The sequence below is a fragment of the Neopelma chrysocephalum genome, unplaced genomic scaffold (assembly GCF_003984885.1).
Source record: "Neopelma chrysocephalum unplaced genomic scaffold, ASM398488v2 Primary Assembly neopelma1_22, whole genome shotgun sequence".
NCBI classification, from domain to species: domain Eukaryota; kingdom Metazoa; phylum Chordata; class Aves; order Passeriformes; family Pipridae; genus Neopelma; species Neopelma chrysocephalum.
In genome coordinates, this window is record NW_020897689.1 from 8,323,417 (window position 1) to 8,380,725 (window position 57,309).

The 57,309-nt window shown below is 39.7% G+C and overlaps 3 protein-coding genes across 6 annotated transcripts; 1 reads left to right on the top strand and 2 right to left on the bottom strand.

Moving 5' to 3' along the window:
- Window positions 1–17,311: 17,311 nt before the first annotated feature.
- Window positions 17,312–28,659, bottom strand: LY96 (lymphocyte antigen 96). Of its 2 annotated transcripts, XM_027692973.1 has the most exons (6): window positions 26,537–28,659; window positions 22,291–22,375; window positions 20,789–20,835; window positions 19,714–19,842; window positions 18,868–18,920; window positions 17,312–17,876 (listed from the first exon to the last, which is right to left on the bottom strand). In XM_027692973.1, exons 1-6 carry the CDS (start codon window positions 26,607–26,609, stop codon window positions 17,775–17,777), a joined length of 489 nt encoding a protein of 162 aa, XP_027548774.1. In that variant the 5' UTR covers window positions 26,610–28,659; the 3' UTR covers window positions 17,312–17,774. The 2 variants fall into 2 exon arrangements, with proteins under 2 accessions (XP_027548774.1, XP_027548857.1); XM_027693056.1 differs by lacking the exon at window positions 26,537–28,659 and having other exon boundaries at window positions 20,789–20,878; window positions 21,909–25,098.
- A 430-nt stretch (window positions 28,660–29,089) lies between these two features.
- On the bottom strand, window positions 29,090–32,667 carry TMEM70 (transmembrane protein 70). The gene is made up of 4 exons (XM_027674536.1): window positions 32,568–32,667; window positions 32,367–32,485; window positions 31,246–31,357; window positions 29,090–30,858 (listed from the first exon to the last, which is right to left on the bottom strand). Exons 1-4 carry the CDS (start codon window positions 32,665–32,667, stop codon window positions 30,410–30,412), a joined length of 780 nt encoding a protein of 259 aa, XP_027530337.1. The 3' UTR covers window positions 29,090–30,409.
- A 738-nt stretch (window positions 32,668–33,405) lies between these two features.
- Window positions 33,406–46,618, top strand: ELOC (elongin C). Of its 3 annotated transcripts, none has more exons than XM_027693872.1 (5): window positions 33,406–33,499; window positions 33,819–33,886; window positions 40,897–40,958; window positions 42,528–42,671; window positions 46,380–46,618. In XM_027693872.1, exons 3-5 carry the CDS (start codon window positions 40,955–40,957, stop codon window positions 46,568–46,570), a joined length of 339 nt encoding a protein of 112 aa, XP_027549673.1. In that variant the 5' UTR covers window positions 33,406–33,499; window positions 33,819–33,886; window positions 40,897–40,954; the 3' UTR covers window positions 46,571–46,618. The 3 variants fall into 3 exon arrangements, with proteins under 3 accessions (XP_027549673.1, XP_027549749.1, XP_027549590.1); XM_027693789.1 differs by having other exon boundaries at window positions 33,477–33,499; window positions 33,702–33,886; XM_027693948.1 differs by lacking the exon at window positions 33,819–33,886 and having other exon boundaries at window positions 33,476–33,499.
- Window positions 46,619–57,309: the final 10,691 nt, after the last annotated feature.

The following is a 57,309-nucleotide window of genomic DNA, read 5'->3' on the forward strand; positions in this document are numbered from 1 at the left end:
CAGCCCACAGGGAAGGTTGTGCAGGGATGGCTTGCAGCAACACAAATCAGATGTCAGAACAGATCTTCCCCACACCTCGTTGGGACCACAAGGAGTACTTCCCTATTTCTTTTTTGCCAGCAGCTAAGAACTGTTGTATCCATGGATCATTTTTCCCTGTTCAGGCTGCTAATTGAAACTTAAAGACCTTCATTAGCCACTTCCCATGGACTTGCATGGTGGATTCGTGCAATAAGAAAGCAAGGACATTGACTAATGAAACCTGACAAGTCTCCCTGAGCCATTCCAGGATTTCTGACCTCAGTGGCTTGCTCTGTCAGAGCTAACCATCCCATCGCAGAGTCAGCAAAAGAGATGTGCTTCAGCTTCTGCAGGGCTGTCAGGCCTCAAATAGACAGACCTTTAAGACTACTCCCCAGCAAGTTTTGTTTCTATACCTTTGTCACCCCCCTGCAGAATTGCTTTTCCTTCATTATCTACTTGTTTGCTATTAAAATTGTCATTTTCTCACTGGACTATATATTGCTGTTTGGTTTATATGCTGTTTACTCATGTGAAAAAAACCCCATATATAGTGGCCAGCCTTTCACTATATAGTCTGGTTTTGCCACCAGGCTCTCTGCCAAATAATTACTGAATTTCTAAAGGAACACACAATAAAATGTAAGAGGGAAATGCAGATGAATTCCACATTCACATGCCCTCACCAGTGATGCTATTAAGATCAAGATAAGGGTGTCAGGCATGAAAGAAGTGTGGGCTCAACATGCCTTTGAATTAAACCTCCAGTCTTGAGTAACAAGGCTATTAATCCCTTTTGCAATTTTGGCTCCCTGAATTCTACTTCACGTCACACTTAACCCGTTGCTGCGGCAGTCCTGACGGAAACACAGTTGCAACAGTGGAACACAAATGCCAGTACATCCCGACATACCAAAGTGAACTGCTCTTTTTCTCCGAGAGTGTCACTTGGCCTCACACACAGAAGACAAGAGACTTACACAGCAAGATGTAATGTTTCGGTAATTGCTGGTTTTATCAACCACATCAGGTGAAGGGAAACATTTGTCACTTCTTTGAGAAATCCCCAGCAATCAAAGCCGCTGACTGACAGTGTTTGATGGACTGCAGTGGAGTCATTGCTAGTCAGTGACTCCTGCTAATGAGCAAACACTGGCTGCAAGATTGCTGGGAAGCAGCTTTTGCAGAACACTTTCGGACAGTCTGCTTTCTTACCAAACACCGCATTAATGTAGAATTTTCTTTTAAGAAAGGAAAGGAAGTTTTCCACTGAAACTCACTGAATGGCTTTAGAATTAACATATTTGGCTCAGTAATTAGCTAGTGATGTAGCCTTTTTCTTTGAAAACCCAACCCCTTCCATCTTCCCTCTTGCTCATATAAAGCAAGAAAATTCTGGCAAGGCAGCCAGGACTCGTGTTGTGACTCGTAATTGTAGGACTGAGAATCTATTTTCATTGACTAGACAACAGACAGAAATGGTGACTCTGCAGCTGACTCCTGGGACAGCATGTAAGATATGTGTGGCATGCTGTAAGCTTTGTAGTCTCCTTTGCAGAGGAAAATTCCCTAGATAAGGACAACAGAAGGGAAGGAGGAATGGACTGAAAAATCTTATAGCAGCAGAAGTCCTCATAAAAAGCTAAAAGCTTTGAATTAAAGTCTTTTATGGATAGGAATAATTTTCATAAGCTAAAACAAGAGAAAGAGCAAACATTTAAACATCTGAACTCGAATAATTGTGCCTAAAGTAAACCCTCTTAAGCACAAATGCAAACAACCTTACTTCACCCCCGGTCTTTCTGGATCAAGGCATGTCTCAAGGCAGATCTCCTAACACCTACAGAAATAGTGACAGACAAAGAAAAAGGAGAAACGTTAATACTTGTCTGGCTTAGGTGATGGCAAAGATTTTTCTCATTCTCAAAGGCCAGAACTGAGCTCTCTTGCTATAAAAACAAATAGAACTGTTCACTAAGAAATGTCTAAATCCCCAGTGATTTACAGGTATCTAATACTATGCATGGTGTATTGATCTCACATCTAAACTGAATAGTCTTTAGTAATCAGAGACAGTCATCAGTTGAAGGAAAGAAAAGGTTAATTTTTGCTTCCTCTGACAGTTTTTTACCTGCACCCCACACCAAAATGTCATGGACTGTTTAGATATCTCATTTTACAGGATGATATACTCAACAATTAAGCTTTATATAAGGACTTCATTAAGTTTTAAAAAAAAATCAAATGGGGCTCAATGCTCTTTGTTTGGACTAGTGTAACACATGAATTCTCTAATTCATCACTTCATTAATTCACAAATTCTCCAGCTCACAAACTCTCTAGCTCGTACACCTACGGACAAAGCAGCTGCTGGTCAGTGATGAGTGTGCTCGCCCTTCTGCCTCCCTTGCATTGCAGGCATCCCTGTGCTACACCCGCTGCTGACAGAGCCACCCTGGAGGCTTTTTGAGTAAGCCAGAGTATTTTTACCTTCCACCTTGGAAGGTTAGTCTATACATTTTCATGGGTTAGCAGATTCTGAAGAAAACAAGACAGTTCCTCTGCTGGAGATGGGAGCTGCAGGGGGACAGCAGGCTGCAGAGTCACCTTTATCTCTTCCTCCCTCTGTCCCCTGCCTGCACATTGCTCTCCCTGTGCCCCCATGGCTGCTCCAGCACGTCAGGATGTGGCATCAGCTGTGTGCTGGGCAAAACCAGAGCTGAGTGAACAGTCACTCTTGCCCCTTGCCATAGACCAAACTCTGAGCAAAGCAAGGCGTGGTACTGTTAGTCCTCTTGCCTTACCAGGTGTGAGGGCAGCAGGAAGATTCGGGCACTCACTTAAGCCCAAATCAGATAACAACTGGTGATGAATGCTTTATCACAGCATAAAACATAGGCATAAAAAAATATTATTATGTTAATAATAAAATAATAAAAAAATAAAAAAATAATAAAATAAAAACAAAATAGTACAGCAATCTTAGAATGTAACAATATGCAATACGGCATTTGCAGATGGCGCATATCTTGTAAAAACCCCATACCAATGATGTTCAGCAGTTTGTTCTATTTCTATTGCAATTCTGACAATCTAGCCAGTATCATGTTTGATAGCAGTGGTCACCTGTTTTTGACAAATAATAGCCATTTCATATTTGGTGATTTAAGGTTACAGTTCCTCAATTTGAGAGTACACTGTGTCCCATGTTGGCCCTAAGGGACCCATTCAGTCCAAGTTGTAGGCCAGTATCCCACCAGCACTGGTATGAAGTTCACTCTGTGGTCTCTGTTAAGCTGTCCATGGGTCTTTAGTGACATTAGGCGTTTTAAGAGGCATTTTTAGTTTTTACTTCTTATTACCTTAGTCCAATTTGATTGGCAGTAAATTAAATTAATTTACCCCAAATTATCTGTTTTGCCCTTGACTGTAATTGCTGAGTGATCTCTTCCTGTGCTTATCTCAATGCATAAGCCTTACATTATAATTTTCATCTCCTGTCCAGCTGAGGAGGGGATTGATAGAGCAGCTTTAGTGGGCACCTGGTGTCCAGCCAGGGTCAACCCAGCATAGCTGCGTAGCAAGGAATTTGTTTCATTCTGCCACAGGATTAAAGCAACTCCTGATGCTGTATGTGTAGGGTAAGCATTACCCAAATTGCTCACTATTTCAACCCCAATCACGAGGAATTTCCACCCTTAAGAGGCATGTACCATGGATTTGATATAGTATAGTTGCTGAGAACTTTTCCTTCCCTAAGATCTTCTTGCTGTTTAACATGGACAATATAGTCCTTTATTTTACTACAAAATCTACAAGTCACCACTCTCTCTACTACTCCAGGACAAATAAAGTCCTTAGAGTACTAATGATCCTTCCTGCAGAAGAAGCTTAGTGTCTCCTGAGTGAGCTGCAAAGCTACTCTAGCGGGTAATAGCTAGGCAGGAAAATCTGGATTTGAGTTCACCCTAAGGCTGTACATTTCACTACATTCTCCTTATTTCCTTAAGCTTTTATCAGTCATCAAATAGTCTATTCAAGTGAAAACCCTTCTCTCATCTGTGTATAAAGCTAAACAAGTCTTTTTATCCATAAGTCATGACAGAATATTATTGTGTGGAACCTCATTCTTCAGGGCAGGGTTAAATTCACATTTCATGGAGTAGCTAGAAAAAAGCAGAACATTTCAGTAAGATATAAAATCAGGAGTCTCATCACTGCCTGCTATTAAATACATAGGGCAATGTTCTGTAAATGAAGCGCTAACCTGGTAAGTCAAATAAGCCACTGTCTCTCTTCGTTATATTTTGCTAACATCAACACCTTCATCATTAAACACTTAAATTTTTGTCACTAACACTGCTGTACAGTATTTCCAGTGAAAGGCTGCTTTACGTTTTGCAGGCTACAGGTTTCCTATTTGCTGAACTGTCTCCAAATTTGAAACCACATGCAACCCACAAGCCTAGAATTCTTCATTTCTTGGCACACGGGTTAGAATAAATATTGCGTTCAGTTTTAACACTGGCCAAGAAGTAAAACTTGTTAAAAGAAAGCTTTATGAAGATTACTTTAGAGAAGACACACGTACGAAAGTTGGGAAGGACTACAGGTTACTGAAGCCTTTTAAATAAACATCCAGTCCAGCTGAGTTATGTGTTCGTCTGTTGTTATGAGGAGGCTCAATCACACATGCTTTTATCTAACTAGTCAGGGTCAGAGCTGTGCCCGGTGTAGTGTGGTCAGGATAGTCTCCCAGCTTTCTGGTCTGCCAAATGTGCTTCAAATTGGTGTCTCCCCAGTTCAGCCACCCAGGAAATGAAATTGGGATCTCCAGACGCTGTGGCTCTCTCTACAGCGTATCCCAGTTTCCAGTGAAACCCCTCTCAGAACAACATTATTCAAGACTCAGTAGGAGCATTAATGGACAATTCAGCTCTAGCAAGAGCATCACCTTTCAGTTCTCCTGCCATGTCCTAAAGCAGGCTCACATTTGGCAGCCCAGTTCCCCCAGTTGTGCAGGTTGCCTTCACCAGCGGATCTGAAGGACCACTCACAGTCGCAACTGACAGCAGTGACAGCAGAAAGTTATCATCCCAAGACTAAAGTTATCACCGTTAGAAAATTGCTGGTTTGAGTTTTATGGATATTCTTTTTTCAGATTCTTTGAATAAACATTTAGCTATTCTTGGAACTTCAGTGAAAAATAGAGGAATGTTTTCTTCTCATCGTGTGGGGCATACAGACACTCTACAGCTCTAACAGGAATGTCCTTGCGGTCCCATACTGGCTTATTAGCAACTACATAGCCTGTTAGCAAGCGGGGGAGTGTCACATTTCAAGGCTAGGAATTGAAAAGTCCTAATGCTGTGGAACGGCTATTGGAATAATTGCTGCAGAAACGTAAGTTTAGATTAATTTTCAACACTTGAAAAACCCTGTCCAAACTGCAACATGTCACATGGCCTCACTGTAACTGTTGCAAAGACTTCTTGGCTCTGAATAAAGTCAATGTGTTTGTATCAACTTTCACTATGTGGAATTTGTCCAATAGTTGTAAAACAATAGAAAAAGGTGTGCTTTCTTCAGTTTCAAACAGGCCATATAAAAACCAATAAAACCAGAGACAGGAGCCAGTTCTGAGAACCTCTATCATGCATGTTCAAATAAACTGTCTCATATTATCGCTGGATTTTTCAGCACTCTGAATGTTGTAATACTCTAAGCTGTGGCTGCTTAACACCTCTTAGCACAAGGTACAGCTTGCAAGGAGAAATAACTTGTGTATATTTTTTCCCAGGTCAGCAGTGTTTTGGTGTTTTTTTGGTTTTCTGTTAGTTTGGTTGGTTGTTTGGGGTTTCTGATTTTTTGTTAGTTTGTGGGGTTTTTTTGTTTCTGCTTTTCATGAAGTTCAGAAAATATTCAAGTGGCCTTTTATCTTTATGGATGAGATGCATATCTGTACAGAAAGTAAATGGCAAGACCTCAAGAGGGTCTTTAGCACAAAAATGGTTTCCATACCAATAAACTCAATGTATTCATGTAAAGGAAGGTGCAGCCCTGTCCCAAATGAGGAGATTGAAGGGAAAACCTGCATCAAGGTGACTGCATCAGACTGAGTAGGAGATTGATCTGCATCAGCTAGTGCTAAAAAAAAGCTCCAGCCCCTTTGCTATGTCTGCTACTAAAGCTTTTATGTACACATGTATATACTTTACACTCACATATATTATTTCTTTAATCAGCTAATATCTTTATTTCTATTTTTCATTATGAATGAACATTTTTAGCATCTGCAATGAAAAGAACTATCATTTTGTGGCCATAAGTATTATATACAAAAGTTGTATGCAGAATAAATTTTGCCTAGTAGTCAAATAAAATTCAAAAAAGATATTTATATGGAATAGCTGGAACTTGTCTTGAAAAGAAAAATTGAAATAATGCATAAGGGCATGTGGTTGATATGGACGTGGTAACTGGGGATAGCAGTAGAAGCAAGAAAAAATGTTTTAAGTTAATATAAGCCTGTAAAAATAATGGCAAAACTGCATCTAAAAATAGTATTCATGGACATGTCATTGCAGTGTATATTTACAGTAGTATTCTCGGTATTAACCACAGCAACAACAAAAAAACCCCACAACACACACACACACACACACACACACACACAAAAGTGCTTCCTGTTAAATTAAATTGGACATATTTCCTGATTTCACCAGAACAATAGCTTTCATCTGAATACCAACAGAGAAGTCACTTTGTTCTATAAAATACCTTTATTGCAGCAGCCACTATACAACTTAATGAACTTGTTCACTTTTGGAGACGGGCTTTGGATCATTTTCTGTTCTCTTGCTTTCTTGCAGCATAAGCACACTAGGCTGGTACATAACTGTTGGACACAGTTTTTAATTTGGATCGTTATTAGTTTCTTTAGTATTCAAAGCAGCCCTGCTGGAGATAAAAACAATAGCTCCAAGGCAAAAAATTCTGTTCACTTTGCTTTCTCTGGATAATAATATTTCCCAGCCTTACTTTCAGACTGATGATGAATTACAGGCAGAGGTGCTTGCAGTTGTTGTTAGATCCTGATGACTCTCCGTTTCCATACCTACAGAAGACATAGCCTCTTCTTCCTCCTTCAGTGGGAACAGGGACTAGGGGAGAAGGAGGGAGGTGTTATCAAGCCCAAACCCAAGCTGGTAACTGCAGGAGCAGCCCAGGGGCACCTCCAGTGTGCCAGTGGGACATGCAGCATAGGAGGTCTCTGACCTTGGTGACAGGACAAATCACTGCAGCCAAGTCAGTCCTCTCCCAGAAGGCTTGGCACCAAGCTGAGGGGGTGCTCAAGCAATAAGGGGCAGGTTTTGTCACAATTAGCATACAAACTAAGTACCCTCTTGTGGACAAGGGATCCTTGACCACACTCTGCTATGTGCTTCCTCCGTGGCTCAGCATCAATGCTACTGATTTTTCTTACAACTGATCTTGAGTGATGTCAATCACTCTCCAAGTTAATTAGCCCGGTTTCAATTAGTAGGATAATTAGCACATCATTTAAAGCAGAAAATAGTTCTCTTAGTTTCAGTACTGTATGACTAAATTTGAGTTTGCCTCCAGCCCAAGAGCTCCCAAAAACCTTAACCTGACCAGGTTAAGTGCTGACCAGGAATCAGTAATACAAACAAATTACAATGTTCTAAAGACTTTCTGCTCTGGCTGTTCCAAGGTTTGAAGGATTTTTCAGGCCTCTCAACACATTTATTCCTCAGAGAATGTCCATGGCATGGTGTCTCATTTTAAGGAGACTGAGGTGTTTTGCTAAGGAGGATAAATTATGAGGTAGACCAAACTCTTCTCTCTCAGCAATTGTAAATCCAAAATTAAGAGGCTCCAATCAAGGAAGTGTGGAAAAAAAAAGAAATAACAACCCTTTATTAAAGAATATATGTATATTGGCAAAAACAGCATCAGGAACAGTGTGGCCAGCAGGAGCAGGGAAGTGATCCTTCCCCTGTACTCTGCATTGGTGAGGCCACACCTTGAGTATTGTGTTCAGCTCTGGGCCCCTCAGTTCAGGAAGGACATTGAGGTGCTGGAGCAGGTCCAGAAAAGAGCAACGAGGCTGGTGAAGGGACTTGAGCACAAGTCCTATGAGGAGAGGCTGAGGGAGCTGGGGTTGTTTAGTCTGGAGAAGAGAAGGCTTAGAGGCGACCTCATCACTCTCTTCAACTACCTGAAGGGAGGTTATAGCCAGGCGGGGGTTGGTCTCTTCTCCCGGGCAACCAACAATAGGACAAGGGGACATGGGCTCAAGCTCTGCCAGGGGAGGTTTAGGTTAGATGTTAGGAAAAAATTCTTTACAGAGAGGGTTATCAGGCATTGGAATGGCCTACCCAGAGAGGTGGTGGATTCACCATCCCTGGAGGTTTTTAAAAAGAGATTGGACGTGGCCCTTAGTGCCATGATATAGTAATTGGAGTTGGATCAGGGGTTGGACTTGATGATCTTGGAGGTCTCTTCCAACCCTACCTATTCTATGATTCTATGATTCTATGAACACAAAAACAACTAAACAATAATCCTGTATCCAAAAGTCCCCTTCAAAAAGGAAACAGTTTGATACTTCTCTGTCCTCTAGAGCAATTCTAATCACGGTTGGCAGGAGCGCTGTTGGATCACTAGAGGTGCAGAGCCTACAGTGCTCTGTGTTGGTCAGCAGGGGATGCTGTTGGGCTCTGGCGGTCACTGCATGAGGCCCCGTTGCATGGGAGAAGGCGACAATGGAGATTCCCCCCCCCGCCACCAAGGAGGGGAAGGGGAAACAGGGGAAAGGAGAGCGGTTTCTTTTCCACAAAACTCACGATGTCTGCGGCTACCTGTGGTCGGGACTCCCCCCTTTCCTTGCCAAGCACAAACTCTCCAACGAAATCTGAGCAGGTTCGGCTGGCAACAGAGCAGACCATGGGCAAGCTGAGGCCAGAGAACAGCCAGATGACCAGGTCGAGAGCAAAACGGCCTCAGAGTTTTTCCGGCACGCACCTTGCCCCTGTTAAGGCAAAAAGTGAAGTGCCGCTTTCCAAGGAGAGGTGGGGACAAAAACTTCTCACCCCCCTACTCCCCAGCCTTAGAGAGGGCTATTAGCCTGGAACTTAGTTCTGCCAGCCAGCTCCTTTGTGTAGGTCAATCACCCAATGCAGAAAACTGTCCTCCCCATTCAACATCCCTCCCCCACATTGCAGCAGGGGAAAGAAAATTCCCATTTGTTTTTTTTGAATAAGTAAACCCATGACACATGACAAACAGATTCCCTTTACAACCATAAAGAGAAAAACTCTACCAGCTGCAACAGAAGAAACACAACTGACTACTACACGAGATACCATCTTCATTTAGTTTTTGGGGTTGTCCCGTAGGGAGGGTAGAAAGGTGCCAGTAGTCAATCCTTCAACAAAACCATCTTCAAAAGAGTCACACCATGTGCCTGAGAGTATCATCTAAATGCTTCTTGAACTCTAGAAGGGTTGGTGCTGTGACCACTTCCCTGGGAGCCTATTCCAGTGCCCAACCACCCTCTGGGTGAAGAACATTTTTCTAATATCCAACCTAAACCTCCCCTGACACAACTTCAGGCCATTCCATTGGGTTCTGTACTGGTCACCACAGAGAAGAGATCAGTACCTACCCCTCCTCTTCCCCTCACAAGGAAGTTGTAGACTGCAATGAGGTCTTCCCTCAGTCTCATCCAGGCTGAACAGACCAAGTGACCTCAGCTGCTCCTCATACGGCTTCCCCTCAAGGCCCTTCACCATCTTCGTTGGACTCCCTTGGATGCGCTCTAACAGCTTAATATCTTTCTTATATCGTGGTGCCCAAAACTGCACACAGTATTCAAGGTGAGGCTGCTTCAGAGCAGAATAGGGCAATCCCTCCCTTGACCATCTGGAGATGCTTTGCCTGATGCCCCTGAGGACATGATTGGCCCTCCTGGCTGCCAGGGCACTGCTGACTCATATTCAACTCACCTCTTGCGGATGATCCCATGTAGATTTGAGAGCTGGACTCAATGATCCTTGTGGGTCTGTTCCAACTCAGCATATTCTGTGATTCTGTGATTCTGTGAAAGCTTAACCTGTACATGGAGAGGGGTAAACCTGAGTCACCAACTAACCAAAACCCCTCTGTTTTGTAGGAGATTTTTGTGCAACAGATGTTGTAGTAAAGGGAAGTTGGGGAAATCTGCTAATAAGTGTATTGATCTGCAGGAAACATGAGACCCTCAAAGGAGAAGTTTCCTGATGAAATCGAGGTAACAGAACTTGCCTTAGGAGAGATTCTTGTTCAGTTATAAAGCTGAAAGTAGTCAGATTTTCCTGCAGAAAGGCTAAACAAGCATTTTTATCTCTTGCATTTCATTTGATGAAAACAAATGCCTTAGAAGGCAAAAGCTATTTAACCTGTAACTAGCCATCACTAATAAAGGATCCATTTTCACACAGTTTAAACAAGTGTCCTTCCTTTCAGCTTTGGTGTTTTAACTGAATCAATTTTCAGGTAAGACATTTTCAGTACAACTAAACTTCCATCATGACAGTGACTGCGATGTGCAGTGCCACTCAAATGTGTGCTTCTTTTTGCGTTCCTTCACTTAGACTGGGATAAGCTTATGGGGTGCTCAGAAACTGAATACTATTTCTGTTCATCAAAGCAAAGATTTCTGCAGATTTGGGGAAAATGGCTGTACCACACTGCTTGAAAAGTGATATGTGATTGAGTTAATAAAGACCAAGTCAGGGTGAAGCCAAAAGGGGCACATAAAGAATGAGTGACAGTCCTTCCTGAAAGGAGTATATAACTATACATGCAGCCTTAATATTCTCCTAGCATTGCTTGGAATTTTTGCATAAAATTTCTTGCAGGGACTTTTGGTTGCTTGACAGATTCAAATTGACAGTCTACAGGTGAAAAGCTTTCTGCCATGTTACTAGTCCTTTGAGTCATTCAGGAGCATAGAGATAAATGCACATTATGTATATGCACTTACAAAGGGCCAAGCTGCAAAAATTCTCCTAAAAATGGCCTTATTGGCTTAAGCAGGTTTGTGTCATGCTTAAGGATTGGTAGAATTCGATTCCACGCACAGGGTTTCCTTTCATGTTTGATTGCCCATTTTTTATTCAGCAAACAAATAGCCTGTCAATTATCAGCAAGGATAAGTTCTCCTAGCACTGTAATTCAGAGAACAATTGTTGACTTTACAAAAAGAGGCACTAACTTGCAGTCAACCTTCTCCTTTTATTCTGGGCTTGATACAACTTTGGAAATGTTGTTCAGAATTTAAAGCTTAGAGCATATTCCACTTCCTTCCTGAACGTTTATCTTACCTGTTCAAATAGTCAAATATTACTTTTTTTTTCCCTCAACAGAAACTAATAGAATAAACAGAAACAGAAATGAATAGATTAAAACCAATACAAAGCATGCAGGCAACGTTGTGCAGTTTGCTTTCATGCGCATCAAGATCTCCTGAAGGGAATAATGCTCTCTTGACGACTCAAAAAATGTACCCTATAGGATGTGATAAGTTTCATTATTTAGCATATATGTATCTATAATGTAATGGTTCCTGGCTTGTGTGAAAACCCCTGTTGTTCTGCAGCAACTAAAATGCAACCCCAGTAACAGAGCAAAAGCTTCACCCAGAAGACAGGCCTTCACTTCAACTCCAAGAGTGCAAACTGCTTCACAGATTAAAGGAAAGGAGGGAAATAGGAATATTCACAACTTCATGTAGGAGGGCTAAGATTGAGAGCTTGGAAAATGTGGTAGCCTAGCAAGATGAGAGTCAGCTTGGATTTTTAACTGTTTGATACTTATTTTTTCTTGGTCGGAAAGCTTAGCACGTGTAGGAAGATGAGGCAACCATGCAGCAGTATGTAACTGTGCATACAATGAGCCTCAGAATGTTTGGAGAAAGTCTCCTCTTTCAAATAAACCTAATATTAGTGATTGACTCATGAATATTCCAACATTTTTCTATAAATATTTCAAATAGCTTGGATTTGATTGTATAATTTTGGTACTGTTTATACCACTTACACTTTCTTCCTTATTTACTTCCACATTTTCAAAACTGAAATCATATTTATCAGTTTATTCCACATTTTCTCCCCAGATGTGATTTTTGGGTGAAGAAGTGGACTTTTGGTGGTACCCATCAAAGAAGAAACAGTAAAACAGAGAGCAGCCGTGTTTCCACTCCTGTCATGGCAGTGACAGTGACTGTGGGCTTTGCAGTGTGTTTCCCCTCCACTGAAGCCAGAAAAAGACATTTCCTCCTGTGTTGCTCCCCATTCTGGACATCCAGGCTCAGCATCTTGAACAAATAAAACATTTGCTGTAGAACCAACACTAACCTGGAAGGAAATACCTTTTCTTTATTTTATCACAGACTCACCTACACATAACATGATGAGTTAAAATCACTTAGCATCTACACTGTTCTCATCTACATTTATATAAAATAGTGTGCATTATGACTGTGCTAAGATTGGGATATATCAAATTATATACTGCTGAGCATGTCCAGCTCTCAGCTTCAATGAGATTCAGAGACGCTCAACACCCCTAGTAGAGTTTATCAGAAGTTGGCACAGCAGGTCCATTAAATTATGCCATTAAATTATGCTTTAACTTTTGGTCAACCCTGAAGTGGTCAGGCAGTTGGATGAGATCATTGAGGTTCCTTCCACCTGAACTATTCTATTCTATTCTATTCTACTCCATTCTAAATTTTGGTTACCCTATCCATACATTCCTAAAGTTGCATAGGGAGGAGGCATATCAGTCTGTTTATTTGTTCTGTTTGTTATAGCATCTACTTTTTGTAAAACCAGAAGTACCAAAAGAAAATAATAATTTACAAAGTTACAACATGTGGTTTGATCTGCTCCTCCCAACAACTTGCTTCCTGTTTGTAAAGTTGTAATGTTGCCCTTTACATATCAATTCCAGAAAAAGGCATTTAAGTCATTTAGAACTGGCCTGTGCACCTCTACCCAAAAGGACAACTCAGATAGTCAAGTAGATACTAATATGAGTACAACTACCACAGCTTGACTCCTGGCTTATCAGCAAAATCACAGTGATTCTGTGACACAATGGTCTTTGCTTGAAAAATGCCTATTTGTCAAAAACAAAAAAGCAGAAAAATATTTCTTATTTGCTGAAGTGTCTCAAATTTAAATTAATTCAAGCCTAGTATTTTTAAGTCATTTAGTCAAAATAAATACACAACACTCTGAAGCTATCAAAATTATTTATTTCCCACAACCACTTTTTTTGTCCTTATTACTCATCTGACAATACTGTTTCTTCATTTTAATATTTTGGATTTTTCTAGATAAGATATTACTTCAGATTTTCTTTAGGATACCCTTTCTTCCTTTATTAGAATATTAAAACCATCAAAACTTTTACAGGTTAGAGAAACTGTGTAACTAGCAGTCAGAGTCACTGGAAGGCAGCTTAGGGAATCAGAAAGGAATACTGCTGCTGACGGTCTGTTTTTCTGGCAGTCATCTGTGAAACTTTCATTAATGATGTTCATTATTCTATCTACGCTTTGTCTGTGCTTTTAGGTATCTTCACTACTTTAAAGATATAAGGAAAATTCCACTCCATGCAATATGCACTGACATAGAGCAGATTGCTTCAATGTGATATATGATTAGAAAAGATAACTACCAGTCTGTTCAGCTGATTTTCAGATGTGAAATAAAGCCAAGTCATTCTAAAATAGGATCAAATTAATTCAAAGCGAACAACAGTTCACTCTCATATGCACTATGTTTTGTTCTATTATTTTTCCCTTTATGCATCTCATAAGAGAAAGGCAGAATTTTAATTCTATTGCTTTCAGAGGACTAATGCTAAAATTTTGCTTTTCTGTATTTATCTTTATTTATTGTAGGGCTTGTGTGATTGTTGGTTTTTATCTTAATTTGCATTACTGAAATTGTTAAACTACATTGCTATATTAAAAATATAAAAATTATGGGTAATACAATGAAAAAGTTCTCTCTTTGCCAGTACTAAAATATACCTTGAAGAAAAGAGATTATGAACATACACATCTACAGCAGCCATGCACCAAGGAATCTACAAGGATGCCTGGGATCCACAAGACAAGTACATGTGCACACTGACTATTATCCTGGATTTCCAAATTCCAGTAATTTCTGTTGCCAGCAATAAGACTTTCCAAATTTCCTTTTTCCTCTCCTCTCTCCCCTAAGCTCTGCAGGCAGGAATCCCCCTCCCTTCCTTACCTCCCTCTCTATCTCTTTCATTAGAAATGTCACTACCCCATCTGCTGCCCCTGAACTCATTTGTGCTGGCAAGGACACGCAGGCAGAATGAAGCAGCTGAAGTCATTCAGCATAATATGCTACATAGACCCTTCCAAGGCAATTACTAGCATTTTCGCCCAAGAACAAAATCATGCAAAAGGGATTAAAGCTGCTATGTTTCTCTTTTGATGCCTGTAATGCAGATCAGGACACACCTCCTGCATCATCAAGTCCAACTTCTTCTTGCTGCAGGCACCACATAGTTTATTTGTATGAGTATGTGTGTTTTTTCTAGCCAAGCTGACTGGTGACTGAAGGATTGCTTATGCCTTCCAATACATCCCTGAACACAAGATATGCTGTTGTAATACCTGAATTACATGGAATTTTCTTTCTGTGTCAATCTCAAATGATGTTACAATTTCAATCATCAAATGTACACATTATTGCGGTCAGCAGGATTTCTCTGATCTGAAATTATGTATGCTTTACTGCTTTTATCAAATGAAACTGTAATAACAGCTCAAAAAGTGTGCATTGTTGTTGGAAACCACATTGTACAGGAACTGCTTCTTCTGATAATTACATATTTGGCGACAGAGGGTGAGGGGGTGAAGAAAAGCTATTTTCCCATCTGCAGCAAATCCTGACAGCTGCTTAAAAACAACAGTAATGAGGGAGACAAAAAAGAGATATTTGTGAAGGCTTTAGATATTAGTTTCACACAAGTATGTCAAATATAAGGCCTTCTTTGATTTACTTCAGTTTGCATGGGAGGGTCTTTGCACTGCTCCCTGGAACTCCTGGCAAAACAGAAATCTCAAGGCACGTAGGTCTCACTGAATATTTTAAGAAATAAATACTCACTTAATGTTTTACTTCACAGCATTCACGTCATTCCAACTCTGGACAGAGGCAGAAAAAGAAGAAGAAAAAATGAATCAAAGTTTACTAGCCAATAAAGTGAAAAAAAGGGAAACATTCAGATTAGTCTTTACAGGGTCTGAGTAATTCACCTCATCCTAAATAGAGTCCTCTCTGCTGTAGAGCCCTGAGTATGGGCTCAGGAAATTTTGGAGAGGAAAATTAAGTGATAACTGTTGTCAACTCTGGACAACAGCAGAAGGGAGGAAGGAAAGCCTTCTCACAGCTCTGTCCTGGGAACCAGACATGCAGAGAAAAGTTCTGCCTTCAGCTCTGCCCGTCACCCTTACAATATCACGGTGATTTTAGGGTAAGCTCTTTGGGTGATCTCACATCTTCCAAAATCTGTCTCCTCTTATCCACGGAGGAATGTGGTGCAGCAGCCACCAGTGCTGCAATAAGTGGATACTTTGGTCATACACAAGAGAAACCTTGGGACTTTTGAAAGGTCTTTGCTTTATAAAGTGTGGCTCCTGTGCTTTGCCTTGCAATCCTATCTGCTGGCATGTGCAATCATAATCCTTCAGCTGAAGATCTACACTATAAAAGTCTGCTATGAAAGATACTGAATACTTAATGTTTATCTGTAAATGTCTCCATTTAGAGACAGAAGTTCTATTTATACTTTTACATACACTGTAAATTTTCTGTAGTATCCATAAGAGTATGTGATGTCTTTGCTCTTCAGGAGCTGTTAGTCTCTCCCACCTGTGGTACTTTGCTGCTTAATAAACAAAGCATTTCTTCTAATATCCCGAATAATTCAGGCCAGCAAAAATTTCAGATTACTTGTCATTAAAAATGGTTTTGAGACTTCCCCTGGTGGTTGCTGAATGATGTGAGATGTGTACACAGGGACATCATAAGATAAGATTGCTGCATAACCAGTAATACTATTTCAAAAAGAAGAAAAGTAGGTATTGCTTATCATGCTCTCTGGCTGCTTTTTAAATGATATTTCAGATTAAGAAAAAATTTATCACAACTCTAGTAAATTAGCTCAAATACAAGCAGAAGCTGCTATGGTACTCCATCATGGACTACTCCTGCAATGGTCTGTGGATTGAAGGCAAGAACAGATGCTTTGCCATCACCACTTGGATGTAATCACAGCTTCTTGTTTCCAGTCAAGATGAAATTCTACTTCTATTTTTATAGACTCTTGATGATTTTGCTTTATTTAGCCAAACTAGCTATACTAAACCCAAGTTTTAAATGGAGTATCTGCATACTTGGGTGTGGGCATTTTTTGTTGAGTTTTCTCATACCAAATTTGAAAAACATCTTTCCTTATGTGTAAAGTGAGATTAAAAGCTTCACTTCTGCTAATTTTTATGCTTGATATTTAGTGGACTGAAAGAGTGTTGGTTTGTTCTGGTTTTTAATTTTTTTTAGGCACTTGGAAGCAATCTGCTACACACAGCACGAACTAGCAGCCAGCACGAAGTGCAACTTCAACAACGTCCTATCAGTTGGGGAAAAGTCTCTGAGCCCACTAAGCAACCACTGGCTGGGGGCTGAGGATGAAGAGGACAGCATTATTCCTGAGAACCAAATCTCATACTCCATCAAAGTCTTACCCAAGGTCTTAGGTGTGGAGGTGCAGCAGAGAGGGCAGGTGGATACTCAGTGTTGGGCTTCCCAAGGGGCAAAAGCCACAGTAAAAGCTTTAGACATGCTTTTGAGGAATAAATGAGGAACAGATCAATTTGTTGGGTGACACCATCCTACTGCATCTGAAGGAAACAGCTCATATAGCCTCTGCCCCTTAGACTCTGAGTTAGAGCTAAAAACATTCTATGAGGTTGTAGTTCAGGACTCTGGATGGCTAAACTCAGCTGTAATGTATCAGTGTAACTGGAAACATTCCACTTAGGATGTTATTCACATCAGCTAGAACCGCATAACAAATTGTTACTCCTCTGTTTTAGCTTGGTATAAAAAGAGCAGCACATTAGGAAACATCCAAAGTTAATCAGAAAACAGGAGAATAAAAAACATTTCTCAAATTGATTATACAAACAAGTTTTATTGTTAAAAGGAAAAAAGCCAACAACTTATGGTAGGGTTCCAAAATTCAATTGCTGTGTTTTAAATTGAGTACTGATGAACTGATTCTTGTACTTCAAAACTTCCAAACTTCATGATTAGTTTAGCTCAGTCTGAAGAACTTGACTTTATCATAACTCAAGGCACAGCACCAAAATGCAGTCCTCAGCCTGACATCCAGTCAGGGTTATTCTGTGGATTAATTAGAATGCCTGATACCTGGAGATTTTGTGCACATTGGCTGAGCACCTGATTACAGCAGTTCTATAAACAAGTAAGATTATATATCATATAGCTTTCCAGACAGCACAAGATGTATTCTACCTCAGGAAATCTAGTTTGCTTATTACTTCGCAGCTTGGATTCCGGTTGCTTGCAGAAGTGATCTCAGTGTTCTTGAATTATTTGAAAAGTTTGTCGCACTCAGTAAACATCTTGTTTTATTATCATGGTGAAATTCAAGCATATGACCATATTATTCTCAGAATCATCAGAGAATCCTTGTATAATAATATTATAATTGCCCTAAAGCAAGTAAGAAAAAACCAAGAAAATTAGTGAATAATGTTGCCCACTCTTGTCTAAGCAGCTTCTTGGAATGGTTCTGGTGCTTTCTGTTAGGACTGAAAAAGACATTCCCATCATGGACTGTTCTCATGAGTATAGTCAGATATATGAGTATATATAAAAAAATTAGTCCTCAACTTTCTTCTCATGACCAGAGTACACAGGAACAGCAGTCTCTGGTCTAGCAGAGTCCTATGGGGAAGTGTCAGGTCTGCCACAATCACTTCATCTATTGGAGGACTGCTCATGGCAGGGCATGTTCCTCTCCACTACCAGCTCTGGGGTTACCAGACGTGTTGGGCTGGATGGAGTCCAACACTGTTAGAGGCCCATGGGCTTTGGGATAAGAGGAGGTTGGAGATTTTGTATCAGTAGGAGCTCCTTAGTGACATTTGTAGGGATTAATAGGGATGATAAGGGTTTGGAAAGGCTCAGACAGCTGATGGAGCAGGTGTTGTAAGAGAGTGGGTCAACCTGATGACTGGTGCTGCTCTTGGTTTAATGCTGGAGCACTGCTTTTACTTTTGGATATTGTTATCCCTTTTCAAATCTTTGAAAATGGTTTCAGGGAGCAACAGACCAGCATGTGAAGAGAATGTAAAAAAAAAAAACAAAATGGGTAGAAAAATATGAATGGATTTACTCAAACAGGTAAAAGGAAACACAATTTACCAACTAAAATGGAATTATTAAGGTGACATTAACTGATTTCTTTGGTCTTTTCTTCTATAAAATAAAGGAGGAATAATAGAGAAATAATAACCTGAGGACATCCAGCATTTCAAGGATGCTACCATTTTAGACTCATCACTTCAATCATGAGAAAGTGTTCTGACATTTCCTCTTCTGTTTTCTACAGTTTGGGTGAATGTCTCTTTTCAGAAAATATACACATGTAAGTATGTAATTTTACTATTATTATTTCTTTATATAAAATGTCAGAAAGTACCTTTAGAAATGATGTTCTTAAACCTTTAATGTCAAATTCTTCTACAAGTGTTTCTGTAAAACAGAGATAATTATAATACAAATGGTTACTTAACCATAAAGTCATCAATCAGACTGCCTAAATAACTTCAAAGCAATATGGTATATCTCTCAGCAGCAGTTGCCAATGTCATTTACTCTTCCACTGACAAAGCACTCACCTGGTTCTTCTCTCAGAGCTCTGACTATTTGTCAAAATAACATTAGAAAATAGAAATTAACCACAGTGCTCCTCCAACATCTCCTCCAAACACATCTTACTGTGTTAACTCTGAAGAGAACTGATATAGATTTTTAAAGAAAGAAAAACATAGACTGAGTATTTTGACCTCCTCACAGGCTCCTTAGCCTTAAGTCTGACATCCTGCCTGAATTCTCTGGATCTGAGCCTGTGTCATATTTATGCTGGGTAGCCCCTACCAGAGGATTGACTCTTCTCTATTAGAAAAAGTATTATAACTCGGTGGAGAGAATTTCTTAAAAAACCCTAAATAAACTGTGTTCTGGATATTAGTAGTACCAATAGTCCCTCTCAAGTTTTCTGTACAGTCCAGTCAAATGTCGTCTTTCCATGTCATTTTAGAAATGTTAATAATAAGTGTCATACTGAGATGAAGGATATTAGTAATTATCATTTATGGAGACGGAAACTGCAGTACAAGGATGTTAAAACATAGACTTTGGACATTCTCTCTTTTAATGGGGTTTTGGCACTGGAGAACTGGATGCTCTGAAGTCTGCTGCCTGCCAAGCAAGGCCTAGATTGTGGAGAGAAAAATCTGTTTGCATGGGTTGATGGCACACCAACCTCCTTTCAGCATTTCACACACTGAGTATTCATCGTCAGTTCCACTGCACAGGAGCTGTTTCAGGTGAAACACTTTAGCACCGTCATACCAGACATGGAAGACAATCTTCAAAAAGGTGATGTCACTTCCTAATTAAAACATTGCAAGTAAGGACATGGTATCTGGCAGGGAGAAAAAACATATATGCAGACATGCTACTTAGATAAAAAATAGTTTCCTCTGAAATACAATATTTTTTAAAGACTCCCCCTAAAACTGGCAAAAATATGTATCTTGAAAACTGTTACATTCAGGAAAAAAAAACCAAAAAAACAAAAAACCAAAAAGAGATAATTTTCTAAGAAAAAAATCTGAAAAATATTTGAGTGACTAATTTCAAAATCTGTTTTAATTTCTTCAGCAAAGATAACAGCACAGCTAAATTAAACACATGCTCAGATGAAGGCTTTAGTTTTAGGCACATGTTGCATGTCCTGAATGCTGATAGCCATCATAAAGGTATCTTTCTAGGGAAGCAAACCTAGTCCACCCCCAGAGTTTATATTCAGAAGGTAAAGTTTTTGATACAATCATTTCATAAAGATTTCATTAACTCAGCTTGCCAGCTTAAAGCTGGGTTTAAAGATTACAGTTGGGTTCAAACACACAATCTAGTACCATTTCCAGCCTCTGGAACACACATATTCTTCACAGAAGTTCTGCCATACTTGGATGGCCTAATGATATTCTCTCTCCTTAAAAAGACTTGGGACTTCTTCAGGCCGGAAGAGCTTGTGTGAGGCAAACCTTGTCTGCTTCTCCCAGACAAATGCACCCAAACCATCTCAGATTTGCACACATAGTGCCAGACCCTGTACAGGGCTCTGGGAACTGCTCCAACAAGTAAAACTCAAATACACTTATTTTCATAGATCATAACTTCTGTCCATCATTATCCAAGTTTATTCATTCCATTTTCAGTCACAGAAACTGATTTCCTAAATCATCTGGCATTTTGGATGAAATGCCAGCTTTCCACTTGTACTTGATTTTCTGCATTTCCAGATTATAATTGTCTAGTTAAGAAAGACTCACTTGGAATCCAGTTAAGAGTAGCCTTCCAGATGTCTGTTTTCATGACGCTGCAAGGTGTCAAATTAAACATGAAAGCATGAGCTGTAGAATCTATAGGAAAACAATATTTCAAATTGATAGTGTGAATAGGCTTCTCCATGAAAATAATAAAAATATATGTATTTACCCACTCACAATAAACACACATTTTAAAATGCATTTAATATGTTATATACAATATATATGTCTTAGATAATATTAAAAATATTAGACAATATATAAAATTGTCTAATATTTGTAGTAAATACTAAACATGTATTTTAAATGTTATTATTCATTATTTATATGCTTAGAGGGCAAAACCAAAATAGTATCTCTGTAAGTAACAAGAAAACTCAATTTCTTGGTTGATGATATTTTGCACACAAAAAACAAGGCAAAAGTGCCTTTATTTGTCTTTTGAAGATACACAAAATCTTCAGTAGCATTAAGCCAGTATGGTCCTCTGCTGAAAATATCCCAACTTATGCTAACCATGGAACCCATATAAACCTGCTGACAATAGCTAAAAATGTTTTTAATGTACCAGCATATTTTCTAGGATAAGGTAAATGAAGCTTTGAGTAGATTTGCTCTATAAGTGACCCACCTAGCATTTTCAGAATATGCAAAATATCAGCCCATGACACAGACATGGCAAGAAGGTACACACTATGCTGTCCCGAAACCTGATACCTCAGCAAAGCAGAATATCACATTCCCTCTTCTTTTATGTATAATTCAATCTTTTAATTGTAATATATTTGTTAACTCAATTTGCATAATTTATACAATAGAGTAATTGCAAAATAAGTTTAAAATCCTTATCTTCCATTATTTCCTGAAGCAAAATATGCCTGCTTTACTTGAGGATAAAATTCTCTGTCTTAGCTGCTAGAACCAGCATTGTGGTAATATTTATGCCTATGAAGTATAATTCTTGTTATATGGTAATTAACAACAGAAATAGACTTCAGCTAAACTTTTTTGTATATTTTTCTGTATCCATCAAAGAAGGAAATTTGAAAGAAAATTTGCATTTCCTCAGTCTACAGTAATTATCATGCAAACTTAGAAAAACAATTACCTATATTCTACTTACCACAAAAAGTATACGACATTTCAAGATCTGATGACATACAAAGAAATTCACTGACTCCAGAGGTGAATAAAGTGAAAAAAATAAGTCCGAACATAATTACTTTTTTTGCTCAGTATCTAACAGAAATGTTTTGAGGAAAGAGGAACAAAATTCAGCACAGTCATCCTCAGTCACATGTCTTCAGGGAAAGTTCAGTTATTTTTTCAAATTCTCTGCAATCTTAATTAATCCTACTGCAGCACCATCAGTTATCATCACAATAAATTCTGTGAAGAAAAAGAATTTCTGCTTTTGTTGCTATGTTTTCCCCAGCTCAGGCCACGGGTGAAAAGTGAAAGAGAAAATTGTGTGAAATGGGGAACGGAAGTAAAAACATGATTACCAGAAGTATGTAAAGGGAAAGTATAGTTGACTCATCAGGTGTAACATTTTTAAAGGCATAAATTCAAACACAGAGTTTCCTGTCCCTATTAAAGAAAAGAAAAATTGATGAAAACCAAGATCACTCTTTTACCAATATGTAGTCAGTAACTCTCACAAGCTTTCATAATAATTTCTCACAAAGCTCACCGTGCTTTAAGAACATACTAGAAATTTGGAGGAGTGTAATTAGATGATGTATTTCCAAATGGAGCTGAACACAACTATCTGACATGTTATTGAGTAGAACCACTGATGTCCTGCATGACAGCTACCACCTTCAAAGCTGTATCTATCACAGTTATTTTTCTTAGGGAGAGAAAACTTAAAAATCCATAAAATTACAACTGATAATTCCCACATCTGCCTACCAGAGTCTCTCTGCAACCTTCTCCCAGACTTCCCCACAGTCTCTCTTGGAGAAGCAGCACTGTATGGTTTGCCCAAGAGCACAGAGTCATGCAAAGGCTGGGTTGAGGTGGACCCCGAATATTAGTCAATTACTAACAAAAGCAGTCAAATTTTGATTGGGATGTTTCAAATAAGAACACAGAATCTACCTGTCACAACTGAAGATAGGTTACAACCTGATTTTATCCTGGGATGCTGAAAACGTTCCAGGTTGCAGATTTTGATACTCAAGTTTGAGACACCGAAACAAAAACTCTTAAAGCACTTCAGATACCTCCTCTTATTTCTGTCTGTTAGTGCATTACACAAAGAATAACATATTTTGCCTGTATCTGTTATATCAATTATGTTGACCAAACTGGGTCAGCACTTACTGCACAAACCTGGCAATACTGCTAGTCCCAGCTACAGAAACAGATCAAATAAAGGCTAATACCTCATCAAGAGAGCACAATCACCATCTAACCGACAGGAAACAATTAAATTTTCTTTCTCACTATAATAAAATATAGAAACCTACTGAATTTATGGGAGAATGACTTACAGAAATTAAATTATTTCTCACAAGCTACCTTTTTTGATTTGTATGTATATCTGCAGGCTCCTCTTAGATCAGGAATTGTCTAGGTTTGTTTTTTTTTAAAAAAGGAGCGGTATATAAAATACACAGGTATTTGAGTTTGTGTTAAGCAGGAAACTCAATAAAAATTACAACAAATATAACTTAATCACTTGTTCTGACTCTTCCCACTTCCCATCACAGTGTCTAAAAGCTTTTATTCTCACAAATTCTGTGTATACCAGAGTAATATTTTACATATTAAAAAGGTAAAATAGTAAAATATTAGGAAATTGATTTTAAGAAGTCTGAGCATGTAACACAAAAGATAATTTCAGAATAATGACATGTACAAAACCGTGACTGATTGTGCCCAGAAGATGGGGAGAGTTCCCAGACTAGTTAAGGAAGGTAAGAATTCAATTACAAGTGCCTGAAAGCACCAACTAATGAGTTCACACATGTAATAATTCACAAAATAAAAAATTGAAAAATTAATGTGGCTAGAGAATTCTCCTCAGTATTTCCAAATCTTTCTATAGACCACAAGAAGAATCCCACTGGTCTGACAGAGTTCAAAATTTAAAGAAACTTCTAGCATTCGGCTTTTAAGTAGAAATTCAAAATTATACAACTTTCCTGACAGATCTCCAGAGTACATACTTCACACACAGATTTTTGTTGTTGTTTAACAGGATACTATAAAACATATCAACCCTTTGTGATCATAGAAATAACACAGTTTTGTTTCAAGATGGCCAAATCTTGCTTAAAAATAGTAAAATATGCAGTGAAATTGAAATAAATCAGGAAGGCTGTAATAGTTGGAAAAAAGAAATGGAGTAGTGAGGCAGCCACAAAGGAGTGATTAAGCAACCGCTAAAGAAGAGATGCCTTGTGCACGTACAGTCCAAAAAATATTCCTTTCAATTACAAAGCCATGGTCACTGGTATGGAGTGAGTTTAAGCAGTAAGAAGCCAAGCCAGACTCTCTGCTGAGTCTTCTGTCGGTCCAGTAGATTTAGCACAAGTCACAGGCCAGTCTGAAGAAGTCATGAGATGGCACTGACTGTACCCTACTGATAGACACGATTACACAGCTGAACGTGCGTCCCTCTGTGGCCAGACTTGTGCTGGCATTGCTGCACAGACTGGAAAGAGCACTGCAAATTTACAAGATTTTAGATAAAAGCTCTCTTAATATAAACGAAGACAACCTCTCTGCTGAATTCAGTGACTTTCTAGACCTGGTTCAAGCATAGGTGTTTTTTTCAGACACTTGCTGCAGTAAAGATATAGATGAGGAATTAGTCCCCCCTGGTGGTTCGGATAGACAGACACATGGGGAAACCTCTGTACCCTCTTCTACTCCTTTCTTATTTCACTTCTATTGTACAAGTCCAGACTATTACAATGCTTAAAAAAATCAGCTAAGGAAGCTACATTTTAAAAGGATCTGGCTGTCCAAATGGGAAGACAGGAGCAATAATCGCTACTGGTATCAGGGCTAAAATATCACTGATGATCATGATTATAAAGCCAAAAACCTTGACCATTGTGTCTGGTCAAATTGTCATTAAATCAAAATAACTTTAATAATTTTTAAATCTTTTCACCAAATTCAGTTTTAGATGCTTGTGGTTTTTGATGTCCCCTATTGATGCTCTTCATAGAAGTGACCTTTTGTGATGCTCACTAAAGCCCCGAACTAGTGCACTGTGGTGTGAAGAGTCTGTTCTGTCCCTTTCAAGTCAATATGAAGGTTACAGGAGAAGGATATAAAGTTCTACATATTTTAATTTTATTAAAACCTCTTTCTTTACTGTAATCTTTTTCTTACATACACTGATCCAAAAGGAAGGTGAAAAGGAGAGAAAGGGAAGTGGAAAGAGCTACACAATAATGTTATTTCACTAAAGTTTTGTGACAATTTACTTCAGTTATTTTAAAATCCTTAACAAGAATATTCAGTAGGGACCAACTCTGATATCCAATTAACAGTACATAAAATCCAAGTCTAGAGAATTTAGGACTTCATAACAATGACTTTTAATATCTCAGATGTAGAGATGCTGAAAGTAGAAGTTTATTACAAGCCTTCTCACTGATTTTTGGTTAAAATCCTTAAACTAATTCATGATACTTTTATCTTCTTTCTCGATACATTTAAAAAGTACTTAACTTACTTGTTATTGCTTTTCAAAATAATCACTTCATATTTGTATTGTTGACTGCAGATGAGTAGTTTGACCAGATAAACTCTTATAAGTCACTGAAATCTCCCTCAGGAAAGATTTATAATATATATGATCATAATAACCCATCCCAGAAAAATAAATAACAGTGCACCAGTATAGCAGAGGAAAGTACTCCATCTCCATGTGTTAGTCAGACAGACTTAAAGATTATGTCCTAGTTCTTGGCTTGTAACAAAATATCACTTTAATGGAAAACTCTTTTAAGATGTTAATCACATTTATTCAATAAAGAAAGAGGCAATAATAACTTAGTTTTCCTTGCAGGACTATTTGTGAAAGTTTTTGAAGATCTTTTTGCATCTGGAAGCAGACACGTTTATTCTGATTCTGGCTTTAGGTTGATGCTGAAGGCACTCCAATGTAAGGCATAAGGCATGCATTCACAGAACAAAACCACACTCAACTATCAACATAAAGAATAGAAAACTGTAGACTCTCTTCTCAGATCCTCTCAACCCATCTTTTACAATGTCTATAGTGGAAGGAGAAAGTCATGCCCAAGAATAAAAGAAAGGGGTAGAGGTTTCATCTCCTCTACATGCAGCTGATGAAGTGCTTGAGAGAGCCAGGAGAGTCCTCTCCAAGAGCAGTGCACTAGCACATATCTAGTGGTGAGTTGGTAGCACTTGAATAAGAAATCAAGTAGTTGTTGAAAGATAGAAGAAGTGCTGTGCATTATTCTGAATATATTTTTTTAAGTGTTGTATGCACTTTGGCTTAGTGGTTTGATTTGAATATATCACATTAAACCACTGGAGACTATTAAAGTGGAGCAAATACATACCAGGTGGTATCCTGTGGAAACAATTATGTTGGAAATAACTCACTGCCTCTTGCCAGTAGGCTTATGGTTTGTGTTTCCCAAGCCAAGTTTAGGATTAAAGCTTATAGTTATACTCTAAAATATTCATTAAACTATTAAAGTTGTCAAAAAGAAGAGAAAGCAGAGGGTGAAGGGAGAAGAAAGGGATGTGTCCTACCTGAGGCTAACAGTAAGCACACCACAGCAACACTGTCCACCCTGGAATTCCAGAAATGGAGACAGCTGGACATATTTTGCGGCTGTTTGCTCTTGTTCTCTGTTATTCCCTGCTTAAAATAGCTGCTTGCTGAGGTCTGTATAGCTCTTGGATAATCTTATTACAGTGGATCCAACTCCTAGCTAGCACACTTGTCCCAGTTCTCAGGCGGGCTGCAGCAGGCTGTGCTGTACGTGGGGGCATGAAGAAATCCATGGTATGAAGCATGAAGAAATTTGTGGTATGACCACAGAACTTCAGAGCAACCAAATTACAGCAGCTTACCAAGTTTCCATCTATTAAGTTATACTGAGCAATTGTAATAATTCGCGTCTGCTCTTAATTTTAACAGCACAAAGAGATTTTCACGAAGTTTCCATCACCTAAATTAGGCCCTCATGGTGCCATGTGAAAATCTACTGATTTTTTTCCTCATCTTTGCCAATGTGATGACTGTGGTTTGTAATAAAGTGAGCTCCAGTCAAATTAGTTACCTTTTAATTTTTCAGAGTGTGATTAGGAGTGTGAAGTACCTCAGAGCTTTAAAGATTTCTCTTTGAAGGATCAAAAAGGGATAATTTTCTCATCAAAATTTTTTACATTTGCAAGAAAAGGATGAGGGTTGTGGGATAATTCAATTTAAAAAATAACTTTAAAGAATGGCAAGAAGCTTTGTACTTCATAATTAAGAACAGATAGGGACTAATGAATAATAATGTGGACAAAGTCAAAAACTTGGGAAAAAGGGAGAGGGCTACTAGCAAGAAAATAGCACGTAGTCAAAGACTGAAAAGAAAAATTTGCATATATCGTGACTGTTTTTCCAGGGAAAAAAAAAATCAGTCATTATTCCACTTTTGTGGAATATTTTAAGGCTGGAAGGCAATAGGAAACGTGTCTAGGAAAGAGGCTTATTTCATACGTTCTTGCTCTTTACACCAGATTAAGTGAAACTGGTACCAGGGTAAGATGCAAGACCCAGCTGCTATAGACAAGTAATTGATTGGTCCTGGAAAGGCTGCAGGAGCTGGCAGCCTTCCTCATAGGTGTTGTCTTGCAAATAAGACAGTTTGTAAATCAGGTATTTCAGAAAACCAGGCTTCCATCAGTACTTCCTTCAGAAACTTCACGATGAGCACATTCTCTAGATCTTATAAACTGTTTCTTCCATATTGTACACAAGTTACCTACACCCAAAGAAATATCAGTGACTTCCAGGGATGAAAATGCTAGTAGATAGTAATACTTCCGCAACAAAGGGCAAAAAGCTAGTGAACAGTTTGGAGCACCGGGGGAGCCTGAGGGAGCTGGGATTGTTAAGTCTGGAGAAAAGGAGGCTCAGGGGGGACCTTATAGCCTTCTACAACTGCCTGAGATGAGGCTGCAGGCAGGTGAAGGTCGGTCCCTTCTCCCAAGTCGTAAGTGTCAGGACAAGGGGAAACAACCTGAAGGTGCACCAGGGCAGGTTTAGATTAGGCAATATGAAAACTTTCTGCACTGAAAGGGTTGTCAAGCATTGAACAAGATTGAGTCACTATCCCTGGATGTATCAAGCCATGTAGATGTGGGACTTAGGGACATGGTTTAGTGGTGGAATTGGCTGCGCTGGGTTAACAGTTGGACTTGATGATTTTAAAGGTCTTTTCCAACATAAATGATTCTATGATTCTGAGTACACACCCTAAGTGTAGCAGCAAACAAGGTAGAAGCAGATAGAATACTGTGTATCTTCAGTAAGCTCGGTCTTCTCTTTTCTTAACATACAAGTACTATTCTATTATTTTCACGTTGCACTTAGGAAGTATAAAGTATTTTTCTGAGACTATATAATTTATCTTCTGGCAGAATTCTGGACTTCTTAATATTATTTTAATCATCTGTGTGTCGGAAAGCCACCTACTAGCTTAACTTACATTTCACTGCCAGAACACAAGCAGAAGAAATAATATTTATCTTCCATACTTTTTTTGAGAAACTTAGCCAGTGGAATGGAGATATCTTACTATTGCTGCTTAAATCTGAATTGGACAAACCTCAAATTTAACAATTAAAACTTTCTTTGGTCAGAAGATATTGCCTAAGGGGTACCTAAATACAATTTTGGGGCCTTTCTTTTACCTTCTCCTGCAAACGCTGTTTCCTGTTCTCCCTGTATTCGGCACTGAAAGTTGACTTCATCTTTCAATGCAAGCACCAAAAGAAGCGAGTGAATGCATCAGACATGGAAAGAGTACTTTTAATTAGATGCAAAGCATCATTTCCATAAGTAGTACAATCAGGTGATCAGAATTGCTTGTTACTGACCTCACAGGTTCCATGTAATTTATGAAAATTTGATTTTTATATTATTGCTACTCGTGAAGTGATACTGGCTTAATGGGACTCAATCAGGCTTTTACAATTATAGCTGTGTCAACACAAAGAACTGCCTCAAAAACATTGGGATGGGATGATTTGCTTTTTTATCACTCAGCAAGTACATTGAGGGCAATTTCAACAGTCAGAAAAACAACATTCAAAACCAGTGGTTTAATGTCATCTGTAGTGTCACCCTACAACATGAAATTGAAATAATAGCATTGGAAGACATTTAGACTTTTAAATATATATTTTCAGCTAGAACTTAGAGAACATCTTGAATGGTAACTATAATACCTTTCTCTTTGTTTGCAGTATCAAGATACCTTAATTAGTAGCAAACATCAGATTTACTTATTACAAAAGGCACTGCTAAAACAAAAGGATTAATTTGAATTCTTGGGGTTTTTTTTTATTCAGTAATTTTTAAGTCTCAAAATATTTAGGCCCTTCATTATTTGAAAACAAGTATCTGTCAGTTTATGTGCCTTGGGCTAAAATATTTAAATCCAGCTTCTGCATCTCAGGCATGCAGAACCAGTCTAGTCACACAAAAAGATCTGATCCTCTGTTCAGTTGAACTAGAGGTGGCTTTCTTTGCAGTACTGAAAATCAAGAGGTATGTTTTTTAAAGGCACAAGATCTAAACAGTATTCTACAGGATACTCTATTTTGCTTCCCCACCTTACATAAAAGCTGACAGAATCCAATTTAACCACTAGCTGCCAGAATTTTCTTTGAGTCAGTTCAAACACAGCACCTGTTCTCGATGGGATATTCCCGGAGCAAACCTTATGCCAAGGTGCTTTCCCCAGCTCAACCAAAGAGAGGCTTCTTGCTCTCCACCTCTGGGGACAGGGTTGCTCGGAGTGGGACTCCACCTTAAGAAACCATTTAGTAGCTGTGAGTACCCAGAGATTACTGTGATGCAGCCATTCTCCCTATCTTCTCTCCTCCAGGAGGAGGCTGTAGCAGGAATTAGCAATACCTGTCTGCTTTCCAAAGACTCCTCCCATGGTCTCACAAAGGGAAGGAAAAGCCATCTCCACTCCCTTTACACCACCAACAGCATTGACAAAAAAGCCTGATGATTTTAGATTTTACATACTTCATAGGTAATGACTATTGATCATTTTTCTCTTACAAATGGTTTCCTTTGACACGGAGCTGGTGAGAATGCCACACAGCCCATGCATTTTACAGTTCTCTGGAGAGCTAACAATAAAAATCAAGCCAAGAATAAATAAGTGCAAGACAGATCTAAGCACCTTTTTTTACTATATTTTATGCCATTAACTCTGAAGAAACCGTCACATTGTTCATAATATTAAAAAAAAAGAGTCTTTTTAATACATTCCAAAATGCATTTGGAAAACTCCAGCTACCTGACTTAAGAAAGTGTAATAGAATTTTACATTCTTTTACATACACAGCACTGCATTAAGAACAATGACACTGACATTCATTATCTTCAAATTATTTCCTTTCATCAGCTTCCTTTAACTCCTCTAACTTAAAAAGCGGGGATTTGTCATAGCCCATGAGATGGTTATAGTCCTGAGGATTTGGAAAAAGCGTTGGATTAACAAGCATTGATTTTGTTTTAGCATAAAATGTTGTAAACATCTTGGTGATGTCTGGAATCTTTACATCTTTCTGATGGAAAACAGTCGCTTTTTCTGCCAAGATAGCATTGTACGTAATGGCTGTATAGGTGTCCTTTTCATCTTTGTAATAGAGTCGGATCACGTAACCTTTTGTAAGGACATGCAAAGTTACCGGAGTCACAAACGTAAAAAACCCGATCACCCCATAAAAGGCAGCTTGCATAAGCAGACTTTCCACTCCAATACCACTTTTGAGCATGATGTAGGGCATCATGAACAGGTTGAATATGCTGGTGGAGTAAGAGAAAAACCTCACACCTACATAAAAACAGAACAAAAAGAAAACAAAGGTTAACACTTATGAGGACAATCTTCTCTACAATTATATATGGTCTGCTACCATATAACAATGGCATCACTTGAACAGATGAAGTTACTGAAAACCCCCTTCCCTTTTTTTTAAGCTCACAGAGAAACTCTTGAAAGCTCAGCCCTGTCTCACTGTTACCATTCTGATTTGTTTATATGTTCACGTTTCACAGAGTATTCATGATGGGTTTATCAAAGCTGGTCGCTGGCTCTATTTCTGATGCAGTCACTACCACCTGTTACGCACAACTATGAAGTTCTTACTTCACAGGCAGTTACCAAACGCGGTCAAAACAAACAAAATAAAGGCAATACATAGCACTTTAAGTCACATACCTAACACTGTCTTTGCCAAATTTCCTTTATAAACTAATCTTCCGTGTTCTGGGTGTTCATGAGGGGAGGATGTGCTGAGGCTGCGAACAGCCACTCCTTGAAAAGATGTAACCTGGAAAATGAAAGCAGTACATGGCCAAGCAACATCAGTACTACACTTTATATCCACCTATCTCTATATACACATACATATGTCTGTATACGTGTATATATACACATACAAGGTTTCTCCTTGCCCTGAACCCATTCCCAGCATCTTAGACTAGGGATTAAAGTTGGGTTACACTACAAAGCATCCCACAAACCCCAACTGTTTTAATAATCTTCCATGTAAATATTCCAAGTTAGCACTAAATGTATGCAACCCCAATGCCAAAAACTCAGCCTGCAATCAACTTACACATGGCTTTGCAGGGAGATATTCACGGCGCCCACACTCACTAGGTCTCTGATCATGGAATCATGGAATGGTTTGGGTTGGAAGGGACCCTAAAGATCATCTAGCTCCAAGCCTCCTGCCATGGGCAGGGACACTTTCCACTAGACCAGGTTGCTAAACCTCTATTCAACCTGGTCTTGAACACCTCCAGGGATGGGGCATCCACAACTTCTCTGGGTAACCTGTTCCAGTGCCTCACCATCCTCATAGAAAAGAATTTCTTCCTAATATCTAATCTAAACCTACCCTCTTTCAGTTTGAACTCATCGTCCCTTGTCCTGTCACTACATGTCCTTGTAAAAAGTCCCTCTCCATCTTTCCTGTAGGCTCCCTTCAGGTACTGAAAGGCCGCAATTAGGGCACCCCTCAGCCTGCTCTTTTTCATGCTGTACAAACCCAATTCTCCCAGTCTTTCCTAATAGGAGAGGTGCTCCATCCCTCTGATCATCTTGGTGGCCCTCGGGAGGACTGGCTCCAGCAGGTCCATGTCCTTCCTGTGTTGGGGATCCCAGAGCTAGACGCAGCGCTCCAGGTGAGTCTCACCAGAGCACAACAGAGGGGCTGATCTCAGGTACGTCCCGAGTGCCACCTCGTTTCCCTGCTCAGACCCGCACTTTCCGTAAGGACAAAGCCGCAAACCCCAGGGCCCCGCTCCTCCCCTCGTCCCCACATTACGCACAACCTGCTGGGGCCCGGCGGCGGGCAGGGTGGCCCGGCAGCGGCAGGCGGCCGGGAGCCCGCGGTGCGCGGCGCCCCGGAGCCATGTGGACGCCCGGCGGCAAGCGGCGGGGGCAGCGGCGGCGGTGGCGGCCCTCCGCAGCAGCAGCAGCGGTAACATGGTGGGGCCGCGGCCGCACCGGCACAGCGCGTAGCGGTGCCGCACCGGCAACCCCGTCGCGCCGCCGCCCCGATGCGCTTTGGTTCCGGCCGCAGGAAGGGCCCGCCCGGCTCCGCGGCGACCCCGCCAGGCCCCGCATAAGCATCGCCGGAATCCCAGGATAAATCAGGTTGGAAAAGACCTCTGAGATCGAGTCTAACCTATGACTCAACACCAGACTGTTTACTAGACCATGGCACTAAATGCCACATCCAGTCTCTTCTTAAACACCTCCAGGGACTCCCTGGACAGCCCATTCCAACGTCTAATCACCCTTTCTGTGGAGAAATTATTCCTAATATTCAATCTAAGCCTCCCCTGGTGCAACTTGAGGCTGTTTCTTATTGTCCTATTGCTTGTGACTGGGGAGAAGGGACCAACCCCCACTTGGCTACAGCATCCTTTCAGGTAGTTGTAGAGAGTGACAAGGCCACCCCCGAGCCTCCTTTTCTCCAGGCTAAACTACTTCAGACGCTCCTCATAAGACTTGTGCTCCAGACCCTTCACCAGCTTCGTTGCCCTTCTCTGGACTCGCTCCAGCAACACAATGTCTTTTGTGAAAGGAGGGGCCCAGAACAGGACACAGCACTCGAAGTGTGGCCTCACCCATGCCGAGTACAGCGGGACCATCACTGCCCTGGTCCTGGTGGACACACTACTCTTGATACAGGCCAGAATGTCACTGGCATTCCCGGCTGCCTGGGCACAGGCCGGTTCACGTTCAGCCGCTGTCGAACAGCACCCCCAGGCCCCGACATGGCGAGCCGACCCCGACCCCCTCCAGGAACTACGCGCCCCAGCATGCACCGCTCTGCTCGCGCGGCATGCCGGGAGCGCGGCGGGGCGGGGCCGGAAGCGGCGCGTGCCCGGGCGGAAGCGCTCGGAGGCAGCTGGGCCTACAGCGCGGCCCTGCGAGCGCAGAGGGAGCGGCACCAGCGGTGAGGGCCGAGACACCCCGCGGGCCGGGACAGCCCCTCGGGGAGCCGCCGCAGAGGGCAGCGGGCCTCGCCCCGCTCCAGGCGGGAGGGGGCGGGCGGAGGGGCCGGAGGGGCCCCCAGAGCCGTCGAGGCGTGCGGGGCGCGGTGCCAGGCCCGGGTTCCCCCTCCGGGGTGGTGGCGAAAAGCGCGTTTCTCCCCCCAGAGCCTTCTCCTTGGAATCCCGGCGCCGCCGGGAAGGGGGCTCCCCGGAGCTGTGCTGTGTTTGAGCATCGCTCCCAAACTCCTGCCGTAAGTGACGTTCGCCCTTTTCCTGCGCCAGGCCCTAGAGAGGGGAAAAGCTAAGGCCGAAAGAATTTAGGCTGCGCCTCCAGGGTTTGTTGTGCCAAGGTGAGAAGTGCTGGTTAAAGTGCTTTGACTCTTTAGTAAGCAAAGCAAGGAAAAGGGTGATACGCCTACAGGTAGCAATAAAAATAAGCTTTTGCGTGCTGTGTGTTCCTCAAAGGGAGGTTCTGCTTTAAAAAAAAGGGAACCTGAGCATTAGTAAGTTATTGCTGGCTTCATATATATGTGTGAAAAGGTGATGGTGATGCTGGCAGTTTGCCTTAACAGCCAATTTAATCTCACATCAAGTAACATTTATTAAATATTTATTAAGTGTGTTTGTTACTGTAGATTTAAGTTAAACTTTGCACTGTGGGGAGACCTAGATAGTCACATGCCACTTGTTTACTTGGCTTTGATGAAATTTGGAAGCAAACCAGAAAAACACAGATAAACAGGCAGGCGAGAGACCTTTAGGATAAGAACCCCTTTGGGCACTTATTTCTGAATAATTTCTTACGTGCTTCTAGTTTACTCCTTTTGCTATAATAAGGACCAAAAAAATTTGGGGGGGATAAATGTTTATTAACCGAAGAGTTACTTAGAAGGAGAATAAATTTTTATTAGTTTTTCTCTAGTATGTTGCCTACCATCTTTGCACATGTAGCACATACCTTATGCCTTGGCATCAGCCTTTTAGTGTGCTTAAGTTATAAAATTTTTGCTACCATGTCCATTGGGAGTTTTAAGAGAATCTTTAGAAACTTTTAGCACTTCAGCACTTAGTTTTTTTCTTGTTGCATCAGAGAAAAGCCATTTGAGATTTAATTTTTTTTGTGCTAGGGTTGGTAATGAAAAGATTTAGACAGTTTCATGTAGTCTTAATATGAAGACTCTTAACAGTGGTGCAGTGAGGTAAATGAGTATCTTTTGAAAGGATACTCAGCTTCAGGTGTTTTACTGTGTTTTGTAATTTTCAGAGTATGTTACAAGAAACCCTTAAGTTTTGTCATAAAAATGTGGGTTTTGTCAGATTACAATAAAGGAATTTCGATGTACTTTGGCAAGTTCTCTTTGCACCTAGAAAGGTTTGGGATTTAATTATCTTCATTGTGGGGTAGTTTGCATGACAGTAGTTTTTGATTAATGCCTGTAATAAGAGGGCAGTAATCCATGCCCTATAAAATTTTGCAGCATGCCAGCAACCTTTGGCAAGAGCTTACAGTACAGGGCTTTTATTGTATGTTTAGAAGAAAACAGTTAATGCTCCCCTGCCCTTTTTTTTTTCTTGAAACTTTCTTGGGAATTACTGAGAAGGAAACTTTCCTTCGACAGGAAAAGAAATCTTAAGTGGGATCTTTGATACTCCATACATGATATCCTATCACATCACCAATCTCAACTAACATTCACCTTTACTTTACCTTCCTGTTGCATTCCAGTGACCCCAAAAGTTTGAATTTTAGTGCCTGTGAGTATGGAATAGTGAATCAGCTGATTTGGAAGTCATACTGTGCCAGTTTCCCATCGTGTTTTTTCAAAATATGCTTCGATCCCTACTTACATTAATTATTTTTCGATGCAGACTGAGTAGTGAATGCTAAACTGAAGAGTGGTGTTTTTAAACAAATTATTGTTTAGGATAGGATAGAATTTAGCATTGAACGATAGGAGGCTTCTGTTGCAACATATAGCAGCCTTTGATAACTGATGAATTCTTACTGATGCAGAAATGACACCCAAAAAATTGTCAACAGTTGGCTTCTAAAGTAACGTAGGAATTGTGAAGGAATTTGTGTGTGTTATTTGCCACACATTTTCTGGAAAGTGATAGTGTAGAGTACAGAAATGTCACCAGCTAAGCAATACAAAAGCCATGTGCATGTGCTGTAGTTGATGAGTTGGAAGCCATTTGAGTTTCCTTGAACCAGAATGTGATATTTTAAAGTTTTCCTGTGGGATCAAAGAATCTGAGTGCTTGAAATGTTTGCATAGATTTAATTTTCTTGTACTGATCAGAACACAGCAGTGGGGTTCTGGAAGCTCTACAGTGGTTGTGTGTGTTCAGCTACATTAGTGTTCAGCTACATATGTCCTTCCAGTCTGTTCCACTCTCATCAACATACAGGATGTACAAGGAAATGATATTCTGGAATTTCTGGGAAAGTCTGGGAGATGAGCTCGCAACTCTGGGAGTGAGGTGGGACGGTCGTGGACATGCTTCGATTTTGTTCGTGCATTTGATGGTCAAGAGAAGCAGGGAAGAGATCGAACTAAACTCACTACACCATGGTATTTCTTAGAGTTGCAAGAAGATGATGTTAAAGTATGGAAACAAGAGCACTTGCCTGGTGTGGCTTAGTTGCTGTGTTTTGTGATACTTTGTTATAGTCTACCTGATACATGTAAATATTCTGGCAACTTGTGACAATTTTCAGTTCTCTAGTATACAATGAGAATGTTGTTTTCTGCAGCAAGAACTTCCTTTTTAGACTGGCTGGAAGTTTTGTGTGCCAAATAAGCTGATTTTAGTTGTATTGTATTCTCCCTCGTAGATAAAAAAGTGACATATTCCTTTTATGTAAACTTTCCCTTAACAAACACAGATTTTGCTAATTCTTTTTTTTTTTTTTTTAAGGAGGCAAAGTAGAACAGCAACACCTAATATATATGCTTTTTAGAGATTAAAGTCAGGGAGCTGATCTACCTAATTGGTGATGTCAGATAAGCTTCTTGAAGGGTAAATAGAATTGTGACTGTACTTCAGCAAAAATTAGTGGTTCTTTGCAGGAGTCTGGAATAGTCAAGTTAAAAATACTTAATAAATACAAGTTCTCAAAACTTGGGTTGTTCTCTTCCCAACTACTTCATTGGTGAAGTCAGACAGGGGCAGCTATAAAATTTGGAAAAGTAATTAAAATATAGGCAGTTACCAGGCATCTTCAGAAATCTCAGAGTCTCTTTCTTCATATTGGCTTGGCATATGTTGTTGCTTGTGGTGCTTTAGTTATACAGAAGGAAAATGTAGTGATATGCTTTGCAATAAACATTACATTGGAAAATACACTATAAGAAAATAATTTCTTGGAAGACAACTGTTACGACCCGCCCCAGAAAAGGGCGGGGGGGGATAACCCAGGTTCTTATTAATAAATCCCTTGGGGTGGATGAGTGAAACGAGACTGAATAATCAGTGTTTGAAAACATATATATGTAGGGTTTATTTTAGAACAGTTTTGTTTCAAAGGTAAACAGGTATGTTGGCATTTTGGGTGTTATCATCTATATTTCTCATCTATAGCAATATGGCATAAAGATAACCTTTAGGGAAAATGCATAAGGGAGAGAAAAGAAAGACAGGATAAGGGTAAGGGAGAGTAAGGGAAAGAAAAGATGAGAGTGGAAAGATGTATATAGTCATTGCCCACGGGGTCCAGCGATGAAACTTGGTAGTTGCAGCTTCCATGTCTGTCAGTTGAAGGGGAGGCCTTGACCCTTTGGGGGTGAAGGAGGGAAGCCCCCACACTCAAAGAAGTTATGAGTTGTTATATCCATGGATAGTGTCACGGGCCATGCCACGAGCCTCCAATGTCTCCTGGGCCTGTGCAGAGTTCCTGTGAGGGGCCTGGTAGAAGGGTTTTTCCCGCCTTTCAGAATTGGCGAGGGGATGGGCTTTGATGGGCCATGCCATGAACCTCTAGCATCTTGGACAGGCCAGTGCAGAGTTCATGTGGAGGGCATGGTGAACATGGCTCTTCTCGCCTTTTCAGGGCTTGACGCCTTCAGCAGCACTGGAGGGAGAGATGGACCCAGCTGCCCATCATAGGTATAATGCAAAAGTCCTGCAAAAGCCTGCAAAAGTCTCCTGGCAGTCCTAGAATGCATAAATTGTTAACTGTTTCAGTCTCTGACAACAACATACAAGGTTTTTTGACTCTCCTGTTTCTAACCTATTATTTAAACCTTAAGGCCATGCTGTTGTCAAGTAAAAAATATTGTGCAGAAAATTTCCCTCCATACTCTTTTTACTATGTGCACAATTGAGAATTTGTGAGTGACAATGATTTCTACATCCTTTATATTTCTTGTTTATGTTCATTTGTTGGACTTAAACTGAGGTACAGTGTTGGCATAGTTCTCCCTATTTGATGCTTATCTTTTTAATGAATTTTTATATTTATCTTCATTCCAGTTTTATTTTGCTATGCTGAGTAAGGAAGACTAATTTTTCTTTCATAAAACAAGCTCTTTGGTCATATCAGTAGCTCCTTCCTGTAGTTCTTGTAATTCGAACTTCTTTTTCTTGAAAACAGGAATTCAGAAATGTGTGTGACATTCCAGACAAGTTGTTGCTCTTGTGCAACAGTGCTCATATCTATCTCTGTTGCAAAGAAGTCCTCAGTGTGCCTTTTCCTCTTTGTTCCCCACCTTTTTTTTTTTCTTTTGGTCCCTTAGAGCTGCATCAGTTTATAATTGACCACAGAATGTCTATACTCCCAAATAACAAGCCCTGACTACCTGAAAGAAGATTATATTGGTCCCTACATACAGGAATCTTGCATTTCATAACATTTAATTTCATGAGTTTCTAGTATGCCGTTTTTCAAGACTGGTCACTTGTGCGTGTTATGCTTTGTTCCCCTTTTGTTGCAATGCTTTTCACTTCCATCTCATCCAAATCTACCTATTATTTTCTGGCAGCACTGTTTAAAATAAAAGTTCAACATATTTTTTGGAGGAACTAGTAGTTCTTTTCTAGCCTAGTTGTTCCATGTTTGCCATGCCATACAGTATTCTCGTAGTCTTGTAGCAAATTTCTTTCTCATTTTAAGATTACCTCTCATCATATTTATTTAACCCCATATGATGTAAGAGTCCAGGTTGCATCTTTTTTTCAAAGAAAATGATTGATTAATTTTTAGGTATTGGAATAGTTCAGTGTGACCCAAATCTTACTAAAGCTTACTATATTTTTATCCTGTTTTCCTTTTTAGAGCAACTGAATTCAGACCACCAAGCCTGATAGGTTTTTTTCCTTCTTTGTTAACTACTGTATTTTTTTCTCCTCTATAATCATAGCACTTTTCATTTGATTTATTAAAATGCTCATTGCATCTTTTTGAGACAGCTCTAGTGGTTTTTTTGTGTAGACATTTCTTTTCAGTTCTCCACTTTCAATGTATTAGCCTCCTCAAGTTACGCTTTTACCTTGCAAGGTCTTAATATATCTGCATTCCCACTAACTAACCTGTCTTTATTCCTGTATTTAGTAACAGTACTTGTATTGTAAACCAAGGAACATTTTATCCTCACCAACACTTCCAAAAAATGGTATCGCTTCCATGGTTTTTTTTTATTATTATTATTTATAAATCATAAGTGGTTTCACTACTCTTTTGGAATATAACGAAGGGTTTTGTGACTAGAAAAAGTGATAGCAGAAGTGATCCTCTTCTGCAAAGTAGAAGTAATAACTTAAGGTATCTCTTCAGTTTGTCAGCAACAGATACTCTCCAATAAGATGCTTGATTTCCCATTTACAAAAACTGTCGGAATAGGGTGAAGGATCCCATCAGTTTTGGGCCCTAACTGTTCCAGCACCCAAATGTAATTTCCTTAGATGAGTTCCTGGAATTACTGAAAATGGTGAAGGCATTTAGCACTCCAAAGACAGCAGCAATGTAAGTGAAGGGTGAATTTTGCTCTTTTCTCCACAGATAATTAAAAACTATTGATTATGCGTGTGTAGTTTGGTTAAGCATACATAACAAAGTGCCTTTTTGTGAAAGATGGAGGCAACATTCAGACTCTTTCATGTTTGTAGCTATAAAAAAGGGAAATGGAACAAATCAGTATCAAAGTGCTGTGGAAAAGTGAAGCTATCAGCAATAGCAAAGCGATGTCTGTAGTGCTTCTTCCAAAGCTTGCAGCTTCCTCAGCTTGCTTACATTGTCTTGCTGAACTATTACCAGAAACATAGGAGGGAGGGAATGTGGGGAGTGGTCTCTATTCTGGTCTCTTTTGCTGCCCTCAACCCTGAATATCAGCTGGGAAACCACCCAGGTTCCCTGATGCTGTTTTCCTGAATCTGTGGGCACACAATACTAGTTCATTGATTTTTACTGGGTTAATGTTTAGAGAGCGGCTGTTGACATGAAAGAAGTTTTAGGACAGCAGGTAGGTGGGAGGAATTTCTCTTCCAAAGTTTTCTTTTCCCCAGCAGAGATGCAGTTCAGGGTAAAGAAATATAAGTTGTGTCTGAACATGTTAGATTTGTTTTGCACATAAGCGCTTCCATTTCTCTAACTCTTTAGTTTCACTTTCATGGAGAAATATGTATGCAGCAAGCTGGATGTCAGTGTATAAGCTATGGAAGCTCCTGGTTAACTTACCATGTGAATACCTACATTAAATGTCTGAAGTAGATTATCTAGGTGACATGGGTGGTGGTATCAGGAACTGTCAGTCTCGGGAAGGACAGGTTGGAGGCCAGGTATTTAGTGCATACTGATTAGACTGATCCTTGAGCCTTGTCTTCTCCAGCCTAAACAACCCCAGTTCTCTCAGCCTCTCCTTGTGTGACAGGTGCTTCAATCCCTCATCCTTTTGACCCTTTGCAGGACTCAGTCTGGCACGTGCTGGACCCAGCGCTCCAGATGTGTCCCACTAGTGCTGCGTGGAGGGGCAGGATCACCTGCCTCAACCTTCTGGCAGTGCTCTTAACAGAGCTCAGGGTGCTGTTGGCCACCTTTGCAGCAAGGACACACTGCTGGCTCATGTTCAACTTGTCCACTAGCACCCCCAGGTCTATTTCTGCAGAGCTGTTTTCCAGCAGGTCAGCCTCCGGACAATACTGGTGCCTGGGGTAATTTTTCCCAGGGTGCAGGGGTTTGCGTTTCCCATTGGTGAACTTCATAGGTTTCCGTTTTCAAAGTGGACTGTTCATCAACGTTGCATGCTGTGTATTATCGTATTCTTTTCTGAAGAGTGTTTATGATAACATAAAGACTAATAAATGAAGGTGACTTTAAAAATGGTACTGCTGACTCAAAATATTGCCTCTTGTGTTTTTTCAGACGCTCCTATTGCAAAATCTGCAGTTGAAAAGGAATATTTTTATTTTATAAGAAGAAAATGGGTAAGTTCATAGTCTTAGAGTGTTTTCTGCTTTCCTGTGATTTGAAGCATTTTCTCTCTCACATTGATAGAGGAGTTGGATTGTAAGACTTTAAATGTTGATCTTGTCACCGTTTTTCTTGCAGCCTCAAAAGTAAGTGGAACTTCCTACAAATGTTTTGTAGGAGAATTTTCTCAAGTGACTGTTCATTTATGGAAACACTTGTTCAGAGTGCATCCATCTAACAAAAAATTTCACTTGCTTAACATGCATAGTCCTAAAAATGTACATGCTAAAATAGGAATGCCTTTAGGCTTTTATGGCACTAAACTTTTAGATAGCGGACAAGAAAATTTCACTATGTACTGTTTTAAGTAATTCTTTGCTTGTTTGTTAGCTAAGGTCAGCCTGTGGAATTCTGGCTCAGAGATCATAATAAGAACTGATTTCTGGTAAATTACATTGTGTGTGATATGACTACGTCTGAAACTGTTGTATCTACCTCTACAAATGACTGGTTAATGAAATGTGATTGGACAGATTCTGGTTTTATCTGTACTTTTTCTGAATATATTTTAGCATGTGTGGCACTGGCAGTACTTTACTAAAATTGGCAATAACTACATGGTAATTCAATTTTAATTTCAAATTCACAAAACAACTTGATTGGGGGAATGTTTTGCTTGCTATACTGGCAACAGTAATTCAGCTTTTAAAGATAGCACTGTTGGGATAGAATAAATGAAGGAACAAAAAGGGAAGAGGGTGAAGGCTTCTGGAGAAGAAAAGTAAAGAGTGAGTATTTAGTGGAACAGAAAAAGCACAATCAAAACTGCTGTGGGGAGAACTTCCAAATTTCCTTGGGTTTAGTGCTTTGGCAGTTTCCCTGTTTTCCACCACAACATGGGTGTGCACTAGTGCTGTGTGGTTCTGGGTCTGGTTGGGCAGTGAGGGAAGATGAATCTTCATTTCTTCAGTGCAGGAATGCTGACTGCTTTTATTCTTACCTGTGCTTTGGAAAGCACCTTTTTCCTTGCAGTCTGTGTTTTTAAATATCAGCTACGTCTTTAGGTAACTTTTAGCAAGTTTTAGTATGATAAACATGGCAATAGCCTTACAGTGTGAATCAGTAGCATGTTCAATTCACTTGAGAATGTCTAAAGGAAAACTTCATCCCTACATAGATTTTAGAAATCATGACAGAATTTGGTGATGGAGGAATGAAAGAGGAGAGATGTTAAAATTCCAACTTGTGCAAAAATTCTTGCCTTAAAACAGATTGCTGATTGTTTCAGAGGAAATTAGCTCAGTTGGTTAGAGCATGGCGCTAATAAAGCCAAGGTTGTGGGTTCAATCCCCTCATTCACATGAGAGTTGGACTTAGTGGTCTCTGTGGGTCCCTTCCAACTCAGAATGTTCTGTGATTCTGTACAAAGTCCTCAAATATGGAAAATGTTTCTATCTTATTTCCGGTTGCATTTAGATTCTTCATTTTGCAAATGTAGTCATAGAAAAGACTGCAACTTGCATTATTAGTGTTGTGAATCAGTATATTGTGTTCTCAAACCATTGTCTTTTTTTCTATTATAGATGGAGAAGAGAAAACATACGGTGGGTGTGAAGGCCCAGATGCTATGTATGTGAAGTTAATATCCTCTGATGGCCATGAGTTCATCGTAAAAAGAGAGCATGCATTAACATCAGGAACAATAAAAGCTATGTTGAGTGGACCGGGTAGGTACAAAAGATTTAGTACCTTCACATTCTTTGCTTTCACTTTTGGACAGTTTGATATTTTATCATGCAGTGAGTGAAAGTTGGAATAAATGATTACTTTTCCAGATCCTGCCTAGTTCCTGTTTCCAGCAGAGCAGTGCACCTCTGTGGGGTATTGTGCTACCAGACTTAAAATTGAACTCTTCTTTTGGGAAGTTAGTGATCGTACAGTATCACTGCTACTAGTTTCTCATGGTGTGAGAACTTGAGGGTATTACATGAAATGTGTAGCTGTCAAGTTCAAAACAAACAAGCTGGTAGTTTTTTATTGCCACCTCCACAGTGGTACTTGTATTCTGTATGGAGTTAATTTTCTTCATAACAGGTCATGTGGTTCTGTGCTTTAATTTGTGACCAAAATAGTGCTGATAACACACCTCTGTTTTAGCTGTTGCTGAAAGGTGTTTGCACACTCTCCAGGCCTTCTCTGTTTCTCATTCTACCCCACCCAATGACTTTCCAGACAGGAGGGTGTGCAAGAGGGTGGGAGGGAACACAACCAAACAGATGACCCAAACTAATGAAAGAGGAGATATTGCATGCCATATAATATCATGCTCCAAAGTTAAAAAGAGAGTGGAGGGAATTAGGGAGGTGTAGTGGGTTTACCCTGGCCAGATACCAGGTACCCACTAAAGCTGCTCTCTCACTCTCCCCCTGCAACTGGACAGAGAAGAGAGAAAAAAAACAGCTAACAACTCATGAGTAGAGATAAGAGCTTGGAGAGGTCAGTGATTGATTACCTTCATGGGCAAAACAAGACTCAAAGTGCGGATAGTACTTAATATTTATTACTAACAGGATAAGAGTCAAAGAATGAGAAATAAAACAGTCTTAAAAACACCTTCCCCCCACTCCTCCTTCCTTCCGTGTTCTCCCTCCTCCCCCCCAGCGGTGCAGGGGGAGGGGGAATGGGGGTTATGGTCAGTTGTTGTTTCTGCCACTGCTCAGAGAGAGGAGCCCTTCCCCTGCTCCCCTGGAGTCCCTCCCACGGGAGACAGTCCTTGATGGACCTCTCCCGCATGAGTCCATCCCTCAGGCAGCAGTTGTTCCCAAACCGCTGTTCCGTGGGTCACTCCTCCATGGGATGCAGTCCTTCATGAATGAGCTGTACCGATGTGGGTCCCCCCACAGGGGCCGCAAGTCCTACCTGGGAAAAACCTGCTCCAGGGTGGGCTTCCCTGTCCATGGGCCGCAGGTCTCTGGCAGGACCCCACTCCATCCTGGGCCTCCCACGGGGTCACGGCCTCCTTCATGCATCCACCTGCTCCATGGACTGCAGGTGGGTCTCTGCACCTGGATGGTCCTCCATGGGCTGCAGGGGCACAGCTGCTTCACCATGGTCTGCACCGCGGGCTGCAGGACCTCAGCTCCGGCGCCTGGAGCACCTCGTCCCCCTCCTTCTGCAGTGACTTTGGTGTCTACGTTGTTATTTCCACGTTCTCACTCCGCTCTTCCCTGGGTGGAATTTCTTCTGTGCAACAATCTTCTTTTCTGAAATATGTTATCACAGAGGCATTACTATTACTCCTAATTGGCTCGACCTTGGCCAGCGGCAGGAAGTCCGTCCTGGAGCCAGCTGGCATTGGCTCCACGGAACAGGGGAAGCTTCTAGCAGCTTCTAACAGAAGCCACCGCTGTAGCCCCCCCTGCTACCAAAACCCAGCCACTGAAACCCCCTACAGGAGGTTAGCCACCTTATGCTTGGGAACTGGCTGGGCATCAGTCTACCCATGGGAGGTGATGATTACCTTTGCATAACTTGTTTTGTTTTCTTTCTCTTCTCTCAACCCACTAGTTTTCTTGCTTTTACTTTTCCTTTCCTCTTCCTTTGTCCACAGCAGGGGTAAGTGATCAAGTGGCTGTGTGGTGCTCAGCTGCCTGGTTGGATTTAGGCCACATGTTCACAACATCCTATGGCAAGGAATTCCTGAGCCTAATGATGAAAGTTAACTTTCCTTTGAGACAAGGATAGATAAACTTACAGAAGGGAAGGACCTTGTGTGTTACTGAATATATGAGACTATGTCTGCGTTAAGAAGTGTCTAAACTAACTTTTGAAGACCAAAAGGTTTGGAGGAGAGAACAGGGAGAAGTTGACACGGGCTTTCCCTCTTCTTCACCCGCATCTTGTGTGTTTACCTTTAGCCCCTGGAGTGGTGGGCAGTGGGCTATGTGGAGCTTGGATCTGAATATGGTCATTCTTCTGTTCTCTTTTAGGTTCTGGTGAGGAGGATTATTGGAGAGATCTATTTGTGTAATACATTTTAAAATTACTTAGTAATACTTGGACAAACTGAGCAATTAAAATTCTCAGCTTAATGTTCTGCTGTTATTTTAATGGTTGCATTTGAAAATATGTAAAATGTCTTTTGTGTCTGATCCACTCCATGTTGTCCTCCCAGACAGGCAAAAGGAAGAGTAGTTACAAGACCTGCTCTGAATTTGTTCAACGAAGGAATAAAAGGCAAAGTAACCTGCTTAGAGGGCTAGAAACTGACTCCGTAAAGGACTCAGCATTCAAGGATATTTTGTATAAAAACTAGCAAGATAAATGCATTCACAAGGGAAAGTACCGTTGCTGTCTAGTTCAGTAGGTCATAATTTCACTGATGTTTAAGTGTTCTGTTCCAGTGCTGTGACATTGCCAATATGCTAACATTTCTTCTGTTGCTTCCGACTGTTCCTGTACTAGAATTCAAGCCAGATTGCCTTCGGTGCATGCAGATACTTCTACACAAATCTGTGTAGACATTAGTAAATAGTTCTGCTTTGTAGTTAGAAGGGGATGCCTACAGAAATAATGGGAACCAAACACTGCTAGTCTTCCATAAATATGGAGCTCATGTTAGTATTTTTTGTGTTGTCTTTCAGCTTAATGAAAGTCTAGAGATATGAGGAAAAGAAAAACAAAGATAACAGTAGAAAGGCTATGGGATGAACCATAGGATGACTTTGTATCATCCAGGTTTCATAGTTATAGGCACTATAGAAAGTTAATTTCAAATGTACTTGTGTTTTGAGATTTGAGCTTTGGATAAATTCTTTAATATCTAATAGCGATGAACTTGTACTGTATATAACCTTTTCTCCAGTACAACTAGAGTTTCTCTATCCCTGCTGCCTGCCTGTTTTCACAACTTACCGAGTTAATGCATCTTTGAGGTTTCAATCCTTTTGTCAAATCTGCCCGAAACTGAGAAATTCAAAGCTAGTGAGTCACAGAAGGGACTACTGCTAGGTGTGCATGTGCAGACACAGTGCATCTATAAAGCTTTTTTTTTTCCCTTGGTTAAGACAGTTAGAAATTTGATGTCTTTTTATTGTTGTCGTTGTTACTGTGAACTTCAGAACCTTTTGGACTGAGCACACATCAGCTATATTGGAAGTAAACCTAAATTTCTGGTGTAGTTATTCAGAATATTGTTAATAGGCTGCAGCCAAAATAAACACTTTGTAATGCTGGGTATCTTAATATTCTTGAGGGCTCTGAATGTGGCACCTCCTGGTTTACAACGAAGAATATAATACCCTGGAATATGGGATTTATGCAGGTCTATTTAGAATGTGTTGTATTAGTGTACTAGTGTGTTTCATTTTGCAGTGAATTGAGATTCTGACTTTTGCTTTGGTGTTCTTTTGTGTTGTTTTTTTTTCTTTCTACAGGACAGTTTGCAGAAAATGAAACAAATGAGGTCAATTTTAGAGAGATCCCATCCCATGTCCTATCCAAAGTATGCATGTATTTCACCTACAAGGTCCGCTATACTAACAGCTCTACGGAGATTCCTGAATTCCCAATTGCACCTGAAATTGCACTGGAACTTCTGATGGCTGCAAACTTCTTAGATTGTTAAATAAAATAAATTATAATAAAAAAATGTAAAACTTTTTTCAGTATTTAATACATGTAGTTCAGTTAGTAACTTTTTTCAGATAGCATGTTGCGTGTGTGCTGTTGAGAACTATAAAGTTCACTGCAGAGGCAGTTGCCTTCAGTTCTTTTGCATATAGCAATCATTCAGTTGGAGTTTGTTTTGCTGCTTACACAAATAAGGACCTTTTCACAAATAAACAAATATGCCAATTAGTAGATGGCTATGCCTTATCCTTTAGGTGTGGTAGAACTTTCTTTTAATACAATGAGCATAGCAAATACTGGAGTTTAGTCTCATATTCTCTAAAAGGTAGTTATAGTTACATACGAGTAGCTGTTTAGGGTTTCTAACTTTCTGTTGTTTTTAAAGTTTCTAAACATCTGAACTTAATCTCCTTTTTAAGATGGCTGTCCTTTAGAATAGTTACACTAACTAGATTAGAAGTGCCCTCCCTAGGGTTTGTGTACTGGCAGTGATATTCCAGATAGGGTGAAAGTGGAGTATGTAGGAGAATGTTTAAGAAGGCTTTTAATTTAAGTCATAGTATAGACATATGTAAAGGTGTACTTGATACATTTTTCTTTTATAACCTAAATTTACCCTGTTAGTAATTTCAAATATTCCAGTCACTTGTCTGTGCAGTAAGACTGTGATCCTACTGACAGTGACTTTTAAGGGGAAAACTAACTGTTGCAATCTGTGTATATTATCTTCTGTATAACATATAAGGTTATTCTTAATATACTGTCACTTGACCTGATAAGGATTTTATATGACCTCAGTTATGGTTTATTTCCATTGTTCTGATTGTTTATGTAAAGTCTGTATTTAATCTTTAGCGTAGTAGTCATTTAAATTTTGTAACATAGCAGCTGAAAATATATCAGTTATCCTACCTTTTACCTCTTCCTTGACCTCTCCCTTGTACCCACAGAAAAAGACCCTAAAATGTTGGAGGTCTTTTATATTTGAAGGAAAGGGCATTAAGCAGATGTTTAAGGAGCTGTTTTATAAATTTCATAGGTCTTTCCAATGTTTTTAAAAATATTTTAGGGGAAAAGGATTGGCAAGCCACTGATGTAATACTAGAGTGGAACACATCATCTCTTGGTCGTTCCTGCTGGCAGTTGCTTGTATTATGAGTTCTTTGTTCAAAGCAAGTTTCCATAAAGAGGAAAAAACAAACAACTTGAGACAAGAAGTTGCTTTTTGTTCAGTTGCAGCCTGAAGAATGCTTCTGCCAAAACCATGTGTAAATGAGAATAAATCTAATGCATCATGAGAAATGATGCAAGAACAATGTAGTTAGCGTTTCCATCAGCCGCCTGTGCTTCAGCTTTGTTTTGATCAAGAAGTGGTTGTGGTCTATCATGGAAAAATCCTACTGACTGATGGTGGGACCTCTTTCTTGATGTATTAACTCATGGCTGAAACTCTCCTCTAAACCTGTTTGTCAACATAAATACAACTTTGAAGAGATTTTTCTGGTTGAAAACTAGTAATTTACAGAGACTATGCTGTCTGCCCATGGAGGAGTTCAGTTCTGACAAATGAAATTTTATTCTAGGCTTAAATAATGCTTGATAGACAAGCTGACATTAATCTATGTGTTGATAGATTAGCTGACATTTATTCACATCACATACTTTGGCACAATTTAATGTGTTTAATGTGGGGATGTCTGTGACCAGATTGGTTTTGCACGATAAAGCTGAAGTGCATTGCAGGGCAATTGTCTGAAATCCAATGTGTAAGCACTGTGGTCAGTGCTGTTAGTAACTCATTTTCAAGAGCACTAGAAAGATAAAACAGAGATACCCTGCTATGCTGCTTTTGTTAGAGCTGCTAGGAATACCCTAAAAGGTCAAGGAATACCGACATGGATATTTTAGTCACAACTACATATCAATCTGAAGGAGTCTTAAGTTCACTGGCCATTTTTAATAGTTTTGAGGTTAATGACTTGAGGCTTAAAATTATATAGTTTGAAATTAAAGCAAAAAGGATGTCATTTTTTTTAAATGGTGTTTTTTCTTTTTTTTTTTCTTTTCTTTCTTCCCCTTTTTAAGCATTCCAAAACAAATTCCTGTTAAAATACATTGCATTTTATGATTCTGTACTTCAGCAGTAAGGTAAAATAGCTGGTTTAGCTCTGAATAATAATTTTGTTGGTTTTCTTTCAGCTTAATGTATCATACAGTAGCTTTGAACACTCAGGAAATGCAGTAGTGTCCCAGAGCGCACTATTTGCAAAACCACCGGCTGTTGAAACTAACCAGATTTCTAAGTGGGAGGGGGGCAGAGGGAATTAGTGCAATTTCCGTCATAGTTACATGGGTATGCTATTATCAGACAATTGGAAACTTACCACACTTAACCCCTGAGTTCTAAATAAATTTCAAAGTTGAAAATTTTTAAACCTGTGTTTCTTTTGATTTATGACTTCTCAGAGGAAGTGTTCACGTGCAGAATCATAATTTTCATGGCTATAGTATATGGCAATGTAATTAGTATTTAGGTAATAGGTTGTGAAACTGCATGTATAAAATTAAAGGTGGTGGGTTTTTTTCATAGTTCTGAAGAGTTTCATAGATTTGAAGTGTTAAGATTTCTTTGTGCTGCTCTGAGTTACAAGTATCCACAGTTCTCAGAAACAACTAAGTACTAAAACGGCATGGTATTCCTGAACAGGCTTGAAGAAGATACTTTCAAGGATACTTCAAGGATATCTTGCTGAGGATATTTTGAAGACTTCGAGTGTCCCATAATACTCCTTTTGCTTAGTAAGCTAGTCCTGTATCTGATGGTTCAAAATTTAAACTTTACCACTGATTGAGTGATAGAAGCTTCCAGATTCTTTACTAACTGTGAGCAATGAGAAGGCCTGCTGGGTTACGGTTTGTAATCATTTGAATGTTTACAAGCTGCTGAAGAAGTCTCTGATGGTATCCAGCATTAAATAGTCTGTGCATCCAAAATGATCAGAACTCCATAAGACATGAAATTCCTTTTTGGTTTTGAAGTTGAAAAAAGGAGGATTCACCATCTGGATTCACTGTGCCATTATATTCAACAGCTGTGCTGGACATGATATCTGAAAGGCATTTCTTAATTAACAGTAATAAGTTTGGAAAACTGGTTGCTTCTGCCTGCATTTTATCATTTCATTGTATGTTGTATTTCACACGCCTAAATTGCAGCAATGGCTATTTGTTTTTTTCACCCTTTCTTGTTTTTACCCTTCCTGTTGAAAGGGTGTTCCCAACACTTCCCTAAATCTGTTGGTTTATGTGATAGATAAAGTGGACAAGGAAATTAGCAGGGCGGGAAAGTTAACTTTTCAATCCATGTTTTGTGTCCCTCTTATTTTGTCAGGTCTCAAATGTTGCAGTGTAATTTAAGGGAGTAACATTTACTGCAGAGTCAACAAAAACACAGTGTTAGTGTGTAGGAACTAATGAGAAATAGCAGTTTTCCTAGCTAAAAACTAAGGGTGGAGGCTGTGGTATAAACTTGATTTCAATAACTGAGTAAAAAAAAACAGCAGGAACTCGTTAAAAGATCACGTGGATTTGGAAGACAAACTAGGATGCTGGTTTTTAAAGACAGAGTAAAGCTTTGCAATTAGCAAAAAAGGTACTAGGTAGTTTTTTCCCATGGAAAATGTTCAACTTTGAAGGATTTTGACAAATTATCAGCTGGATTGGAGTTGGTTTTTTTTTTTAATGTATCTTGTTAGATGGCAATTTTATGTGAAGATACCGATCCTGTGAACTCAGTGTGGCACAGCGATTGGAACAGCTGGAAAAGAGCACATAGTAGATTTTGTGATTATTACTAGCCACCTGTAAAGCTTGAGTGTCATCATTAAGGGAGCACAGGGAAAGGAATGGTGAGTTTATCAATTTGAATTTTAAGACTTTGTGAATGTTACATCCAAAATGCAGTTTGTGTAATCTTCTATGGGAGAAAGGTCACTGAGATTAAAAAAAAAAAAAAATAGAAAAAAAATATATCTTCCTGTCATTGCCATGTTACTGTTTTGTGTTTACAGAACACAGGATTTTCCTCCCACACTACATGGGAGGAGATCACAGATACAAGGTCATGATTTTTCTTTGACAAATGGAGTACTTCAGCGTCTCATCTTATTGAACTTACATACTTGGACAGTTTTCAAGATGTTCATCATGTAATGTTTTATAGCTTCACTTTTGAGGGGAGAATTGGAAAATTAAGTTAAAATTACCCCTGAAATATGTATTGCCTTTTAATTCTGTGAAAGTAACAACTTGAGAGCTTTTAGATGAATTAAAATCTACAGTACTGTGCTAAAGTTACTAGTTTCCAGAACAGTTTTGTGAGATCAGGTTTTTTTGGAATACAGGCATGGATTAATACTACTCGTTATTTATTTGTTTTTAATTTCTTTGTTCAAACAGAAGTTACTTTGAAGTTAAAAACAAATGCTGTTAATTCCATTAATGCTAATTCAAATTTAAAACTTTTCAGGTGAGGATTAATAACTAGGGCTTTTGTTCCCATAAAAAAAATTACTGTTGGTATCCTATTTACACTAATAGAAAATGTTTATCTCCAAAATCACCACTATACAAAACTGTAAGTAATACATAATTCATGTCTTATGTTGCTACATATTCTTGTTACTCTGTCTAGTAAAAGAATGAGATTCCTGCTATGTAGATTAATTCACTCTTATGTAAAAAGTTCTCAGCTTTGGTTAGTATCACCAAGCCTGAAAAATATCTAAAATTTAAATGCATTTGGCACAAAGGATTTCTTTTTTTATACAGGGAAAAACTTCCTGCATTACCATACTAAGTTGACATATAATCTTTTCCAGAAGTGACACTCCATTTGAGTCAGAATTATTTGTAGTTTGCTACAAATGAAACATGAAAGTGCTATATCAATATTTAACATTTAAACTGCTTTCATAGTTGTCATAGAGTACTTAAATAATGAAAAATATTTGACTTGTAATAAACAACTATGACTTAAGGAGAAAACCATCTGAAAATACGTAATGGAAATAGTCAAGTAACTGCTCATCCATTCTGTTTTCGTATCATAGCTCTGTTTCATCATAATCATATCTCATATGATTTCTTGTCTTTCCCGAGGGACATTAAATAAACAAACGAACAGGCTGGACCAGTGTCATCTTGGTGTACAGGCCTGCAAAATGAAATTCTGCAAGCTCAGTAAGTAGTGCAGGGTCTGGTGAGGGCAGTGTGCAGCCTGATGTGCACAGCTGGAGGAATTGCTTTTCAGCCCTTGGGAACTGTGATAGTTTATCGCACATCTATACAGGTTACCAGAGATGCCTCTTCTCCTGCAGTTTTGCTTCTAGACTAGCAAGACCAAACAGCTACTTAATTTCGAAAATTCTGTATCAGTATCTTCACTGCTTATGAATTCAAAGTTGCTTGTTTGCATTCCTAATAACAACATGAACTATGTATTTGTGTAACTCTTGGGATCACCTGAGAAGCCTTCAGTTCACATTCTTTAAAGGTAAAATAAAATTACTAAATGATAATGATATTTGATTCTTACTGAGCAGCTTCTTAACACTTGGATTTGACAGACACAGTAATCAACCTGCTCACATGGGCTGTGGATGCTTTTGATGTGGAAGAACTTTTAATAATTACATAACCTTGCACTTTTTAATGCATTCATCTATTTAATTGAGTATAGGTCCTACACAATCCTCATTAATTTTTTATAGCTTTTGTCTTTATAGGTATTTATCTTTACAGCATTTAAAAGAGTTAGAGGACTACTGATGCCAAAAAACATGGCTTGACAATTAGTACAAATTGTTAATTACGGCATACAGTGCCAAGCAATAGGACAACAGGCAATGGGCAGAAACTGATGCACAGGAAGTTCCACCTGAGCATGAGGAAGAACTTCTTTACTGTGTGAGTGACTGTGCACTGGAGCAGATTGCCCAGAGAGGTTGTGGAGTCTCCCTCAGTGGAGGTATTCAAGAACCATCTGGATACAATCCTGTGCAATGTGCTCTGGTATGAGTCAGCAGTGCCCTGGCAGCCAGGAGGGCCAACCATGTCCTGGGGTGCACCAGACAAAGCATCACCAGTCAGTTGGGGGAGGGGATTGTCCTGCTCTGCTCTGCATTGGGGCAGCCTCACCTTGAATATTGTGGCAGTTTTGGGCACTGCAATATAAGAAAGATAGTAAGCTGTTAGAGCATGTCCAGGGGAGGGCAACGAAGATGGTGAAGGACCTTGAGGAGAAGCCGTATGAGGAGCAGCTGAGGTCACTTGGTCTGTTCAGCCTGGAGGAGACTGAGGGAAGACCTCATTGAGGCCTACAACTTCCTTGTGAGGGGAAGAGGAGGGGCAAGCACTGATCTCTTCTCTGTGGTGACCAGTGACAGGACCTCAGGGAATGGCCTGAAGTTTAGGTTGGATATTAGAGAAAGGTTCTTCACCCAGAGGATGGTTGGGCACCAGAACAGGGTCCCCAGGGAATTGGTCACCACACCAAGTCTAACAGAGTTCAAGAAGCAGAGTTCAAGGGGATGGTCCTGTGCAGAGCTGACAGTTGGACTTGATGATCTCTGTGGGTCCCTTCCAACTCAGCATATTCTGTGATTCTGCTTGAGCAGGGAGGTTGGACCAGGTGACCCACTGTGGTCCCTTCCAACCTGACTCATCCTTGACTCTGCATATTACTAAAACACACAATTCCACTCCTTTCCCTAGCTCCATGTCCTCCTCCTTCCCCTGCAGTAATTACAACTGTGTCCACATAATATAACAAATTCTTTTTCTGATCTGATCCAAAATTGTTTTGGTAGTTTAGTCTCCCTGTGGATAAATTGAAAGCCACAGATTACCCAGTGGCTGCAAAACTGTCAAATGCTACACAAGAGAAGAAATGGAAGCATGTGACACCTAAGAACAGTCTTCTGCAGGCACTGTACTTGTAGCAGATCAGAAATAAGGTGAAACTTTTCTTTTTCTTAGACTTTTTTCATCCACTTAAAAGTCCTGGGACTTTTAATGATAATGTGCTTATTACTATTAAGAACTGGGATGAAAATGGGATATGCCATTGATGAAAAACCTGTATTATCATTAAGGAATAAAACAAAACAAAATCTCAACATCTCAAACACATCTTGCAAATTTAGGGTATTTTCAATTTTAGCTATGTGTGCAATATATTTCTTTTATATTCTTGATATAATTTTGTCTTGGTTTGATTCTGCGTCTTTAGTTGATGGTTTCTGCTGGTGCATCAGGCTTGTTTATCCGATCTTATTTCCACAGACTTTTAAACTCAGTGCCTTCCTTAAACTGGCAGGCAGGAGTGGAAGAAGCAGTTGGTGCAATTCCTCTGAGGGGCAGGGAGTCCTCCACGCTCATGAGCTGCGGCCTCCTGGCTCTGCAGATTGTGGTTGCTATGCCACTTGAGTAATAAGAGGAGGTTAATGAGAATGTACAGTTGACTTTCTGTGTCAAAAGGAGACAGGATGGAAAGCTAAAGAAGTACAGTGGATGCACACAAAAGACATCAAGCTCCGATGTCATTACAGAGGCAGAAATTATAAAGAAGCAGGCAGTTCAGTGTGTAGAAGAATGATACAAAACAAAAAGTGAGAACAGAGGGGAAAAAAATGTTTGGTAATGTTTGAAAATATTATGGATAACATAGAGAGTAAAATATAAAATTATAGCCACCCTAATCAAGAAACATATTTGACCTTTATGAAGCTGACTTGATATATCAGAAAATTATCTAACAGTGTTTGAGCATGTTTGAACATTAGCTGCATTTTTCCTGTAAGCCTAAGGTTATGCAAATTCTGAAGAAAAGTGGATTTTTAGATCAAGAATATTTACAGAAACAATTTTAGTAGGAGGTACAATTTTCATTATTTGCTCCATATGTTTTCAATAAATGAGTCATAATCATGTATTTGATCAGATCAGTGCAAGGTAGCTTCTAAAATAATGAAGATAGCAGACTGAATTCCTCTTACCCCTTAAGTTTTGAATATTTGGGACCCAGGACTCCAATTCTTGAAGTCTCTGGCAAAACCTAGGTTGCCTGGTGCAGGATCAGACTGCATTATCTAAATACTAAAGCTTTCTTTTTTAAAGACCAAATTACTTGTGCTGCCCATCTCTACAGCCGCAACAGATTCGGAAGGGTTAACTGCAAAAGTTACATTTTGCATAAGTAAAGGTCAACACTGAAATGAACACCAAATTACAATATAACCAACTCTCTGTGAAATTTACCCTCTTTGGGATTTTGGGCCTTTCCGTAGTGGAATTACTGGATAACTTAAGGAAGAAAATACTGATATTCACGTAATTTTTTTTCTGGGAGTCTGATAATAGTGTTTGTTTTCTTACTGTGCTTTGGGACTGATTGTCTACTCCCTATAGCATTATGCACTGTACAAAAACACTTACTAAAACAACTCTCTGCAAGCCAGGCTACCAAGACACGCGGAAAGGGAGAAAAACCAATAAAGCACAGGGATCATTCTCCAGCTGCCCCTATTCCCATGATGACACAGAGCTAAAAATGTTGCACATATATATTAGGCATTGCATAACACTTTATAAAAGACACTTTTGGTAGTCCTGTAAGAATAAACTATACTCAAAGTGAATTCAGGGATGAGGGATTCTGGTCACAAGTTTCAGCTGCAGAGTAATGCTTTAGTTTCTTACATACCCAGTTAAGCTTGAGCAGGTAGTACTGAATTCATGCTCTGCTTATATATGAAGGGCAAACTGCCCCTTGCTTTTCATGCCTGCTATCCTCAGGAATGGGATTTGCAGCATAGATGAAATTATGCCAGTAAACAATACTATAATCCAAAATGTGGTAGGTGCTTTGTTTCCAACATCGAAAATCTCTGTGTGATAGGTAAAAAAGACTTCTTGGACATAAGGGCAGTTAAAAGCTATGATTTAATTTTTACAAAGGTAGCTTTTCATCCAGAGATAAGTTTTCTTTATTACAGAGTAGAAGTCATATTTGTACTGAATACAGTGCGCTGATCTTTCCATGCAAAACCAAGCTTGCACTCTATGAAGTGTGCTGGCATTCATAAACTTATGCTGCTTTCTATCTTCTGACCTTCAACTGGGTTTTTTGGAACAGGCATAAGAAACTGAATATAATGGTTTGAAATCAGTTTTATCTCACCGTGTTTACATCAGCACAGATAGTCAATATGTCCATGTTTACAGCTGAACACATGTCCATTGCTTAAACTTGATGTTCTTGCAATCTTTGTGGCATATGGCATTAAGAGAAGTATTTTAGGATAAACATATGCTTGGATCATGCAAAACAGCAACTAGTAAAACAGAAACAGCAATGTTCGACTTCATGCTGTGATGGCCTAAGTTAGTTCTGAAGAACTGCAAGAAAAAGAAACCTTTACCAGGTGTTATGTGTTTACTTAATACAATAAACCCTCTGCAACACAAATGATCTTGCAAAATCATACAGTAATAAATACTGACTTCCAGGGAAAACACCGTAAAGCAATGTTAGGTTGCATGGCATCAGGAGCCCACAGTTTGTGAATGAGAATTGAATTTAGAGGGTAAAAGGTATAGGTTGCAGCTTACACGACAATACTTTTCCCATCCTTACTTTTGGTAGGCTAATCTTCCCTACTCGAAAATCAGCATGATTCTGTTAACAACAAATTCCTGCAAAGCCAAGAGGTTTGTTCCCTTCTGCGCCTGCCTCACAGTGTAAGGACACTCCTGCCTTCTGTTCTTCCCTTTAAGCAAACCCCCAAAGTTTGTATGCTTGCTTTAACAACATTGTTGATGCTGGATAAAGTTGGAAGCTGATATCGTGTTGTGCTGGGTTTTTTTGTTTTGTTTTCCTCCAGTTAGCTGTTTTCAAAGTTGAGAATGCATAAAAACATATCAGAAGGTAAAACTTGTACACAGAGGTAGTACTTGCATCACACTATATATTTTGGTTAAAGAAGATAGGCAGGCTTTTAGATGCAGAACTCTTCTCAAGGTCTAAAATTAAAGAAGCAGATTTCAAAGGTAAATACAAACAGTTAACAATTGTTCAGTAATTTAACTGTTTGCATATCAGGCCATCTCTGAAGGAAAAATCATGTGCTACCAATGGAGCAAAGGTGACACAAGTATTCTTTAGCATCGTCAGAAAGGAGGGGTGTAAAGGGACAGAGAAAGGGAGTCCGATGTTTTTGGAATGTGCAGCAAGAGATGGAGATTATAATGACCTATAAAATCAGTTTCTCTGTTAAATCCTTGGTTTTACATAACCACTGGGATTATGGATTTCATAGGTTTGTCTTTGGATAAACACTTTGTAGGTTTATCTTGAGGATCCGTTAAGTCTGAAATACTACAGCAGGAATAACAGCTTTATGAAGTGTGTTTCCGCAAGTTGTTTAATTTGATTGCACACAATCATTCTAGTGAGTGCTGCTTGTTTATTTTCACCTACACCGATACCGCAAAATCACCTGGTGCAAAGGACAGAGGTTATTCCAGTCCAGGAGAGGAAAACGTAGAATACAAAAATGCTCCCACTTAAAATATAGCCCTGCACGTACACCACCAGTGCAGGAAAATCAGATTATGTAGAGAGCTGTGGCAGAGCAGCACAGAGGGGAGCCCACAGGAGTGACCCCCCCACCG

Coding starts and splice junctions, on each gene's coding strand:
- LY96 (XM_027692973.1), bottom strand. CDS start 26,609: ATGTCCAGCTGTCTCCATTTCTGGAATTCCAGGGTGGACAGTGTTGCT. Junction 20,836..22,290: donor TTTCCCTTTACATACTTCTG/GTAATCATGTTT, acceptor GACACCTTGCAG/CGTCATGAAAACAGACATCT. Junction 18,921..19,713: donor GTGTGAAATGCTGAAAGGAG/GTTGGTGTGCCA, acceptor TCTGTTTTACAG/AAACACTTGTAGAAGAATTT.
- TMEM70 (XM_027674536.1), bottom strand. CDS start 32,667: ATGCTTATGCGGGGCCTGGCGGGGTCGCCGCGGAGCCGGGCGGGCCCT. Junction 32,486..32,567: donor GCGGCGCGACGGGGTTGCCG/GTGCGGCACCGC, acceptor GGGCCGCCACCG/CCGCCGCTGCCCCCGCCGCT. Junction 30,859..31,245: donor TTTGGCAAAGACAGTGTTAG/GTATGTGACTTA, acceptor GTTTTTATGTAG/GTGTGAGGTTTTTCTCTTAC.
- ELOC (XM_027693872.1), top strand. Junction 42,672..46,379: donor AGCTATGTTGAGTGGACCGG/GTAGGTACAAAA, acceptor TTCTTTCTACAG/GACAGTTTGCAGAAAATGAA.